At 37.5% G+C, this 72089-nt stretch overlaps 1 protein-coding gene across 4 annotated transcripts; it reads left to right on the forward strand.

The window, feature by feature from the left end:
- The first annotated feature begins 3198 nt into the window (after positions 1-3198).
- LOC136852624 (uncharacterized) lies at positions 3199-54558 on the forward strand. 4 transcript variants are annotated; one of them, XM_067127578.1, is made up of 4 exons: positions 3199-3919; positions 42069-42180; positions 52053-52138; positions 53651-54558. In XM_067127578.1, the coding sequence occupies exons 1-4, from the start codon at positions 3331-3333 to the stop codon at positions 53875-53877; spliced, it is 1014 nt and encodes a 337-aa protein (XP_066983679.1). In that variant the 5' UTR covers positions 3199-3330; the 3' UTR covers positions 53878-54558. The 4 variants fall into 4 exon arrangements, with proteins under 4 accessions (XP_066983679.1, XP_066983670.1, XP_066983653.1 ...); XM_067127569.1 differs by lacking the exon at positions 3199-3919 and adding an exon at positions 32842-33951; XM_067127552.1 differs by lacking the exon at positions 3199-3919 and adding an exon at positions 35550-36944.
- Positions 54559-72089: the final 17531 nt, after the last annotated feature.

Below are 72089 nucleotides of genomic sequence, written 5' to 3' on the forward strand. Positions count from 1 at the left end.
TGACTGAGAGCTTTAGCCTTTAGATCCCAAGACTGGGGCATTTATTTATGAAATGTCTCACAATCAGGATGACCAAACAATCATTACAGTGCAACACTTTAAGGTCTCTTGTTTTATGAGTTTGCCCAATATGGAGTCAGCAGAGAGCACTTCCAACATTAGCACATGCTATATTTCCACAAGTATTACATGTGATATCCCTTATCTTATTGAATCTAAATTTTCAGTGCTGTTGCCAAACATCGATTGGAGCAGTGTGTGGAGGGGGTTCGATGTACTGCTGAAAAGTCTGACAATTAAGTGAGAGAGCTGTACTTCTGCTTATAAACTGAAGTCCATTTCTCTCATTGTTTATATTATATATACATATATAATGTAAATTTGTGTGTGTGCGCGCACATGCATAAGCACACACATATACAGTATACATATTTTTATGAATATTGCTGCCAAATCGTGAACTATAAGCCCTTACGGCAAAATATACCAGGCACGCATGGGAGAGAGTGATAGGAGAATTGTTGACCAGTAAGTGTCTCCTCTTTTCTGGGAAGGATTCTTATGAGTCTCAAAGGAAAACACATGCAGAGTTAGAGAGCTGTCCCCTGCCTTAATACCAAATCCCATTTACCACCCACTGAGTTTTGAACCTTTAAGCTGGTCAAGCCCTTCTCCTCATTTCCCGATAAAGGTCGCATCTGTGGCCTGAAGCGATGCCTCAAGCCCCAATCAAGACCTCACAAACACGGAGGTCACACCATAAAAGAGTTCAAGATAGATCAGTCTAGGAGATGGTCGCATCGGGTAATCTCTCTGCCCGACAACCCCAGAGCTGGGGTGATTTTGGAACTCACACTTTATTCACGCTGGACAGAAGTACCAATTCCCAGACTACGCTAATACCTTGGATCACATCCAAAAGCAAAGAAGCAACGAAGGTAACGTGCCCTCAGAAGGGAGATTGGTTGGCCAGTATCTTTTTCTTTGACTCATTTTATTATGTCTCTCACATTTCATTGCTCAAGTAACTTCTTGTCTCATCCACTTAAACAGCGCATCTACATCCCATGTGTTATCCCTTGGCAGTGTGTAACATAATTCTCACCCCTTGCTTAGTTCTATGTGAAATTTAGTTAGTATTTTATGACCATGAGTTACTAGCTTTGCCAGCTCATTTTATTCCACAGACACTATCTTTAAATAAATGTAGGCACCCTTTAAGCTAGTGTTAGAGATGTTAAGTTAAGTTAGCAAGCTTACTTCACCTCGGGGGATAAGTTAGAATTGTATCTAAAACTAACTCTAACTTGCAGTAGGCAATGCTCCATTTGGGGGAGGTGCTTAACGTAACCGGTCTCAGCAGCTTGTTAGTGCAGAACTTCATGCCTGAAAGGAAGTGGAATGTCTGCTTAAAGGGGGAGCTTTTATGAATATCACCGCCGGATCGTCAACTATTAAGCCCTTATGGCAAAATATACTAGGCAGGTAGGGGAGTGAGGGATCCTTGTAAACCTACGAGTGATAGAGGAATTGACCAGTAAGTGTCTTTGTCTTTTCAGGGAAGGGTTCTTACGAGTCTCAAAGGAAAACACATGCAGACTTATAGAGCTGTCCCCCTGCCTTAATCCCAAATCCCATTTACCACCCACTGAGTTTCAGACTTTTAAGCTGGCCAAACCCTTCTCCTCATTTCCAGGTAAAGGTCGCATCTGTGGCCTGATGCGATGCCTCGAGTCCCAATCCAGAGGTCATGCCATAAAAGCAGTTCAGGACAGATCAGTCTAGGAGGTGGTCGCATCAGGTAATCTCTCTGCCTGACAACCCCAGAGCTGGGGTGATTTTGGAACTCACATGTTATTCATGCTGGACAGAAGTGCCGATTCCAGACAACGCATCCAAAAGCAAGAAGCAACAAAGGTAACGTGCCCCAGAAGGGAGATTGGCTGGCCAGTATCTTTTCTTTGGCTCATTTTATTATCTGTCTCTCACATTTCATTACTCAAGTAACTTCTTGTCTCTTCCACATAAACAGTTTATCTACATTCCATGTGTAATTTCTTGACAGTGTGCAACATAATTCTCACCCCTTGCTAGCAAGCAAGTAGAGTCAAGAATCTCCCTCCAATTCTTGCATTTATAGAGAGTATCATCTCAAGTGCTATTCTTATCTAGAATCATTTCATTCCAAGAGTGTTATCGCTGCCGTTACCAGCATAGCCGTGTGTCTGTGTTCCTGACTGCCTGTAATTGTCCTCCCTACCAGGACTGATAGAACTATTGCCTAACGGGCTCACAGGTCCATTTGCGCACGGACAGTATTCGTATTGTAATGCGTTATACAATTCACTTAATCATTGCTGTTGTGTAAATTCCCAGCTAACTTACTTTAGTAAAAGTGTCCAGTTTCACTGGTAATTTCTTCCACACTGTGACTGTAATTAACACATTACTGTTAAGAAACCCATTTTCACTTGGCGATCTACCATTTATTTGTTATTTTTGCACTTCTTTAGTTTATGGGCTTATGGGGGGTTTTCTTGTAAAGATAAATTATTATTTTAAGGCCCAGTACTCACAATACCCCATAAGCCCGTAACAATATATATATATATATATATATATATATATATATATATATATATATATATGTGTGTGTGTGTGTGTGTGTGTGTGTGTGTGTGTGAAGGAATGTATTAGACAATCAATTAAATTTCATTTGCGTCACAAGGCCACAGGCAACAGAGAACTGGAATGTTTTGCTTATGAAAATCTCCAGGGTGTACCTGCCTAAATAACCGTTATGCAAACGTACGTTTATGCATGCACAGAAAATAAAGCCAATTTTTTTTGTTGCGTAAATGGATATTATGGGACTTATTTAAAGTGACATATCAAAAATAGTATACGTGTGTGTGTACGTAATACGTACAGGATGACATATAATGAGAGAGAGAGAGAGAGAGAGAGAGAGAGAGAGAGAGGGCATCTCACACATGATTTTACCGATGGATAGCTTAAACACGCAGTACAAGTCAGGAAATCTATAATTATCTTTGGTCTCTATGATCTCGCAAAACGTCTCTTATCGCGCACCTAAGCTACGCAATTTGTCTTCTTGTGATAACAAAATTTTTAATAAGTTGACCGGATGGAAACCTCTCGTTCATAATAAAATGACAGATACGGTGACAAATGGGGACACTTCACTTCGTCAGTAGCTAACAGTCAGACCCCCAAACCGTTTTCTCTTGAGGACCCACAGGAGATTTCTCGCCGCAAGAACTTCTCGTCACAACAAGTACACCCTTTTAGACTGAATTCCCGGCTAGCATGAAGTCGAACCTGTTTGTGGTTTTGTTCCTGACATTCTGTTGGAATGAAAGTTCCAGATCCACCTACTTTGTGAGTTCCCACCATACTAGTAAGACGAGATTCCTGACCAAACTTGGAGATTTCGTAAAATGCGCCAGGAGCACGTCAAGCAACAAACCTCGGGAAGTCATTGGCTGCCTCGACCACATGAAACTGGAATCAGACCCTTACTGGCAGATCATGGTCGAGAACGACTTGGCACATCTTGAGAAGGGAGAATCCGATATCGTCGATGCCATCAAGGTTTTTCAGAAGATAAGCTCCCTTCTGGAATCGAAGAAGATTGATAAAGAACTCAACTGGAACCAACTGAAAGAACTCATAGACTCCGAGGAAAGCTTTATCGTGGATTTTCCCGATGACGATGAAGGTAGTGGCAGCTACTCAGGTCTCCCAGACGATGATGAAAGTAGTGGTAGCTACTCTGGACTCCCTGACCAGGAAGGAAGTGGGAACAGCGTAGGAGAAAAACTGGCAGACCTCGATAAATTTATTAGAGAATGGAATCGCCTGCTGATCAACTATGGAGGGGCATCCCATACTGAAGGTATGTGAACAAAATTTATTCTGAGAAATAGCTACGTTCTTTGTTATCTTTTCAAAAATGTGGAATCTACCTTCCCTCTTATATGTGCGACTGGTTAGGGCATTCTTTGGCTATTTCCCTATTCCTCAAGTTAAAGAAGCGCTGATCCTGTTGTTTCTAATTAATGACGGTACTGTATGTTAACAATGATGGTCCTCTGACCCAAGTTCGTTTCAAGGTAAAAGGAACAGTAGTCATTTTAGAAGTGATGTACACTGGAAAGTGACTCTTGTAAAAGTATCGATCATGGAGGGCTGTAACACTGCTGTGTGAGAATGTATATGTATACGTTTGTATATATATAATTATTAATTTTTGTCGCATACACTGTGTCACTTTTATATATATTCACAAAGCTACAAATGTCGTTTAATATCCAATTCCCTCTGCCTCGGGAATAACATACACCGAAGGGGAATTGCAAGTCGCTTATCGCTCATAATTTCCTTTCGATGCACTGTATGTTAATTGAACTGGATATTAAGCGACATTTGTAGCTTAAAGTTTGTAGATATATATATATATATATATATATATATATATATATATATATATATATATATATATATATATATATATATATATATATATATATATATTAAAATATACATACAGTACAATATATATATATATATATATATATATATATATATATATATATATATATATATATATATATATATATATATATATGTGTGTGTGTGTGTGTGTGTGTGTGTTTAGACGAAGAAAGAGATATGAAACTTTCAGGTAACAATTATCGCGTTCAATCATTCTTTTTCATACTTTGTCACTGTTCACGTTTTATTATTCTGCTCTGTCCCTCTGCTATGGGACCTTGAAACAGCTTTTCAAGATATCAAACTTGCCTATCGTTTGTAGATATATATATATATATATATATATATATATATATATATATATATATATAAAATATACATACAGTATGTATATATATATATATATATATATATATATATATATGTGTGTGTGTGTGTGTGTGTGTGTGTGTGTGTGTGTGTGTGTGTGTGTGTGTGTGTGTGTGTGTTTAGACGAAGAAAGAGATATGAAACTTTCAGGTAACAATTATCGCGTTCAATCATTCTTTTTCATACTTTGTCACTGTTCACGTTTTATTATTCTGCTCTGTCCCTCTGCTATGGGACCTTGAAACAGCTTTTCAAGATATCAAACTTGCCTATCGTTACGTATATAAGTATGATTCAAGAAAAGCCCCTCCAGAGACAAAGAGCGAGAAACGTGAATGCGTTCACACGTCACTGTGGTTGTTCACAATAATTATATACGTCTTATGGGTAACTGTTTTTAACAATGGAATACGCGACTGTTCCACATCCTTAATATGCTGGCACCTTTCGGGATGCTGATACGGTACTTTGTTGTAAAAAATAATAGTTACTTATTATGTATTGAGCAGGAAAAAACAAACTGATATGCATTGATGCGAAATTTGAATAAAACAATTGTTCCACTAAGTAAACACCATTCGGGAGCAGGATGATCATTATGATGACTAAGTACTACGTTGCAAACAAATGAAATATTATACAAACAGGACGCTGTGATAACATATACGGACAACCGCTCCACATCCTTACTCAGATGCTGGTTTTTCAGGATGCTGATAAGGTATTATGCTATTTTTATACATTTAATGCTGTCACAGACTGAGTACAGTATTTTTGAGGGTTGGATCTGACAGCCTGATTTGGGTAAGTTGATGGCGAAGGTGTCGTCATCTTTGAGGTATGCTGGTTTTAGCCTGTCGATGGAGACCCGGTCCTCATGCCTGTGTATTGTATTTAGAACTTTTTACTTTTACGTTCTTGAACAGGGTAGAAGCCCTGTCTGTGGGCATCAGACGGGATTTAGGGGTGTTGTTGCGAAGGAATACGAATTGGCAACTACCTACATGTTTAAGGATGTACTGCTTCTTCATATCCTTGTATGCTTGTGTACATGTGTGGTATTTTCTGACAGTTTTGCCAAATATTTTTGTTGGTTGGTAATGTTAGTAGAGAAAAGTTTGCAGGGAACACGTACAGTTTTACTGAATGCCATTTCTGCATGAGAGGTGTGGATCCCTTCTATGAGTGCAGTACACAGTCCAAAAAGTACCCAGGGTATTGAGACTCAGGTCAATTCTGCCACTTCTGGCAATAAGGGTTGCTTTGAGGGACCAGTTGGTTCTTTCTATCACGTTGCTGTCAGCTTTGTTGTAGGCAGTGTAATGTTGAATTTTTTACCCCACTGATTGATTTTTGAAGAACAGGATGTCATTAAAATAGCAGATGTAGGATAGGAGGTATCTGAGGATGCTGACCATTAGTCTTTCAAATGTGGTCCTTCAGTTCCAGAAGTTGAACATGGAGTAGCTGAATGTGTGTTCCAAAAAGTATTGTGATTGGTGTTTTCGGGCTCATGGTGTACCAGGACCAAAAATAGCCCTTCATGAGGTAGCACTTGGAGAAAATTCTTGCTCTGTGTAGGGTGGTGATAATAGTCTGGCTCTGTTTGTAGACTGAGGGCCCCTGTAGTCTCTGCAGGGGCTCCAAGAACCATCAGTTTTTTTCACCATATGGAGAAGGGAGGTCAATGAGTGAGACAGGGGTCCTGTCATTTTAATATGGGTTGCTGGTATGATGGGAGTCTATTTCAGCTCATGCTTTAAGATATTTGGGAGCTCCTGAAGGAAGATGTGTAGGTCCATGGGGGCTACCAAAGAAATGGATGGCTCTTTTGGGTGGTGCCATCCAGAAGTGGGTAAAATCTGCAAGGCTGCAATGAGCAATGTCTACTAGTTGACCAAAGAGTCTAAGGAAGCTGGCACAGAGGAGGGGTGTCAGTATCTTGGATACAATGAAGTCCCATTGGTATCTTTTCTCCACCAGGTGAAGGAAAAGTGTTCAGTGGCTATTTAGTGATATGGAGCTGCAGTTAGCATCCACTAGTCATAGATGGGAGTATGGGAGCATTTGATGCAGGGAGAATGGATTTGCAAAAGCCCATATCCACCAGGGACCTCCTGCCAGAGGCTTAGTTGATGATGTAGATTGTGGAGCAGGGGTCTGTTGTGGATGATGGAAACCTTAATTATCTTAGGTGGCTGCCCTGCCTTTTTTCTCCAGCTACATCTGGGAGAGTAGTTCTTAGCCACTTTCCTGAAATTGTGGTTGTATAGGCAGAGGATAGGTGGACGAGGGAGCCCTTTTAATCAATGTTTGTAAGGTTGCTACTGAATGCATTATCTTGGGCCTCACTGTTCTAATCGTGGACTTGGTCTTCTCTAGCTTTGCAGATGGTGTGGGAGGCATGTTGTGAGGCCTTAAAGACCTCCAGAGCATAATTACCCTCTTCAGGATGTTCACCATCTGTGTTCCTTCAACACTGGGGATTATGGTCCAAACTTTTGCTGGCAGTCCTCAGAGCTAATTTCCCTTGCCAAGTCAAACTTCTTGGCGTTTCTATAGGTATCAAGGTCGCACAACATCAGAACGGACTTGAATTGGTCCCAGGGTGCCCTTACCATTGTGTCTCCTTTTGATGTGCTCAGCAGGTTAAGGGGCTGGCTGGAGAGTGGCAGGAGATCTTGATGGCAGGAACTTGTACAAGTCATTGTATGCAATCCTCCCCATTTGGGTGCCAAGCCAACAAGCTCCATGAGAAGAGAAGGCGTCTGGGACAACCCTGAATACATGGTCTGCCCTCTTTGTCGAACTTGTGATGTTTTGGAGGTAGAATGTATATTCGCCTTTTGGAACCAGGTTGATGGTTCAGTCAATGACAAAGGGGACAGACAGAAGTCTATTGCATTCATATTTGTTGGTATGCTGACCGCCATTTAGTGATAATTTCCTTACTTGATCTTCTTAAAGCGGTGGGCAGGGTCAAAGTTAGTCTGCAGTAGCCAGGGTTTGGGAGCAAGAACCATAAATGGGCACATCAAGCTACTCAGATGATCTTTAACTCTCAAAATGGAGTGAAGACAGAACTTCAACGCCATACTTAGTTTGTTAGTAGCTTTTTCTATCAACAAGCATGGCATAGTTAGTCTGTAAATTGTCAAAGTTGACACAAAAACATGCTGAGTCCACTGATTTAATGGAGGATGACTTTGTGCTCTCGTAAGAGAAAGAGTGAAGCAAGAGCTGAGATGATGTATTTAGTACATTAATGTGCATTTGTTGTAAGGCAGGGATATATGGATATACTTAGTACAGTAGTTGCTGGGGATAGGGTGCAAGAACCATATTGGTCAACCAGGTCACTCCAAGGTCACCAGTGTAAGTAAACTTATATACAGGATACTAGGAAAAACTAACTTTATTAGCAGGATCTGGCTTGTAATTCGATAAGCAAGCTGTATAGCAGTTGCAGGTAATCAGTCGCATACACGGTCTGAACTGGCATGGCAGGTGATATAAGAAACATTTGAGCACATGACTGAGTGAGCGGTTTGTGAATAACTGCCAAACCTGGAGGGTAAAACTGGGTTCGGCAGCAAAGCTTCAAAGGTTATTGGAAGCTTACAAACCTTTCCTTTTTACTATAGGTATGTCTTACGAAATTATGTTACTGGTCATGTGCATTACAAGAAATTTTTTGATAATGAGACTAATTTAGTCAGGTTACTGTTTAAATGTTTTCATTCTTATTTGCAATAGCTGGTACAGAAGGTAAACTACAGCCCACATCTAGCCCAGCTCTAAAAAAAAAAAAAAGTAGACAGTCAGGGAGAAAGAAGAAAATTGTAGAAATCAATGAAAATTCAAGCGGAATTTAAATTCACGAATCATTCCCCTACTCTTGACTTTCTCTTCCTTCTACAGGTTTTAATTAATAGGTGTTTGGGTCCTCACTAAAGTTTCAGCTACTACTTTAAGAAATACCAAAAAATATATGTGCATAAATAATTTAGGTAGCCTAAGTTACTGGTGCCTACTGAATTACCAACGGGTTAGCCAGGTAGAATTCAGTTTCATCTGAACGTTAAAATGTCTACAGTATCTTAAATATTCATGTCTAGGGCAAAGGATTTTTTGGCGCATTAGTTTAGTATTTTAGGCACATTTGATTTGATTAACTATTTTTAGTGCAGTAGAGATTTGGTTTACTTTTTTTGGGTGCAACTGTGATTTGGTTTACTATTTTGTATTGACATCTGAGATTTGGTTTACTATTTCTTAGGAGCATTGGTGATTTGGTTTACTATTTCAAGGGGCATTTGGGATTTCGTTTATTTCTAACTGCTTTTGTGATGTTTTACTATTTTTGAAATGCATTTGTGATTTGGTTTACTACTGCTAAGGGCAGCTGGGATTTGGTTTACCTTTTTTTAAATGCCTTTGTGATTAAGTTCGTTATTTTTAAGGGCATTTGCAAATTGGTTCATTGTCTTTCAAGGGCATTTGTCATTGTTTTACTTTCTTTGAAGGACATATGTGATTTGGTTTACTAATTTAGGGACACGTGATATGGTTTAGTTTGCGGGCATGAATGAATCCGTTCACTATTTTCAGGAGTATTTGTAATTTCGGTGATTATTTCTCACGGTTATCCGTGAATTAGTTTACAATTATTGAGGGACAGTTGCAATTTAGTTTACTATTTGTGGGGTCATTTGCAATTCGACTATAAGTCATTTGTGTTATGGCTTAGCTTAGAAGCATTTGTCCTTGTTTCCAAGTTTTTGAGGCAACTGTGATTTGGCTTGCATTTTGGGGGTTATTTAGATTTGGATTATTAACAAGGGCATTTGTGATGTGTTTTAATATATTTTGACTGGCACTTCTGATTTGAGTTACAATTTCTGGGGTCAATTTTGATCTTGTTGAATGTTTTTTGGGGGAGAAGTTAAGTATACCTTAGTTTAACCAGACCACTGAGCTGATTAACAGCTCACCTAGGGCTGGCCCGAAGGATTAGACTTATTTTACGTGGTTAAGAACCAACTGGTTACCTAGCAACGGGACCTACAGCTTATTGTGGAATCGAACCACATTATAGAGAGAAATGAATTTCTATCACCAGAAATAAATTCCTCTAATTCTTCATTGGCCGGTCGGAGATTAGGGGTGTGTGTAATCTGATTCACTTATTTCTACGGCCACTTGCAACTTTCTGTACTATTTTTAAGGTGCATTTTTTGTTTGCTTTACTACTGCATATTGCGCGCGTTTAAGACTTGGTTTACCATTTCTTAGTGCAAGCTGTGACTGCCTTGCGATTTTTAGGGGGATCACTGATTTGCATTACGATTTTTGGGGAACGCTTGTGCTTTGCATTAAGTATTTTACTGGGTCCTATATTTGCTTTTCGATTTTTATGACTTTTGTCTTGGTTTAGAATTTTAATAAGCCATCTGTGTTTTTTATTTATGATTTTAGAGGAATTTGCCATTTTTCGATACGAGTTCTTTGAAGCATTTGGGGTTTTCTTTACTTACTTCAGGATTTCTGTTTGCTTTACGATTTTTACGTGCATTTTGGTCAGCTGTACGATTCCTGTAGGTGCAATTTTCATTTGCTTTATGCCTTGTTTATGGTCGGCGTTTGTGATTTGCTTGCGGTATTTAAGGGTATTTACGAACTAACCCAACCGACATTAATTTACAAGTTTTATCTTTCCTCTTTTCTTTGGCTGGTTTTCAAAAGTAAACTTTTACTTGGCGAAAAAAAACCACGTGGAAAAAGAACGGAAGTGATTGTTTGCGTAACTTTTTAATCATCTACAGATTTAAAAGTAATAGAGTTTTAACATTACGACGATACTAATACTAATAAAAGTTACGTTACAGACTGGTGACATTCTGTTTTCGATGTATTTTAATCCGAAAATAACGTGAGATTTGAAACTAACCAGACAATGATTTTTTTTATGGAAGTGCGTTCAGGGGCTTTGTCTAATAGTTTCACTTTGCCTATCTGAGTTTTAATATAATACAAGTTGTCTTGACTTTTAGTCCAGCTCTAGCCAAACTGTGGAATGATCTTCCTTATCAAGCATTTAAGTTGCTGGAATATCAGAGGTGCAAACTAAGTGGTATTTTGTTTGGCAGGTTATAACTTTCCCTTCATAGTTTGTGCGTTACATTATCTTTTCAATTTTGCTTTGTTTTCAACGTATCTTTTTGTGATTTCTCTACAGTTATTTCTTGGCTGCATAAATTCTTTTTCTTTGCTGACCTGCTTCTTGAAGAATTCTGTTTTTCCAACTATGGCTTGGGTTGTTGTAGTAATAATAATAATAATAATAATAATAATAATAATAATAATAATAATAATAATAATAATAATAATAATAATAATAATAATAATAATAAACCTTTGAATAATGGCTTTCATTGTATACTTATTGACTGGTAATCTTGCGAACATCATAATTTGAATCGGCATTTTCAAAGATAAGATATTTGTCCAAATCTCCTTATGCTTCCCTGGTGGTTGTCTCGGCCTACAGAGAAAATTCTAGCAAGCACAAGAATGCAAGTGATTCACCTCCGTTTTTAATCTGCCATACCTTCAGAAATCGATGTGAAACGAACGAAATGAATTCACGGTAGAGTTACGCGCGTGGAGCTAATTTCGGACACAGTACGGCTCAGTCACAGGATTCAAAAGCTTCATTCGTTATTTTTGGAGTCTGTAATGCAAAACACACTGAGTCGCTAAATTCACATTCCACAGATCAACATGGCCGGTCTACTCTTGAGTTCTGTTGTATCCTCCGATTTTGTCCAGCTAATTGAGGAACCCACACACATTCCTGGTGATAAATTAGACCCCATTCACAGATGTTCCAGCTACTACGAAGTCCAAGGTCTGTGAATATGTAGGCACTTTTGATCATTGCGCCATTGAGATGGACATATCTGTCAATCAGTGTATTCCTAATTCTACCATTGGATAACCGGTTTGGCTGAAATCCAGAGCCAACTGCGATAGCATTATTGAAGTTTGTTAGGCACTTAATATTTCATTAGTAATAATATTAGACCCTGATCCCAAGAAGAAGTTGAACGAAATGCTGATAGCTGTTTTAATAAGATATGTCCCTAGAAAGGTCATCCAATTTAGGACAAATGACCAGCGTCCTCTTACTTCTTCCTAATGAACACCATATTCTTTGGAAGCTCGAATTTCAAGTCAGTGGCCCCTATGGGCTTGTTCCGTATGAATAGGTTTCATCTGCTGAATAATAATAATAATAGTAATAATAATAATAATAATAATAATAAAAATAATAATAATAAAGTTGAACACTGAACTCATCAAAGTAAATAATTATTGTTAGTATGTCCATAATTCTGGATCCATTAATCCAGGCTGTAATTCCTTGAAATGGGATCCTTGTGTTTCAAGAGGATTAACCTTTTCTTTTCAAATCAGATACGTCCGTCCTTCCCTCGCACTGTCACAGAAGTCCCCTTTTAATAATTTGTCCGGAATTACTAATGTCATCTCACCGATTTCTGATACTCTTGTTGCACAGATTCACTGCAAATGTGTTATTTATCATCATCCGACAAACTCTCTTCAATGTACCAGTCCCACAGTGGAACATTACTGGAGGTTAGAAGTGACACTGGTGAACTTCAGAAACTCTGAACTGGGAATAAATTAGTCTTTGCTGAGTAGATTGAAGTTCATACTTCGTTTCCTCTTTCGCAGTTAACTTGTTACTTGACCAGTTTTAGAGATCCATCTTTCCAGTAATAATAATAATAATAATAATAATAATAATAATAATAATAATAATAATAATAATAATAATGGCAGATTCTCTCATATTCAACCCAAGGCAACCCCGCTTATCTTCAAGCTCTGTCATATATGTCGTTCTTATCGGGCTGAACTGAGTCAGATTTGGTTTTCTGTAGACTATTTAATTATCTATGTGACCTCAGGAGGTAGTGGTAAGCGACGCAGCTCACAATCTGAGGAACCAGAGAGAAAATATTCCTCTATTAACCTAAGGTATATTGGGTACCTATTTGTTAGTCGAGCATTGAGGGTCACAGCGAGCGGACAATGAGGAGAAAGGTAAAAGGCCTAGGCGCGAGTACTGACTCCTCGGTTAAAATGTATACCATCAGAAACGGGAGGACCTCGCCGAGGTAACACTTACACTGCTACAATAGTGAAACCACTCATAGGATAATCACAAGCGTGATTTTTTCCTTCTTTATTTTTCGAAGACGCCTACATCCGTGGAAATTAAGCTTAAATACATTTCCATAATGTGCATAAAACACAGCACATGTGCATGCAAACACTTGAATGCGTTGCGTACGTCTCCTTATGAGATAATCACTGGCATTCTCAGTATGTAGAAGCAAACACGCACTAAAACAATTACGTACGACGGGTATAAATGACACAAGCAGACTGTGTACCAACACATAAATGCATATAAAATGCGTACATGAGTGTACTGTAGACTTGCATTGCAGTACTAATTTGTATGTTTATGTGAGAAATTTACTCAAGAAAAATGGATGAACGTTATGTAATAAGCAAACAAAACACTGGCAATATTTGCAGTTATTTTTTCTCCAAGTTTTATGCATCATTAGCAGCAACTCTGATCTGGAATGTTCAGTCAACCTTACGAGTGGTGATCCTTCTGAGAGCAGCCCCAGTGAAAATATCAGGGACGCGACAGACCCATGTAACTTAGTTTAAATGATACGTCGGTCTCTCCTCCTTTCCGCTTTCATTATTAGAGCTCCTCTCCGCTCGCCGTCGGTTACCGCCTACCATGGCAGGACTTTCGTTCCCGCAATTCTTTATTCGTCTTCTTAAATTGCTCTCAAAGGCTTCGGGTAAAAATCTATCTGGCTTGCGATACTACGGCAGTGGCGATTCCCATGACTGGGTCAATGTAAATATCATTCTTCGTACCGTTCAAAGGTCATAAGTTATGCTGTGTCTTCTTGAAATGCCTCCCATTTCCTCCCAAAACACTTTCAAATTGTCATAATAATGTCCACAACACTGTACGCTTAATTAATAGGTTTCTTGTCTAACTGTTTCTAAACTAACAGCGTTATAGTTTAGAGACAGATATGTGATGACATTCAATAAAAGCATCCGCTGGCATTTACAAATATCAGCTAAAAATTTACTTTACCTGTTGACAGTAGTTACAGGGTAATTAGTTTCGTAGTGAGTTATATAGCACAACTAAAGTCCAATCAATGGATAAAACGAAAGAAAAAGAAGCGAGAAACGAAATAAGCGCGAGCTCGTAATACAACGCCCATCAAGGACAGATCAGAGAGGTGTAATTACAGACATCCCCAGCTTGCCTGCATAAAACAACGGCATAACAGCCAGCAATTCTCCTGTAACTCGACGAGCTGGTCGATATTTCGTCACAACAAAAGTAAATCAGAGTAATCTGTATAAAAGTCATGGTAAATGCGGAGCTGTTGTTTAAATTAAAGGTTTTCAACATTTCGTAAATATCAAATAACAAAGAAAGATGAACACAGGAAAAGTCAGTACCAGAGAGGATCCTACCTCTATCTGACCGGTTGGATACTTATGATTATGTAAGGGGTTAGACAGCAAGAAAAAAGTGGGACCCATTACCAAAAAAAAAAAAAAAATTGCTGTTTGAAAGATTGCAGCTTATAAGAATAGCTGAACATGCAAGCAAGGAAAGCATTCCAAAGCTTTATGGGGAAAGATACAGCCACCTGACAGACAAATAAATGGATTTCTTGTTTCTACAGTGCGCATGTGGGAAGTGGTGGGGTGACAGGTGTTAGATGTTACCCATTATATAAAATTTGAGTTTATCCATACATATATATATATATATATATATATATATATATATATATATATATATATATATATATATATATATATATATATATATATATATATATATATATATGTATGTATGTATTTATATTCATATATATAATTATATATATATACATATATATATATATATATATATATATATATATATATATATATATATATATATATATATATATGTGTGTGTGTGTGTATAACACCACAGTACACCTAACTACTAACCGGGTTTGCATTATCAAAGTTTTTCTTTAGTTCGTCAATGTAAAGTTTGTTTTCAATCTGCTTTACTGATTTTGGTGTAATTCTACAGCGGAATAGTTTTACTTTGTTGAAATTTCTTCTTCAAGAATGTGATGCACCAGAGTTAGCTAGAAAATTACAGTTATTTTGCTGTAAATAAATATTTGCTATAAACAAAGTTTAAGAGGTATATATTTACAACCTACAAAACTGCAATATATTCCTTTCCGTGGATATATTTTGTTGCACACTAAAAGTAACAAAAAAGATGTATAATGTTTATTAAGGCTGAATCGTTGAACTTTACCGTACTGTTAAAAAAAAAAAAAAAAGCCAAGCAGTACATGTAAGAGGCCAAAATGACAACTGGAAGTTAGTGGAAAACAAACTCATTTCTATCCTCCCTGTGAAATACCGCCTTCTTGTTTAAAAAAAGTTGAGTATACCTTAGTTTTACCAGACCACTGAGCTGATTAACAGCTCTCCTAGAGCTGGCCCGAAGGATTAGACTTATTTTACGTGCTATGAACCAATTGGTTACTTAGCAACGGGACCTACAGCTTATTGTGGAATCCGAACCACATATAGCGAGAAATGAATTTCTATCACCAGAAATAAATTCCTCTAACTCTTCATCAGCCGGCCAAGGAATTGAACTCCGGGCCATCGAGTGACAGTCCGCAGCTCTACCGACTCACCCAACGAAGAGCTCGTCTTGCTTAAGCTTGCTTAGCGTCTGTTAGACATAACTAAAATCTTTTGGTTTTTTATTCATTTGTCCTGCTTATTCTTGGGAAAGGAAGAAATTGGGTGATGACTAGTGTGTAGTCATTACCCTGATGGATACAATAACCTCTCCCCTACAACCAATGCCTAAAAGGGATTTAGGGCCGTTGGTGCCCCTCACGTGGTACACTGTAGGCATTACTTAAAAAAAGTTCTTTGCAGCGTCCCTTCGGCCTCTAGCTGCAACCCCTTTCATTCCTTTTACTTGTACCTCCATTCATATTCTCCTTCTTCCATCTTACTTTCCCTCTCCTAACAATTGCTTCATAGTACAACTGCCAGGTTTTCCTTCTATTACACCTTTCAAACCCTTTAACTTTCAATTCCCCTTTCAGCGCTGAATGACCTCATAGGTCGTAGGCTAGGCCTTTGGTCTACACTTTATATTCCATTCCATTCTACAACCAGTGAGAAGTAGGAGATAATGTATTTCCAAAAAGGCAAGATAGTTTTATATTACTGTTATTAGTTTTATATTACTGTTATTCTTTAACTAATGTCTATGATATATTCGCTTGTGTTTCTTGTACCACTAATGGATTAATAGCTATTTGTTTATGCATCCCATTTCTTTCTCGGCAATTCAGAAGAAAGGAAAACAGATTCTGTCTGGTTTTAAAACACCTGACAACTGCCAGCTTATGTGGACTGCTTCAAAGGGCATATGATTACGAAGGGAACGATAAGATATTGGAAATGTCTTTAGGACCACGAACTGTTATGGGGCGACTCAAAAGTTTGTGAAAATTCAGCCTGTTGCCACGTATTCACCATAAGCGAATTAACATTTTACGAATCATAAGCAACAAGAGAAGGAGGAACACTTATCTGGTGAAATAGATCTGAACTTTGGTACCTCAGTCATTATCATCAGCAAAGAATCAATGGATAGCGCAAGTATGATCATTTTCTTTTTACACATATACATTTAATTTATAGAATGAATATTGCGTTGATGATTTGAGTACAAGGGAGTGTACTGTACAATTATCCAAAAAATATTCTGGTGAAAAGGAAATATGAAATACCTTCCAATTTCCACACATACACACAAATAATTTATGTACGTAAAATGTGTGTGCCTGTATACTAACTGCAGACCAGTCGGTATAAATTACCTCAGAAATGGCCGAAAATATCGAAAATATCGGCAATTTTTAGCAAAAATAAAAAAAAACTTATACCACCCAGTCTGCAGTGGCTCCAAATATACATACATACAAACATTCACATATGGTTGCTAGTGTCTTTTGGTACCCTTCCTAACGCCAAGGATGTCTTCGTCTAATAAATGCGATTAACTACTTGCAATTTTTCTCTAGTCTGTACCTTCTAATTACACACGCACACGCATATATATATATATATATATATATATATATATATATATATATATATATATATATATATATATATAATGTATGTATATATATATATAGCATCGAGTTAGGGGAGAAGGAGAATTCCTTTTATTTCCTTTCAATGTACTTTATTATGCTGACGTTTCAGGACCATGTGTCCCATTTTCAAAGCTAAAAATTAAAAAGACAACAGAATTAAAAATATTCAGATTTTAAAAACGAGAGAAAAGAAATTTTACATAAAGGTATAAAAAGAAACATAACAGAAAGGAACAATGATTACCAAATAGTGCTGAAGGCAAAAGCTGAGTGACATTCAGGGTCCGTTTTGGTTCCAAGGGAAACTCACGAGAGGTATAGTGTTGACGTGAACTGAGTATTTAATTGGGGAACTAGTTGTTTAATAAAAAGAGATTCTAGTATTGACAGCTGGTGGTCATTCGGAGCTTTGCCTATTATTTTGAAATCCTTGTAATTGATAATTATATCTGTATTTTTTCTTATGCATGAAAATTCGGGGTTTGATAATTCAGCGGCCGTTCGGTAACTTACGCCAAGATGAGAGTCTAATCTCACCTTCAACAACCTACGAGTGGAGCCCACGTACTTCCACAGGTCACATCTGGGGCAATTAATCAGGTATATGACTCCTCAGGTCATCAAAGGGTGCAGACTTTCTTTATATTTAAACAGAGACTTGATCGTCATTGGATTATTAGGTAAATATTTGTTTATTATTTGTCGTAAATCTTGGTAAAAGTGTTTATCATGGATAAGCGGGGCACTTGCATACAAAGATAATTTAGGTACTGTTGGTATTCTGAATTTTGGTTGAAAAATATTATTTAAAAATTTGCGCAAATGTTTGTAAAAAGAGCTCAGATGGGAAACAGTTATTAATAAAATATTGATGGAGATATAATGTAGAATTTCCTCAGAAAACCATTTCCAATCAGATGTTAAACTAAAGGCCCTGTGGAAGAGGGTAGACAAAGAATTTAACTTAGAATTAAAGAAACAATGGCTATAAAAATTAGAACCCAGACCGGTCTGGGTTCTAATTTTTATAGCCACTGTTTCTTTAATTCTAAGTTAAATTCTTTGTCTACCCTCTTCCACAGGGCCTTTTAGTTTAACATCTGATTGGAATGGTTTCACGAGGAAATTCTATATCTCCACCAATATTTTATTAATAACTGTTTCCCATCTGAGCTCTTTTTACAAACATTTGCGCAAATTTATAAATAATATTATTGCAAAAATTATTAGTTTACAAAAAAGAGAATTATATTGTTGTACTAATATTTTTTGGGTGGTCAGTCACGCCCTTGTATAATCTTTTAATTGTCCTGTCCCTGCTTCTGAACGGTTAATCCTAATCCTTTGTAAAGCCTCTTAAATATTTAACCCTGCTCTGGCAGTTCTACTAATTCTTCAATTGTGTTGGATTCCAGGTACATATTTTTCCTTTATAACCCACATCTGTCATTTATATGAGCTTTCTTTGTAAACTTTTATATTTCTTCAGTCTGCTAAGTAAAGGACGAAAGAGTCGAAAGGCCTCAGGATTTTATTCTTTATATATTCAGCACCCCAGTGTTTCCCTTTCCTTCGTGGATTTTATCTTTATATATTCATCACGTTCCATATTTTCGTGATTCAGTTATATATATATATATATATATATATATATATATATATATATATATATATATATATATATATATAATAATGTTATGCAGTATTTGTCTAGTATTCCTATTTTGTTAGATATTTATTTTATTAAAATATGAAAATTTTATTTGCTGACTTCAGTCGCCTGAGAAACCCATCATAAATGTCTCGTACATAGGAATTACTTGAATCTTATTCTTATCGAATAAGACTAAGAGAGAGAGGGAGACGGGAAGGGACCACTATCAATTTAAAGAAAAAAAAACTATTGTTTGCTCCACTTTATGTAACCTTGTGGTATCTATAAAATATTTCTTAACCTAGATAAAGAAAGTGCTGGGCATGCCACTATAAAAATACACCTGTAGTTATGGGAGGATGTTTCTCATAGACATCACCCAGAAAATTCTATATATGGCAAGAGATCTGGGCAGCTCCGTTGCGTAACATCCGTAAACATCCGGTAGATTTGACTATGGCAAATGTGTCTAGTGTTGATAAAATAATGAGGTTATTCTTTATTACAACATAACTATGGTTAAAGAAGCCAGATCTGAAATGTTAGACTACCGTTTTCATCACTACTAGTGATAGAGGTGGTAGCAATAACAGAATCTATAAGGACAGCAATGGCAATGACATACGATTATTCTTATTACAATTATTATGATTAAAGGTAGCGCTAAAATACACAGTACACTTAAAAAAGGAAATGAAACTCTTCAAAAGAAAATGAAGTTTTCTTTTCACAATATTTCTTAGACACTATATATATATATACATATATATATATAATATATATATACTGTATACATATATATATATATATATATATATATATATATATATATATATATATATATATATATATATATATATATATATACAATACATGTGTATGTGTTTGTGCGGACAGCTGAGGCCAGAGAAATAGAAACAAGAATTAAACACTACGTACACAGTGTTGAATGCATTATTGTCACTTTAAAACCTTTAATGAACGAATTCATTGGGATGGGGCTAAAGTTATGTTATACTGTAACAATTTCACTCAAGAAATGTAATGGAATCTGCTTTAATTAAATAAGACGGAGGCTAAATGAATGCAAGCAGAGACATGTAAAAATTTAACGCCTTCATTGTTAAAGAGATTTTTAAGCTTGTTTCAGGCTAATCAACTGTTACACTGTCTCTCTGTCCTTTAGATAGAGAGACAGTGTAACAGTTGATTAACAAGAAACAAGCTTAAAAGTCTCTGTAACAATAAAGGCGTCAAATGATTTTAAGTATTTTTGTTGTCAGTTTTTCTGCTTTCCAGTGTTTTTACCAGTGTACCTTGAAAATGTGTTGAAATAACACGAAAGCGCTTGGTAAATACTTTTATTTTTTTCTTGATGTATAAGCTGTTTTGTATATATATAATATATATATACATTATATATATATATATATATATATATATATATATATATATATATATATATATATATATATATATATATATATATATATATATATAACAGCTTATACCTCAAGAAAAATAAAAGTATATATATGTATATCTATGTATATATACATATGACTAAGGAAACAGGCCATTTTCTATATTTTTCATCTTTATTCCGACGTTTCGTAATATTAATTTTATAACATCTTTTGGGAATCTGTCAGTAAATATCATAAAATTATAAAACAATCTTACAAAAATTTTAAAAAGCAGTAAAAAGACTAAAATTCACAATTACAAAGATATACTTAAAAGCTAAGACCGCCGACCAACCTTCAGTTTAGAGAGAGGAAGACTGAATGGCACAAGAGAAAACAGATAGTACAGGAGCTGGGAGGCTTGTGCGTGACAAAAAGGTCCAGAAAGTTACTATCCATATTTTGATAGAGGGTCATGAGATACATCAATTGAGCAAGGGTAGACATTCTGGATCATGGCAGCAAGTGAGAAAATTAGGGTTAAATGTGAAAGTCGGCACTTTGCAAAAACCCGAATATTTGGGGGTGAGGGAAACTTAATTTGGCCTATCTTCCTTAGTTCTGCGTCTTTTCTATCAAATGACCACTCAAAATCAAGCTCATGGAACAGGCTTTAAATAAAACTGATTTTAGTTTCATTGGTTAAGTTTCAAGGTCATGAGGGGTCAAATTATGACGTCACAAGGGCGTAGCCCAAAATCCGGGACCCTGAAAACTAAAAACAACCTCAAATGATAATGAAAGGATATATATATAATTTATTCATATATTCTAAGACTGCAGTAGCAGGGTCAGTTTTTAGAACAACAAGTATCATGATATACCCCCTATTAACCCCTTAGTAGCTATTTGAATTTCGGTCAAAATTTCAAATTTCACAAAAAAAATCTATTTTTTTACAGAAGTTTGCTAAACACATTATATGATCACGAATTTCGAAATATATGATAATTTCTTTCTTTTTTATGATCTTTTAGAAATTAGAAGACATATTTAAAGCTGCTGCTACCATTTTCTGAAGTAGGCCACACCCAAAACCTGATTAAAGAGTGAATGATCCGTTATTGCTCAATCCTCAGAAAATTTGCCTGGGCCAATCTGTTCCAGGACTAAGAAGGAGACACGTCAACTAAGATACAGTTGGATCGAAGAGGTTTGGGTACCCAACTGGGGAACAAGCTGTTTAATGAGCAACGATTCAAGAATGGGTAGTTCGTGAGGATTTTCCATTTGCGCTATGATGCAAAAATCGTCTCTCTCGATATGAGTTTTGCAAACTTGCATGATTCCTGATATTCGAATGCTCAGGGTTGGAGAGTCTACTTCCTGTGCGAAAACTTATTCCGCGATGAGAATCGATTCTCACCCTCAGTAACCTCTTCATAGATCCCACATAAGTCCCAGAGTTATACACTTTGGGCAAGTATATTTATACTGAGGGTCAGAATCGATTCTCATTGCGGAATAAGTTTTCGCACAGGAAGTAAGCTCTCCAACCCTGAGCATTCAAATATCAGGAATCATGCAAAAGTTTGCAAAACTCATATCGAGAGAGACGATTTTTGCATCACAGCGCAAACGGAAAATCCTCACGAACTACCCATTCTTGAGTTGTTGCTCATTAAGCAGCTTGTTCCCCAATTGAATACCCAAACCTTTTCAATCCAACTGTATCTTAGTTGCCGTGTCTCCTTCTGTTTTCTCTTGTGCCATTCAGTCTTCCTCCCTCTAAACTGAAGGTTGGTCAGTGGTCTTAGCTTTTAAATATATCTTTGTAATTGTAAATCTTAGTTTTTTACTGCTTTTTTAAATTTTTGTAAGATTGTTTTATAATTTTATGATGTTTACTGACAGATTCCCATAAGATGTAATAAAGGTAATATTACGAAACGTCGGAATAAAGATGAAGAAAAATATAGAAAATGGCCTGTTTCCTTAGTCACCTGTGATTTGATGTCGTCCTTGGTCTTCACCTATCTGCACCTTGGTTGTATATATACATATACTTATATGCATATATGTACATATACATATAGATATACATATACATATATACATATAGATATATTTATACATATAGTTTTATATATATATATATATATATATATATATATATATATATATATATATATACACACACAATATATATATATATATATATATATATATATATATATATATATATATATATATATATATATATATATATATATATATATATATATATATATATATATATATATATATATATAAATGATGAACTGACTGTTCTTCCTATACATACATCCTACTATGAGACTGTTTGGCTTAGCTTTCCTGAAATAAGAATATATATAAATATATAAATAAATACATAGATATATATAAATATATATATATATATATATATATATATATATATATATATATATATATATATATATATATATATATATATATATATATATATATATATATATATATATATATATATATATATATATATATATATATATATATATATATATTCTTACAAGCATTAGTGTTCATTCCAGAGCAAGACGTGGCTCTGTTTGGCATGATCTCATTGGGGGACTTAGCGGGAGTTTCTGGCTGATTCTCAGCCTTCGAGTGGCACTGTTCCGTGGAGTGCCTGGGTTTTTACAATAGCTGCACATGGGCTTCTTGTGAGGGTGCCCATTCTTGGGCGAAGGCTGACCAGAGGTGGGGGAAGAGGGCCAAATCTTACGGCCCCAGGATGGTGAGTGTCCCAGTGATCTGCCAAACGGCAGCACTCATCAAGCGTCAGAGGGTTCTTGTCACAGAGGTAAGAAGTGAGGGCCGGGAGGGGCGTAGTGTAGGAAGTCCTCGAGCCGAAAGGTTTCTATTATTTTATCCGCAGAGGTAGCGTTGCGGGATTCTAGCCACCGCTTGAGCGCTCGGGTTTATAGCATGCCCAGTCCGCCCATGTTTGACCTGCCTCCTTTGGGTGTCCTCTCCAATGTTGTCTCTATCTTTCGGGGGTGAGCTCATAGACCTTAATTATGGCCTTCTGGACCTCCGCAAGATTTCCATGGTCTGCTAATGGGATGGAGCGGAACACGGTTTGGCCCTTTCCCTCCAGATGTTTTGACAGCAGCATAGAGATTTCTGTTTGCTGGGGCTTGAAATTCCTGAGGACCTCTTCCACTTGGTCGAACCAGGCCTCGGGTTCCGGATCATTCCATTTTGGCATCATGGAGCTGGCAGCAGTGATGGAGGACAGTGGAGGCGTGGTTGCAGGGCCACAGACCCCTTGGGGAGCCATGGCGAGCTCATGGGCTCGATCCCGGTCTTTCTTAGCTAACCTGTCTAGCCTGGCTTGCTCTCTTTCTTGCCTCTCCCTTTCTTCCTTCGGCTTCTCTTTCTTTCCCTTTTTATTAACCCAATCTAGCAACTCTTGGCCCTTGAGCCCATGGTTTTACCAGCGGTAACAAGGGCTGTGATGTCATCGGAGTAAGAAGCCATATTGCTGAGGCGTCGAGGGAAATTTTCCTATTACAGGGAGCTGGCTATATTATCCCAACTGAGAGTAATTCACAGGTTCGAAGGACGGTCTTTATCTGAGTTGTTGGGAGAACGAGCTCTTGGATGAACTATCTAGTAGCTTGAAGAGCCTAAGGCATTCTGAGGTGAACGTAATTAACAACTTGTTCGAAGCATGGGCTCTTAAATGAAAGTAACTAACAGCTTGAAGAGCAAAATGGGTTCTTAGGTGAACATAATTAATAAACGGTTCGAGGAACGAGCTCATAAATGAAGTACTAGTAGCTTGAAGAGCATGACAGGTTTTTACTTGAGCGTAATTGAAGAACGTGCTCTTAAAGGAAGTAACTAATAGCCTGAAGAGCTTAATGAGTTCTTAGATGAACAATGAATAAATGGTTCAAAGAACGTGTTCTTAAATGATGTTAACTATTAGCCTGAAGAGTGTAATGGGTTCTTGAACGTAAGGTTCTTAATTGAATGAACTTAAGGGGTTCTCAGAACTTAAAAATGGAATATCTCTGAAAGATCAAAGTCAATTATAAACAAAAGAAATCACTTATGACTTTTACTCTACTTTGCAGATTTAATATGCTGTGAACACCAGTAACAATTTTACTTTCTAAGGGAAGGATATTAAGCAGCATTTAATGAGTGTAAAACAAAGTAAGATAATTACTTAATTGGTGAAGGTTCGCAAGTGAACGACTCTGGCGTGTCGTAAAACGTTAAGGAACGAATTCAAGATGTTCTGAGAACGTAAATAAGGTTCGTAAGTGAACGACTCTGGCGTGTCCTAGAACGTTAATGAACGAATTTAAGATGCTCTGAGAACGTAAATAAGGTTCGTAAGGGAACGACTCTGGCGTGTTCTTGGACAAAAAGGGAAAATTCTCAAAGGAATAAATATAGCGTGTCCACAGAACGTGGGCGTTCGTAATTGAACCGATTTATGATGCTGAGAAAGTGAAACACCTATGGTTGGAGCAGATGAGTGTACACTGTAAAAAACAATAGTAACACACGTCCTTACAAGACAAGCCGATGTTTCCAAAGCTGATGTACCGTCTGCAATTTGGCAATGCCAGCGGTTACACAAGGATAATTATAATGATGATCTCGGGCGAATCGGGGGTTGCACAGAGTGTGCTAAGATAACTCGATTCTGGTACAGTATACTTGTATTAAAACTCACACTGAGCTAAGTGAGTCAGGTCTTTGTTATAACTCGCACTTCAGGAAAGAAAATGAGAGTGCAGTGGAAGATTAAAGATACATGACTGTTGAAAAAACCTCGAATCAGGACGTTACCTTATAACGGAGCGATGGAGGGGCCTCGTCGAATTTCACCAGTTCTGGAGGGATGAGTTTCATGGGAAAATGAACAGGTAAATGACTGGGTGGTCGAAAGGTGACCACGTGGAGGGTCAGACCAATATGGAGCATGCAAAGGGTTGTGTGTCGGTCTGAGAGTGACGACCGCTGTTTCTAGCCTTATATGACCTCAAGGGCTTCTTTTCCTGCTCCTTCCAGAGGTCACTGGGATTGCAAGATGGCGGTTCAGTCACCTCATTTTCTGTGTTGGGATCTTCCCCAAATCCTGGTGACTTCTGGCAACCCATGTTCTCCAGTTTTTATGGGGAACTCAACCTTTCTGGCGGATTTTCGGCAGGCTTCGTCTCCGTTCGCCTTTTATTTGAAAAGGGGTAATTCAAGCAGTCACCACGTCTTTAGGAAAGATAAACAGATGCACCAAAAGGAGAGCATGGAGAGAAATTTACATAGGGGCCGAGTTTCTCATGCCGTTCCTCAATTAGGTATCAGTACGAAATTACGTTATTTTGGGGTGCAAGGCAGTTTGGAGGTTTGGGTTTGCTTAGGAAGTGGTTTCCCACTTAACAATATATATATGTATATATGTATATATATATATATATATATATATATATATATATATATATATATATATATATATATATATATATAAACTTTATCACATACACAATTGTTCTGTGCATTAGTCGAATTACTAAAAGGACCTCATTGAAACTGGATGGTTGTAATGGAGTATTTATTCAGAAAAAGTTACAAGCTTTCTTGGACAAACAGTCCACATTATCAAGTATCCGTACAGTGAGCAGACAGATATAAATACAGCTGGACTACGCGTCTGCTCACTGTACGGATACTTGATAATGTGGACTGTTTGTCCAAGAAAGCTTGTGACTTTTTCTGAATAAATACTCCATTAGATACCATCCAGTTTGAATGAGGTCCTTTTAGTAATATATAATTTATATATATACATACATAAATATATATATATTATATATTATATACTGTATATATGAAGTATATACTAAGACATCCTGATCTCGCCATCATTGATAACGCTGAAGCCCAAGATGGATATTAATATCCAAGGCCAAGGGAGACAAGGTCTTCCCAACTGGGTGGAGTCGCCTCCCACCTGGGGTTACTACGTAGGCAGTGACGTATCTTAGAAGTACCTGCTCATTACGGCAATTCACCTGCTGACACAATAAGGAGGTAGACAAAGCTCCGCCTACATGGGGGAGTTTGGGGGGAGTGAGCAGATTTTCTCTTCTCTTGGCCTTGCTAATATCAATTTGTGAATATGTCATCGACAAGTGGGCAGAGCCACAGTGAAGAGACGTTTTCCCCACATGAAAACTTCTCTTCACTGTGGGTGGAGCCTCATGACGTCATAGGATAACGTTAATATTGTGTTCAAAACCCTTACCTGCGACTTTGATGGCTCTGGCATAGGAAACACACTTTTACTCTGATAAGTACCAAACTACTGAACTTAGGTACTAAATAATACTTGCAAAATTTGGTAGGGTTATAAAATATACACTTGCTGATTATCACCTTTATCCGATGCTTTGATGAAAAAAGGTGTTGCCTAAAAACCGTGTTTCATTGGCTCTGAATCCTCAAGTAAATGCCATTTACAATTCAGGAATCTGGATAACCAAAGGAGCTTTTCGACCTTCTTTAATAATATGCTGGCAGATTCTAATGAGCTTCCTCTGGAGCTTCACTTTCAGACTGTGTGTGCTCATACCTGGATGAGGTTTCAAAGGCTTCCTAGATCTTAAACAGCCATCGATGTGTGGTCAGAAACATTTTATGCTAATTACTGAAACCGTCCTCGAACGCCACGACCATTTCCATAGCAAAATTGATTCTGAATAAATTAAACCTACCAAACTGTGATATACTGTCATTCAAGCGTTCCCCAATTCCTACATAGCAATTACCAGAAATTAAATGTAGAAATTTGTAAATTTCTAAACACAGATGAAGTAATGCGAGCTTCCTTTTTAGAACATACACAAGGATGCTGTTGCAGTATTCACTGATGGGTCTCAATCTGATGCTGGCATTTATTTTGGAGCTATTCTCCCAGATACTGTACTGAGGCAGCTGTTCTCTGTGCAGACCATCATCAATTTTTACTAAAGAATTATATGAAACTTTAACATTTTTACAAGAAACTGTAATTTTAGGCAAGAAAAACTAGGCAATTGCTAGTGACTCCCATAGAGTACAGCAATCTCTTTCAATCCGGATGAAAGTAAATGAGGCCTAGCTAACCTAGTGGCAAAGTCTGGCGCTTTTAAGTTTCCAGAATGAGCTGGACCCCTTAGCAGAATACGGCTTATTTATATCAAACTTAAGTAACTGGGCACCATCTCAAGAGCTTTTATGAATTTAATTTGCTTTGCAACTTATGAATTTTATATTTGTTACATTTGATAGCATTATGTGAAATGTTATTCTATGATAGTATGAGTCTCTCTATGTGTAACTATTTAAAAAAAAAAGGGGGGGGGAGATTTTACTTACATTTTTCGGCGTATATGACTTCTGTTGCTGGGTCACCAAATAATTTATTATAAATCAATCACTCAATCTCAATAAAAAAAGTAAAAAAAAAAACTTTTAAACATGCTTTTATTAAAATGCACTAAAAAGAGGGAGGAGGGAGGGAAGAGAGGGGAAGGGAGAGGAAGGGAGGGGAGGGGAGGGAGGGGGGAGGGGAGGAGGAGGGGGAGGGGAGGAGGGAAGGGAGGGAAGAGGAAGGGAGAGAGGGGGGAGGGAGGGGAGGAGGAAGGAAGAGGAGGGGAAGGAGAGGAGGGAGGGAGGGGAGGGGAGGGGAAGGGGAGGGAGGAGGGGAAGGGAGGAGGGAGAGAAGAGGGGAGGGGAGGGGAGGGGAGGAAGGGGGGGAAGGGGGAGGGGAGGGGAGGAGGAGGAGGAAGAGGGAGGAGAGGGGAGGACACAGCTAAATTAACACTTGATCTTGTGCTGGGAGAGGGGATGGAAGAGGGAAGTGGGAGTTGTTATGTAGAAGACGGATTCTACTGAGTCAAAGAAGTTGTGAAAAATCCAAAGTTTCATACAAATCCTAAGATACTGGGAGAAAGTTAAGTATACCTTAGTTTTACCAGACCACTGAGCTGATTAACAGCTCTCCTAGGGCTGGCCCGAAGGATTAGACTTATTTTACGTGGCTAAGAACCAATCGGTTACTTAGCGACGGGACCTACAGCTTAGTGTGGAATCCGAACCACTTTACTGGGAGAGGTCATTGCAGGGTCACTAGAGGTCACTGCTGACATGCTGATCATGTAAGGTTGTATTGTCACCAGGACTGAGAAACCATGCAAAATTTCAAGTCCATCGGACAAAGGGAACAGGTCGAAAATTGAGTTGCAAGATTTGAGGACAGACAGACAGATGCAGAAGTCAAGTTAAATAAAAGCATGTAAAAACCAGTTGGCATAGTTGGAAATACACATCATATTTACGTATTATGGACTTTCTAGCAAAAAAAATTTAATAATGAAAGTAAAAAATGAAATATAAATTATCAAAATAAATAAAAATAAAATAAATGGAACGTCAGCAACATGTAAAGGTAACTTATATTTCCGACCATTTATATTCAGTCCTGACGTAATTGCTAATGGCGAAGAAACAGCTGTTAGCAACAAGAATTAAATGGAGGAAAACACACAAAACCTTTCATTGTTCCACATTCTTTGGAGGCTTAAATTTCAAGTCAATGGTCCCTGTAGGCTTGTTCCACATGAATGGAGATTCATCTTCTGGATGATGATAATAATAATAATTTGTATAGAGTCTTCTCTATCCTTCTAATTATTGCTTTTTCTCTGCTATTGCATCGGGCGAGTAACGTTCCGATGTTATTCATCTCCAGGAGGGAAATAGTCGAAATTCAGGGATTCCATATATACGTGTATTTAAATATGGAGGACATAATCTGTAGAGTTTTTTTTACTATGTATGTATTGTCAATTAAAGTATACAATTATTTCGCCAACGTTTCCTAAGCCGTGATCATACCCAGTTGGAACTGGGAGAAACGTTGGCGAAAATATAATAGTATACTTTAACTGACAAAATTATATATACATTGTAAAAAAAACTCTACGGATTATGGCTTCCATATTTAAAAATAGGGATCTATGGAATCCCTGAATTTCGAGTATTTCCCTCCCGAAGATGAATAACATCGGAACGTTACTCGCCCCATGCAGTAGCAGAGAAAAAGTAATAATTAGAAGAATAGAGAAGACTCTATACAAATTAAATGCAGGTGATGCAGCAATTTCATTCAACATTACTTGCTTAACAGAAGGTTTTCTCCCGAAATAATTATAATAATAAGCACACCTGAAGGAATGAATACATACATACATACATACATTCATACAGACATACATATATATATATATAATAATATATATATATGCATATATATATATATATACATATATTATGTATATATAACATATATATATATATATATATATATATATATATATATATATATATATATATATATATATATATATATGATATATGGTTTTAATCTGGCCCAGAAGTCAACTTGGCTGATTTAAGGCCACAGAATTATTCTAACTGAGATTCACAGAAACTTACCATGGAGGAGGGGCCCCTCCATGGTAAGTTTCTGTGGGGGTGGGTGGTAGCATCTAACTGCTAGCTCTGGGTTCAGACAAAAGCATATTGGAGAAAAAATGTCGGTTTAGGGCCTTCTTCAAATGAGGGAGTGATATAGTAAACACTTAGGGTTCACATAACTAATTACATTTACATTAAACAAAATCAGAAGAATGGGGATGGTAATGGACAGGGGAACAGAGTCCTGTCAATCAATCAACACAATCAAAGATCCAATGATACACAAGGGGGCCTGATAATGGGCACACAATGGGTCAAAACACACGATAATGAGATAGTCCCACGGATGATATCTTCTTCAGGAGATGGGGATTCAAAGACGCCAGCAATGGAGGGTAATAATGAAGGGAGTCACCACAAAAGTAGCTTCTAGACCAGCCATAATAAGCAGGGGACAGCTCGAACAAGAGTCAAGTGTCCTGGGTAGGTCATCCAATGCCTCTGATGTTGATCTGAGGTTCTGAAAGTGGTCCGCCCGTGCAATGCCCTTTCATAACGTCGGAGGATTAAGATTTCGCTCCATCCAGGTGGCGTTGTCTTCGTTGGTACTCTATTTTCTATAGAGGGCTTGCATGTGGCGTTTGGGGGGGCGGGCTGCCTTGCGAGGTCACTCATGTCCAGGTGTCATAGCGCCAGCACGTGTGGACAGTTGCAATGGTCTGGCTCGCTTTCTCTCGTGAGTCACTCCCGCGCTGGCAAGGATCAATCTCCGTAGGACCACACCTGGAATTAAGGTCTCAGGCAGCTCACTTAGTCAAAGGAAGGTTAAAGCTTACTCAAGGGATGGGTGAGAGAAATATCAAAAGGGGAGAATTATTCACCCACAGCTTCTTTATTTATTATGAATCCCAAGAACTTTAAATATTAACTCTTATGCTTTATTGCTTTATATTACGGTAATTGTGAAAGGAGGGTTGGTGAGGGGTTTCCCTCGCAATCTAATATATATATATATATATATATATATATATATATATATATAATGGTGTGTGTGTGTGTGTGTGTACTGCATATATATATATATATTATTATATATATATATATATATATATATATATATATATATATATATATATATATATATATATATAATGTATGTATTCCTTCCAGTGTGCTTATTACTATTATTATTATTATTATTATTTTTATCATTTTTATTATTCAGAAGATAAACCTCTATTCATATGGAACAAGCCTACAGGGACCATTGACTTGAAATTCAAGCCTCAAAGGAAATATGGAACAATGAAAGGTTTTGCGTGTTTTCTTCCATTTAACACTTGTTGCTAACGGCTGTTCCTTCGCCCAATGGTGATTACGTCAGGATTAAATATAAATGATCGGAAACATGTGTTACTTTTACATGTTGCTGATGTTTCATTTATTTTATTTTTATTCATTTTTTTATATTTAATTTTTATTTATTTTTATAATTTATATTTTATTTTTACTTTTATTTTAAAAGCTTTTTAATTATATTATATATATATTGCTCATGTGTTCAATATTTGCACACACACACACATATACATATATATATATATATATATATATATATATATATATATATATATATATATATATATATATATATATATATAATATATATATATATATATAATATATAGATATAGATATACGTTTCATATATAAATATATAATTATATAATATATATATATATATACATACAGTATATATATATGAAAATATTGAACGCATGAGCACATTTCACAGAAATAAATTTGTAACTCACACTAGGAACGAACCTTGGTCTCCCATATGACAGGCCAAGGAGGTAGTGACAGACCTAACAAAGTTTTACAAGAAGTTGGAACCTCTGTACTCCATACCTGAGGTTTTTCCCAGACAGGCTTCTGAAACCTAACAAGCCAGCAAATTTCACCCAATATCCCGACCCCATCAGCGAGTCAGTCGCTATCATTTCATTCACCGTGAGATATGATGGAAATGATGAAACATATGAGCAAGTGTTTCATAGAAATAAATTTCTGACTCACACCGGGAACAAACCTTGATAGGTCCGTCACTACCGCTCTGGCATGTCATTCGGGAGACCGAGATTCATTCCCGGTGTGAGTCAGAAATTTATTTCTGTGAAACAAGTGCTTATGTGTTCATACTTCCTAACGTATCTCACGGTGAAAAGAGTAATTCGAATGAAATGGTGGCAAGTTGGCTAAAATTTGATGGTATATGGTACATAGGTTCCAACTTCTTGTATGACCTTGGTTGGTCCGTCGCTAGCACCTTGGCCTGTCACCTGGGGGAGCGAGGTTCATTCACAGTGTGTCAGAGAAAAAAATGTATATATATTATATATATTCACTGTATATATATAATATACACATATGTATACAATACAAATATCCATGGAATTAACTCAAAGATAGATATTCCCATACTTGAACGAGTGAAGATGCCACTTCAGATTATGCCTTAAAATGATGGTAATGGTCTAGAGCAGGGTATTAGGTCCCAATAGCCTGTTCCACTTGAAATCTTATAATTTTTTATCTCTTCCTTTTTAGTTCTTACACTGACATCTTGGAAGATATAGGTTCACTACTTCTTACACCTTTAGCTCCCACTATTTTCTTCTCTTTTCTGTTCTTTATTAACAGGAAAACTGGTTTCTGCCTGGGTTTTTCAGTCTGTAGATTTTTTTCGGAAGTTTGCTGGCTGGCTAATAATAACTATCATGAGAAAAAGACCATGATCACATTCGATATACGTGAAGTATCATAATACCGTACTCCTATACTTAAAGAAAAAAAAAAAAAAAAAAAACCATGTCCTCATGGTACTTCGAAAGTGGGGCATCATTATCACGTCATACGATGGCATCGTTACATTAAACGTGAATGATCAGTGGAGATAAAGACGATGATCCACTTCACATTCGGAATTTTATCTCAACACAGTACTTGTAACACCTGAAAAGGTATTCTGGCCTCGGCGTCGACAGTTCATCTCTTACCTGTGTAAGGATCGTTCTTGGCGATTTTAAGACTACTCTAGAAAGTTTTATAGGTGGAAGGAATCAAACTTAGTTATCTGTGAATGTGGGTATCTAGTTAAAATACCAAAGAATAATGAAGGCCTTTTGCTTTCTTTGGATGACAATACTGATGCTTCCCTCAAATGAAGGGAAATCTTTAAGTGTTGAGCAACATCTCACAGCATCCGGTTACCCGCAGAGTAAGTCGCGCATACAGAAAAGGGATATGGATTACTTTTATGACTACAATTATGATTATGGTGAATATGACACTCCTGAAATTGTTTTAACTATACCCCCTCCCACGCCTCCACCAACAAAGACAACAGAGCAGTCCCATTTCGATGGCTTCGAAACCTTCATGGATGGTTTGAAAAAATTACAGGAAGCTCTTGACAATCCTGACTATGACTGGGGCAAAGTAAAGAAGACTCCCGTTGATTCTGTTACTGACCTCCCTATGGTTACGCCCTCAGCAGAGACTTATACCCCTCCACCTGACATCCATGAGCTTTTAGTTTTGATCGGAATTCTGCAACAACTGAGCCTTAGTAAACAGCGTACTACCACTACACCGTCGCCTAAAAACCTACTGGAAAGTGCAGAATTAGTGCTGGGCCGTATTTTCCACGCTTTAAATGTGGAAGTTCCCCCAGAGGAAAGACGCCAAATACTTTTCACACTAGCTCCAAAAGGGAATGAAGGTTCAGTGCAGGAGGCTGTAGCTGAAGTCTCTCAGTTATTTCAACAACTCTTTGGCGAACCAGCTGTATCGTTACCGCCACCTGATATGGCATCCCTTGACGACTCAGCTATGCTTCTCAATATGACAATGCAATTAATGGAGAATATTGAAGATGAATTTGAAAGGAAAATACGAGAGGAAGAACATCGAACTGAAAGCAGCACTGACCATTATGAAAGACTTCGCTCCATCATTCAAGAACTGCACTCACTGTCAGGTGGCCTTGTAAAACAGACAACGAGAAGACAAGTACGGCCTACTGCAACTCCAAGACCTACAGCAAACAGTAGGTGTACTTCACAGTTATATAACATGTTGATAATCTGTTCCAGTTATTTTCATAATTTGATGCAAGTTGACCAGCTCTCTTCTGGTATATCAATGTATTTCACACAAAAATTCCTGGCCTGTTGTTCAAGTTTTTTACCGTGGTTATTTTACTGTTATTGAAGTAATCTTCAACACTAATCTGGTATTTGGACTGAATACTTTTCCATAATGTCCCTTGCGTGTGAGTGGGTCTACTAAGAATTATCTTGATATGTGTGGTTACTGTGCTATGCAGATGAACTACTTTAGTCTTGTCTACCCAGCATCTGAGTATTATTCTTTTGCTAGATCTTCTGCAACACTTTGAGTATTAACATTAAACTGCATGGCGATAAGTCTACCATTACCAGTAAGAAAACTGATACACGATCTAAATACTATGACATTCCATACGAATGTTATTTATTCAAATGCATTATCCTCCGAGTTTATTGTGAATTGCATGTATTTTCCACTGTCCTGCTCATTGTGGTACCTGATATTAATTATGTTTGGAATGTAATGATCAGCTGTCTGTAAGAAGTTTGGTTCTAGCTAAAAATTCTAGATTCAGTAGTTAAGAAGCTTGGTTCTACCTAAAAATTCTTTATTTAAGTTGGAACATTTCATCATTTCATTAGGCAATTAATCATGTTAAATTTAATATTCCCAATGCTTATATTGTTCCATCTTTTAAGCCTTTTCATTTATAAATTTCAACTTTCCCACTCAACATCATCTCAAAAATCAGTTCTTACTGGGCTTTTGATGTGACATTATCATCTGTATCACAACTATAATTATGACAAGGTCAGTATATCTGCACATAATCCATTTCAAGTTTCCCTAATTACAATTACTGTCTTTCTTCTCCTCACAAACCTTACAGGAGTAACATTTGTTCGGAATTTATTCTGCAAGTCAGCCTCTTCCTTCCACCTTATTTTACTTTTTATCACAACAGTACCCTTCCTAAAAGTCTTTATGAACTTTCTATTACTAACCTTTTCACCTAATGCTTTGTGTTGTCCACAAACATTTCTGTCGTCATTTGTACTCAAAGCCTTTCTTTTCCTAATTCACACACTTTTTAAGTCCTGTTTTCCTCATCTTTCATTATCCCACGACCTATTTCGTTAATTAATAAAGGTGCATAATTTCTTTTACCTCATTTTATGCAATTTCAGCATTTCTTGCTGTATTTCTATCATCTTCACGGCATCTTCCCTTATATAAAAACAGAGGCCTCATAAGAATGTGCCTCTTTCCTTTCGGGCACCACCTAAATCAATCACAGTTAACACATCCTAAAATATGGGAGTTGAAAAATACAGAATGGAAGCCATCCAATGTCCCAGAGTTTTCTACATCAGTTGCTGGTTAGAAAAATTATGATCAAGCCTATCAATGCACATTTCGTGCATGCACAGCATACTAAGTGGCATTACTGGAAACAATCAAAGAATGTGAAAAAACACACTGCAGGTTTACACAATACTTTTACAAATGAGTCATTTTTTTAACGAGATAACGCTTCTGATAACTAGAAATGCTGAAGTGTCCTTCATATGCAACACTATCATACTACCAGATCAGTAACCCACATATCGGGTATGTGCCGTCATTCAATACCCTAAGAGATGAAGTATAGCATACTGATAACTTGTTTCTTACTCAAGATTCTTCTACCATCTTCCATGTGCATTAGTGTGTCTAAAGTACCAAGAACCCACGGAAAGGGAGTAAACAGTGAAACACTTCGAGCTACTGAACAAGGGATAAATCATAAAATTATTGCATCACTAGTGGATATAAACAGGGAAATTGAAACGCGTACAAGTAGAGATGAATCGTATGGCAAAGTGCATGGATGTTTTAACAAACACCCCATGAATAAGATTAGTGTGAAAAGCAGCACTGATGGCGAGTCAGAGACAATTAAACGACAAGTGATTCAAGGTGCAACACACACAGGCAGATATGCCTCGGGCTATGAAGATACATCAAACGGTAAAAATAACAAAACGTCCGCTAAATTAATCAGCCTTCTGGAGAGCGTGCTGAATCTTCATTCTGGTGTAGAGCAAACCACTGACACGGAAGAAGCTGTCCTACCAACAGAAGTGAAAGCCATTCCTACAAACACAAACAGCACTGATTTGTCTGCAGTTGTGGATGATTTGTTTAAGGTGGTGACATTCAAAATATCCCGTGAGGCTTTTTCAAAGCTGTTCTTTCCAGATGACTCCAACAGATACAGTAATGCATCTAATAAGCTTACATCTAAAACGAACTCTAATATAATGAGGGAGAACACTTTTCCCCAAAAACCAGTGGAAAATGAGAGAACTATTAAGACTGAAATTAGAAATAGGAAAGTTCCAGATGAAAGACTTGCAGGAGAGAAAGAAAACACCGCTCTGTCACAATTTGATAAAAACTATCAAATAAAACACCATAACAGAGAGAAGAATATCGAGACAATTTTGAAAGATATGGACGAATTAATTGCTAAGCATTTTGGAAGAGTTAAATCACACAGGCTGACAGCAACCACAAGATCCCCATTACATATGGACGCAATACTACAACAAATGCAAATTTTGATTGATTCTTCTTCGGAAATTTCTTCAGAGCATTCAAGTAACTACATCAAAAAGTTTGAATCGACAGTAAAACAAGATCATAAAGGTATGCCCGAAATAATTGATGAGATGGATAAACTTCTACACGTTGAAGGAGTGAAGCCTTCCTCGAAAACTTCGTCTGCATCGGATTTCCAGAGCATCCTTGATCAAATGGAGGCAGTCACTCAGGAACAGAAAAAATTCGCAGCCAATGAAGGAACATCGGGCGCCTTACGGAGCAGAAGGCGAAGAAGTTTATGGGAAAAGGACCGCAAAAACTATCTGTCCCGTTCGAGATTGTTAGTACCGCCTACGAAGTATCGTTCTTTTCTCAGCACTAAAGGTGATTACAGAGATCTAGTCTTATAATTCAGTCAGTAAACAGTCTCCGTAAAATCATTCCGCAACATTGTCACCGTACTACTTTATCATCACATTTCATAAAGACGCCATTTAAATTAACCATTACCTATTTCGAAGTGACCTGTGTCCCGACAGGATAGGTGAAAGACATACTGAAAAAGCATAGATACTTAATTCCTACTTCACATTAAATTAACTAACAACTGGTAATTCGTATACAGAAAACCATAAATTATCGTGATGCTTTAGAATTTGTCTAAGGAACCAACCATCCAACTGGAGAGTGACCTAAGTGATAAGAGGCTTGTTTATGAAGATACCTCTTTATCTCTAAGAGCTTAATCTATCAAGTACAGTACTTGCTGGCGATTTGAACCTTGGCGCTGCTTAAGCCCTGATCATGGTCCTGATAACATTAGCCGAGACAAAATCACACTATACGTTAGCAATAAAAATACCTTTCATTCAACACTGTCTTCAGGCAAATTAATTCAGTGTTCAGAAAACACTGCATATAAATTAATATGTAAGAAACAAAGGCAAATTACATGGCCTCACTACAGAGAGATCGTGACGTATAAATATGTTTACAGATTATCCAGGATGAAATATGATCTAAAACTTGTTTTGCAAAAGTATTTCATGTTCAGTATTTTGAGAAGTTTTAGAGTACATTGGAAAAACAGCGTTTCTTAACAATCACAAGGAAAATGTTGCCAAGGCATTAACATCTCCCTCAGAAACCCCAACATTCAGTAACACTCCCTCACATAAAATGAAAAGTCCCGAGCTGCTACCTGTAGTCAGAAAGAACCGTGAGAAATTCTGCGAAAAACATTTCGTGTAATACTGTCAAACGTTACAAAAAATTTATCCATAACTTACACTTATATTAAACACAAGAAAATACATACGATTTCTAAAATTCTAGTTACCTGAAATTACAGAAAATCTAAATGGGACTTCAAAATGGTAATAAAATTGACTAACCTGATGAATATCGTCATAGCATAGGCGTCTGATTTTCGGGTATTACCTAATTATGTTCCGGTAAGACAGGCATCTGGAAAAATCATAGCATTGAAATTAACATTTCAGACTAGACTTTACACATTCACACACATACACACACACACACACACATATATATATATATATATAATATATATATATATATATATATATATATATATATATATATATATATATATATATATATATACAGAGGGTGACTAGATAAAAATAAAACCACAGTCCCCAATATGTTCATCTTTTAGCTGATGAAGTAAGAATGAAACCGACATACAAACGTTCCACATCATCAGCCATTTTCTCTATCCACACAAGTGGCTCGCCCATATCATATTGGACGCTCCAAGCATTCTTTCAGTTCCTGGATACTTAGACACTCATGTTGCAAAATATCTTGTACAACAAGCAGCGAACACCTTTCTGCCACCTTCCCTTTCCTTACAAAATGTTCCAGTCACATACAGTTTCATCAGGCTATCAACTTCCATTCTTTCCATATGACCAAACCATTTCAAAATACTTAGATACAATTTTTCACCCATGCTCATCTTTATTCTAAATCTTTGTCGTATCTACTTTTTCAGACTTTCTTAAACATTTCAACTCAGCAATTTCGACCAGTTTTCTTACATTCGCCTTGAACATCTACACCTTGTTACAAATAATATCTCAAGACTGCCATCAAAGGACACAAAACCAGTCACGCTACAAACGATCTGTTGCTCCCAAGCATGAGAGGTAATGACGCATACAAACTGACCCAACTCTTCCTGCTTTGTAACTCAAGGAGACTGGGTTTTGATCAGGTCTATTCAAACAATCAAACAGCTGGTACCTTGAAAAAATGTTAAAAAAACAGAACAAAAATAAAACTTTCAAATGAAAAAAGTTAAATGTTTCCAAGCCTACAGTAATAAAAACAAACTGAATTTTTCAAGGGATGTCTGTGGTACAACACTGAGAGCACATCTAGCTCCAAGTAGTAGAGCAAAACCTAGAGACTATTCTGTGGGTAAACAAAATAAGCCTTGATTTCCAAATCTGTGCATGAAAAACCAAGGCAAAGAAATTTTTCTCAGCAAAGTTACAATTGTAATATAACACTAAAGAATATGAGCCCAATTATCCTTTTGCTCAAGCCAGTGATAATCTCACTGTTTTTATCAATTAATTTCAGGTTTCATATCAAATGATAATCATCCTTATCTCTACTGGCATTCATCAGGGATCTGTTCTCCCCCCTACCACTTTTTCACATTTTAACTCTACAAGCCCACTTTTGTCATAACTTCTCATATGCAAATTGTTCTTCTTTCCACGATAAATCCTCTTCCATTTCGTCTACCTCAGATATTTACTCTTAATCTTGCTTAATCGTGGGTAATTCTTTTAACGAAGATTGGGATAGAATTTCTATATGGGGCTGTAGCAACTTGCTTTATTTCAATACTTTTAAAACAACTTTTCTTTTCATCTATTTGTCCCACATTCTTTCTAAATTCACAATGTTTTATGGATTTTGAAATTTTACAAGTGGTCCAACAACATTTTGAAATTCGAAATTAAGTACGAACATGTCTTATAGGGTAATGGCCTGGCTGGTCTAAGAAACTGAGTGAGGATCTCAGGTTCTGCATGTAAATTAAAGCAGCACCTTCAAGCTTCATGTGGAACTTTGCTCTCTTTGTGTAGTGTACTCTACACGCCTGAGGAGGGTCCCCACACTGTAATCCTCTTAATATTTTACAGATATAATTTTGGGTGTATTTTCAGGACTTTCTTGACTGTATGCCTTATACACTCTCGTCCTTGTCAGGCCTCACAGTCCTACAAATTCAATAGTTGCAAACTCATGGGTCAAGAAATTTGATCAATCTGCCACACAATTCACTTCCAGATTGTACTGTGGGGGGGAAGTCCATTAATAAATTCTATTGCGGGAAAAAGCATCTTTTGGGTACCATTTCCTGTCTTGGTCCCTGCAATATAAAATAAATTTCCTTTGTTAGACTTTCAAAATTTTTATAATTGTTGATCAATGTGTACAGGCATCAAATCAACTTATAAGGCCTCTCAGCTTTCTTAAATAATCAAGTTTTTACCGACTTTATTTAAGAGATCATTTGTTTGGAGTAATACTGGCAAGGTGCTAAAATGTTTTCTTCAAAGTCACCAAGAAAGGTAAATTGATGTTTGAATTACCATTTCTGTTCAATTTCCCAACAGTCCTTAACTTCAGCTGCAATTATATAAAGACCAGATGTGCAAGTAGAATTACCAATACCAACCCAATTAAGTAACATAAGCCTCCTTCCTCTTTCAGCATCATAAAGGATAGTACAGAACTGTCCGGTACTTTACAGGCTGCTTGTATGAATGTGAGCACGTACTTGCAAACTGCCAGTTTAATCATCGACAACGAAAACTGCCTTCTAATACTATACAATTTTATAGTTCTTGATAGTGTACACGTTTTCTTAACCTTGTTCACAACTTATTTCTTATGAACTAGTACAGGTGAACCTAAATACAAAGCCAACATCACTGAGAGTTTACTGTATGTATATATATATATATATATATATATATATATATATATATATATATATATATATATACATATATATATATATATATATATATATATATATATATATATATATATGTATATATATGTATGTATGTATGTATGTATATATATATATATACACACAGGTGTCCAGTCTCTTTACAATTGAAAAATATTTTACAAAAGACATTGATGAGATATCTTAATCAGATTTGTTCTATGTACTCACCAGTTATCAAAGTTTTTAACCGTATTGCATTTGTGTATTTCAGGTACCCTGTTGATGAAAGAGGTACTGTTAAATACACCCCTAAAAAATGGCTACTACTCAAGAAAGGACACAATGTGTGTCATGGTTTACTGAAACAAAATCAGATACCCAGACTCAGCAAAACTACAGAGCTAAGCATGGACAAGATTCACCATCACGTCTGTCAATTCGTGCATGGAACAAGAAATTTATGGACAGAGACAGTGGATAAATGAAGGAGTTGACAACCAAGAACATCTGAGGAAAACATTGATCGTGGAAGCCAAGCCTTTGATCATTCTCCTACATAGTCCATCTGTACTGCTGCCAGACACTTACAGCTACCACATCCAACAGTGCACAAAATCCTGGACAAGAACTTGTGGTTGTATGCTTACAAAGTGCAACTCATACAGGCACTTAAGCCAAATGATAAACCAAGACGAAAAGTTTGCAGTTAACATGCTGGAATGAATTTCTGCGGAGGAAATGTTCCTCAACCGAGTTTGTTTTAGTGATGAGGCAACCTTTCAGGTTTCAGAGAAACTGAACACACAGTGTGAGAATCTGTGGATCAGGGTATCCCCATGTGACTAGGGAACTTCACCAAGATAGTCCAAAGGTGAATGTGTGGTGTGGGATCATGTGCAATCAGATCATTAGTCCATTTTTCTTCGACATCAATTACTGCAGATGTTTACCTTGACCTTTTGACTGAATATGTGGCACCACAATTAGATGACCCTTAACCAACTATAATTTTCCAGCAAGATGGTGCTCCACCACATTAGGGACTGCATGTTCGTGGGTTCCTAAATCAAACATTTCCAGCCTGGTGGATTGGAAGGGATGGCCCAATTCCCTGGACTTCTTTCTATGGGGTTAAAGATATCATGTATCGAACAAAGATGCAGGACATCACTAATCTCAAGCAAAAGATCATCAATGCCATTGCCACCATTGATTAGGCTATGCTACAGCAAATATGGCAAGAAATCGAGTACTGTCTTGATGTGCTTCGTGCAACTGATGGTGCCCATATAGAGGTGTACTAAATGAGGCAAAAATACTTCAATATCTACTCATTTTGTAATAATTTCTGCAAATTCGTCTGTTCATTTGCTGTTGTAATATTTTTTCTAAATTGTAAAGTGACTTTACGGACACCCTGTATGTGTATACAGTGTGTATATATATAATTCAGATTTTCATTAAGTCGTACGTTAAAATTGTTTCAATATTCTGTTTTACAGAACCGAATCAAGAACTGTGTACACTTCCTTTTGTAGATGTTGCTTACAAAGTATGCATCCTCCCTGTCCTGGATCGACAACTTTCATGGCACGACGCTCGTCAGTACTGCAGGTATGAATTTTCTGAACAATTAACTTGGTTTTTGAGTGAACTGTGCATCCTCATCGAATCTTGGGTAGTTGGCGGCCCAAAAAAAAAAAGAAAAATCTACAATTCAGCAGTATTTTTAAATTTGTTCAAGGATATGGTCTGGTTTAGAATCTATTTCCCTTCTCGAAAACCCCTATCTTTAGGGTCTATTTCTTCATCATTTTCACTGTTCGCTATATATTCATACCATTTCCAAGGGTTGTGACTCTTAATCAAGTATAAATACTAATGTATTGACTTGACAACGTTTAATCTAGATTTTTCATAATAAATTATGTTGTTCATCATACATTTCTGTGGTCTATGAACATGGTGTTATACCCAACTTTATAATTAATATTCAATCAGTTAATCTGATGAAAAAGAGTGCAACCAACTAGTGTGATCTCTTCAACGAAAAAGATGACAATGTGTAAGTAATGCACTCACATTATAAGGACTTTGGCCACCCACATTAATAGGTGACGCCTTCAGAGGCACTGATTAACGTCAAATTGCTTTAATGCCAACATAGGTCATTGACGGCTTTAAGATGACACACGACAATGATAATGGTAACCAACATTGCTTGTTATTTCAGCAAGTTCACATTGTTTGGTTTTATGTACAGCCCTACACAGGGATGATTCCCTCTCTGGCGGGCCCATGTACGTTTTCAAAACGAGGTGCTTCTTATATATTTTATGAATGTCTTTCAGTGTTTCTTGTCAGTATCGCAGCTCCTGCAGAATAGGAGAGTCTTTAGTTCCTTTTTAAATTTGCATTCTTCTTCTTGTATGCTCTTCACTTCCAGCGGTATCTTGCTCTATAGTCTTGGTGCGCAGTGTACAAATACTCTCTCGCCTGACTTACAATTTCTTCTAGGTTCAAATAGCCTATATGATTCGCTTGCATGTCTGATTACAATATTCATTCCGGGTCTAAAAAAGCTTAAGCAGTTTCTCAGATATGTTGGTTCATCATATTTTAGTGCTTTAAAGACTAAGTTAGTATTTTATATTCTATTCTAGCTTTTACTGGGAGCCAATGTAGCTCAATTATTGCTGGGGTTATTCTGTCACGGGAACGTAGTCCTGGCGGCTCTATTTTGTACTCCTTGCACTTTTCTTAGTAGGTAGTTAGGGAGACCGTAGTATATAACGTTGCAGTAGCCAAGCTTCGAAAGTATTTGGTTGCAAATTGCTGTTTTCCGAGTACCTTCGTTTAGGTATTTTCTAATAAATGCAATGTTTCTAATATCATAGAGGTTTTTGTAATATGCAATATACGGTTCTTCATCAACAATTTATTATTAATAAATACTCCTAAGTTCCTCACTGCTGCTAAAATATTTATTGTTGACGAACCAATAGTTATTCTTTTGAAGTGGTCATATTTTCGTAGTGCACTGTCAGATCCAAATAGCATACATTCAGTTTTGCCTTCATTAAGTATCAATTTCTTGGCCGACATCCATTTTTTGAAATCTTTCATTATGGGATCAATTTTACTAATGGTGTCTTCTAATGTTTCGACAGGAAAATAGAAATGGGTATCATCAGCATACAGTTTATACTTAACCTTGTGCTTATTTAGCATTCTAGATAATTCAGTTGTGTAAATGCTAAATAGCAGTGGACCAAGAACGCTGCCTTGGGGCAGTCCTTTTGTTAGGCTTTTCTTTTCTGATTTCACATTTGATATAACCACTGTAACCTTCCTATTTTCTAAGTAGCTTATGTACCATCTGTGTACGTCATCTTCGATGCCTACTACTCTCAGGTCTTCAAACAGTAGATTGTGGTCAACTGTGTGAAATGCTGCACTTAGGTCAAGCATAACCAGGATGCCACATTTTCCATTTGCCATAATTTCTACCATATATCATTTATAATTGCACGCAATGTTGTCTCTGTTGAGTGGTTTTTTCTGTATGCTGACTGATTATCAGGTATAATGTTGAGTTGTTTCAAGTGTTTCCATGTTTGTTTGTGAACTTCGGTTTCTATAAGTTTTGATAAGTACGACAGGTTCGATATTGGTCTATAGAAGCTTAGATTTTCTTTATCCCTTTTCCTTTATAGGCCGGCTTTATACAAGCAAGCTTTTCACTATTTGGGAAGGATGCCTGTGCTAGACTCATGTTGACAATATCAAAATATAGCTCCCTCAACTGATCAAAGTTGTTTGCCTCTTATATCACTTATGGGAAACGGGTCATTTTCACAATAGGTGTTTTTTACTTTTCTCATCATTTTGTCAAAGTCATTCATGTTAATTTCTTTAAACTTGACTGAATTTGCTATTTCTCGTTGCGATCACCAGGAGATCAGGAGGGATCTCCTTATCTAAACCATGACAGATTCTTTCAATTTTTTCTTCACCGGGAAATCAGGAGGGATCTCCTTATCTAAACTATGACAGATTCTTTCAATTTTTTCTTCAAAGTAGTTCACAAAGTTATCGGCCAGGTTTTTGTAGTCACTAGTTACATCAGGTAGAACTTTTTCTTTCTTGAGTCCCAATATTCCGGCTAAATTGTCATGGATTTTTGGAGGATTTTTCTCTACACTACACATTTTATTGTAACATATTTTCTTGGTTTTCATAATCAAGTCGTTGTAATGATTTCTAGCTGTTTTATACAGTGACCAATTTTCACTACTTCTTGATTCCTTCGATCTTTTCCATAGATCTTCCATTTTTCTTTTCTTTTTCTTAGCTTCACGTAATTCAGTTAAAACCATTTGGCATTTTCTTTATTTTCATATTACACTGTAGTATTACAGGAAAAGACATTCATTATTTGTCTTGTTACTTCTGGACTTTTATCGTTGTAGCTTGACGCCGATAAACTTTTGCTATAGAATGTAAAGCAGCTTACACATCTTGGTCGCCTGTCAAGGCATTCCTCAAATTCCACCTGCACTCCTGGCTTGTTTCTCTTATTTTCTTTATGCTCCCAACTATAAATTCATCAGCTTTAAAGTTTGTTTTGTTTCTGTACGTGATAGTTTTTTTTCAGTGTATAACCTTTCCAGATATTTATACCAAATATAACTAGTTTATGTATTGGATATATCACGCATTCAGGCTCAACTTGTGTCACTCACAATCTCGTTGTTTTTGTCTTGTATCACTAGGTCAATGGCATGGTTCAATAATGATTTAGTTTTTCACACCATTTACGAGGTCGTGGTTTTCAAGTAACTCGATAAATTCTTTGACATATTTGTCATCGTTATCTTCCAGATGTAGGATGAAGTCACCACAAATCAGTATATTTTTGTTACCAGCTATTAAGTCGAGGAAGTCACTGAATTCATCTAGGAATGATCCCTTACTTGTGCTTGTGGTTTATAAACCGTTATGATTTGTATGTGTTTGTTTGTGTGTGTACTTTCGGTGTTGATGTATTCAAATGTACTGAACACATTTTGGTTCATTATAGATACTTTGTACACTTTTTTGACAAAGACTCCCATTCAACCACCGCTTTTTTTCTCTCGGTACGTGGTAAAAGTTGTGACCCTGGCGTCATTTCGTTTATTTTAGAATAATCGCTTACATTATTGCTTAGCCAAGTCTCTGTTAGCATCCATATATCTAGGTTGTGATCATTTATAAGATTTCTAATAGTGTTAGTTTTATTTCCTACGGACTGTATGTTTATTAAATTCCATATCAGATTATTAGTCAAAGCCATGGTCCGTATTGTTTTTCACCTTTGACACATATTCTTTATATACTGTGCACTTACTGCCATCATATGTTTTCTGTTTAGTATAACTATGGCCTTTCTTTACACAATTTTTACATTTGAAGATGCTCCTAGCACATTCATTTGACTGTGATTTTCACCACATCTAGGGCAACCTTGGTCATTTCTACAATTTGTTGCGCTGACCAAATTCCTGACATTTATAGCATTGACAGGGCATGTAACAGTCGTATACTTTGCAACGGCTATACAGTGTACACAATTTGTCACCTCTATCATAGATAGCCTTTCGTATTTGTGATGTGCATTTGATGATATAGTGTTTATATTTGTCATCTTTGGCTATCATTTCCTTTACAATTTTCAGGTCGTCATTTTCAGAAATGAGGTTGCCTATCCATGGATTTTTCTTTACAATGTTATCGACAATGTCATCTTCATCCTTCGGGACACAGACTACTTTCATTTTTGGTTTAAGTTACCCTTCTCATTTACTGATATATTGCTGATTTTCTGAATCTCCATTTTTGCCTTTTCTAAGTTTTTCCTGTCTGGAAATCTTACAAACAAGTGTCCATCTCTTGTTGTTTTAACCTGTTCAACTGGCGCCGTTATTTTACTCATAATTTGTCTCTTTTCATTTGCTGATGTGCTCTCTTCGTTTGTAGATTTGATCAGAAGCACTTTTTTGGTCTTTAGTGACTCAGCATAAGTTTTGTCCCTGTTTGTCATGGTCTTTAAATCTATGTCAACATTGTCAATTTTGTTTTGGATTTAATCTATGTTGATCATTACATCACTAGTTTTCTGACCCGAATCCTGAATCAACTTTGTTAATATCTCTGTGCTTTCTTTATTTCTTCAAGTTCATCTTTACTGAGTTTTTTGTGTGTCCTTTGCTCAGGCCTCTTGCAGTTATTACAGATGCACAGTAAGTTATCACTACGAAGTATGGGTGTGTATCTGACCTCGATACTTGAGCATTCATAATGGAACCATGCGTCACACATTTCACAGCAATGTCCGCAGGTTGCTGAATCTCTTGATTTGGGTTCACTCATCCTTATCCAGTATTTTCTTTAGAGTTCCATCTTTACGTGCTGCTTCGATAATTATAAGATAATGTTGTATGACAGTTTGATCTTCCCTTTACTTGATTTAATTTCTAATGTTCATGCTTCCCTTTATTGATTTAATTTCTACAATATTTATTTTCTTTTTCCTTCCTCTTCTTCGTATTCACTTTGAACATCGCGCAAATCAGGCACTTTTACACAGAGTATTTCACAGACATGTCTTACCCGCACGATCGCCACTGTTTCCCAAAATGGCCACCAAGATTAAGGTATTCAAAATGCATATGTGGTCGATATAACTCTCCTGTCTTATGGTGTTCAAGAAAATGGGAATCATTCTCTGTAACTATAGATTTACAAGCAGAATCCAAGCACATCGGAAGTTCATGTGAAATGGTTAATAAAATAAAAAATAGCAAGAAACTTTGAATGTGTTCACGTCTGTTTGTGGTCCAAAACAACAAACATAACATTTAATAAACAAATAAATAAATATTTTTGCTATTAGCATAACAAATAACTACAACAATTAACATATTCATTTAGGGTTCATGAGAGAAATCACAAATGAAAAGCTTTTTGATTGCTTCTGCCCAGATCAGAGATATGGATTCGAGTCTTCTATGAAACTAGTCCTTTGCTGTCAGTTATGTTTACCAATAACTAGTTACCGAAAATTCTAGGCCAGATACCCATTATCATAGAAAATAGGTCTTGAAAAATGGGCATAGCTAGGGACAGAAGGGATGCTGCAAACACCCTTCAGTTAACCCTACAATGCACCATGTGGGCGCACTGATGGCATTAAGCCAATAACCCCTAATGGGGTGGCTGCAATGTAATGCTCACTGCTCCAGGAATCTTATTTCTGCTTTTAGCTTTTACTTTTAATACTGCCTGGAAGACTGCAATGATCATTACATAAGCATTTTAGTTTCTTTGTAGAATTACTGCCCATGAGTCTCAATATACAAATAAATAATGGAACAGTAGAGTAGCCATTTTGTCATTTCCTTCAAAAAGTCTGATAGGGTGGATAATAAATCAGAAAATGCATGTAAAATAAAAGATTACATGTGCTTAGTATCTAATATGCATTGCTTATATTATGAATTATGTCCAAAATGCATATGCATATATATAATTTATATATAATTTTATATATAATATATAGTATATATATATATATATATATACATATATATATATATTATGTGTGTGTGTGTGTGTATATATATGTATATATATGTATATATATATACCTTATATATATATATATATAATTGCAGCCTTGTGATCAAGCCACTTGTTTCCTTAACAAGAGAAACACGGTTCAGTTCCTGGAATGGACCAAACGATTTGTGCACATTTCATCAAAAGATAATGTGCCTCTGTTGAATTAATAATTGAAATGTGTACTTTGGAGGCTGTAGGAGTCAGGGGAAAACAAATGCCCGAAAATATTTCGAAAGGTCAGGGATATAACATCATGCAATTTTTATTATGTATCGATCTAGTTCACGATTGTGCTAACATCTTATGTTTATACCTAAAATCTTAAAAGTAGCTGACATCTAAAACATACCATTTAAATGTAAATCAAAATGAAAAGGCAAAAGTCTCCTGATCGACTAACTATCTACCATACTTTGAGTTTTGGAAGGTTAAGCTTCGCTCCTAAAGCCTATTCCACTCATAATACATGCCACAACTCTAGTCAAGGATTCTGAGACCACAGAGCTAAGGCACAGAAAAAAGAACAACAGCTAGGAAAGTAGCATCATTGGCGTATACAATCAGTTTGTTCTCCAGATCTTGCCACGTCACTAGTACGGATGATAAATAACAAAGGTCCCAAGAAGATTACCTTGAGGAACACCTGAGTTGACATTACTAAAGTTACTGTACTGGTAATCAAAACAGACCCTAAAAACATTAATAAAAGACCCACCGATTCCCAATAATCATAGCTTGCTGATAAGTGCTTCGTAATTCACATGGTCAATTAAAATCTAAAGTGACCACGTGTACTCTGCACACTCATCAAGAGCTCTCTGCAAGATGGTATACATTGACACGAGTGCATCACAAATACCAAGGCCTTTACAAAGTCCAAACTGTAATGTTGGTAGCAGGTTATTATCTTTAACAAACCTACAAAGCCACTTCCAAAAAATCTTTTGATAAAACAGGTAATTGAAATCGGCCTATATTCTCAGGAGCATGAAGAACGGACTTAGTCCCTTAGGTAATGCAGCAATGTTCCTCCAAACAAAAGGAAAACTTTCAAGTATAACTTTCTGAAAATAGTAGTAATCTTAGGAGTAATGAAATCAGACTTGAACCAAAAGTTATGCCATCTGTTAAGGGCAATATACAGCAGTATCCTTAGCTCATACAAGGGTAGGCAAGCTTGAATCAACTCCTGAGTGATGACTTGAGGGTAGACCACCTATGGTCATCACCACTGGAGAGCAAAATCTCCTACACACCTAATTATAAACTCTCTTAGCTCTCTCATGCAGAATCTGAGCTTGAATTCTAAGTTTAATGAAATTATGCCACAAGAAGCCCGATCAACTGTTTCTCCATAAATGATTAGCTTCTTGTTTTTCAGAATAGGCAAGCTTAAATGTAGTATTAAACTATGGTTTGTCTTTAAAATGAAACTTCAGGATTTTAGAAGAAATTCTCTCGATTAGTGTTGATTGGTGTTATGATAATTTAAACACTTAATAATATTTGGACTTTAAAAATATCGCTCCACCTAAGCAAAAAAAAGATCACGATTAAAACCATTTGAACTTCAAGAGAGAGACAGAGAGAGAGAGAGAGCGTCTTGGTTGGTAAGACCCACTCTTGAGGTCCACACTAGGCCTCTTATACATTACCTTTAATCATGAATGTCCTTTGAGCAAAGGTCTGTGCTGGCTTAAAGCCTACTTAAGCTATATTAACCAAATGCTTAGTCAACAGGAATTAATATTTCCTTGAACAGCTCCGAAAGCATTTTGTATATTTACCGGCCTTCTCTCAAAGGCAGAAAATGTCGTTAATAATTGATAATGATACCCTCGAAAATGAAAATTTGTCTTGTGCCAGGATTCATTTGATGAATTCCAAACGATTTTGTGAAGAATAATCATTCTAGAAGTCTTCAACAGTTCTTATTCTTCACAGTAATACTGAGGCTTATCACTTGTCATGATGTTAACAAGAGCAATTAAACTCACTTGTTTGCTCTTATTTATAAGCCCATGTCTGTGGAGTTGGTTAATATGGCCTTTGTAGAACTAATGTGCTAAATCAACACATTTTGAATCTGACAGGTTTTCTTACAACATATTGTAAATAAACCCATATAAAAGACATGAAAAGTCATCTTGACCCGAAAGGTTAATAACGAACACCGAGAAAAGTACCTGAAATGCTCGTCCCATAAGCATTGCCGCTTCCATCTTCTACAGAAACACAAATGGCTAGGAGTTAATTGGCAAACTATAATACAACCACCCTGCAACGCGCTTTAACCCTAGGTACCCTAACAAAGCATGAGGCTATTTCATTAGTCATCGATCAGATCACTTCAATAGGCTCTTTCATTTGTTAGTAACATCTTTTAATGACAAAGTCCAAAGGGACAGACAACTTAATGCCATTTTCTAGTCCATGCTCTAGGAAGCCAAGTCAAAAGAAATAAAGAAGGGTGAGGCTTAGCAATGAAGGAAGCAACAGGCCTGCATATCAAAAAAAAAAGGGTTTTATGTCTGTAAGAAAACAGAATTTGTTGAATTTAAAAGCTTAGAAGACGGATAGCAACAGTCACAGAGACGTTTGATCTGATGAACACCGATTTACACAAAGGTCCCGTTGCTAGGTAACCAATTGGTTCTTAGCAACGTAAAATAAGTCTAATCCTTCGGGCCAGCCCTGGGAGAGCTGTTAATCAGCTCAATGGTCTGGTTAAACTAAGGTATACTTAACTTTTCGAAAAAGGAAACCTTTCTGGTTCCCCAAAACAGACAAACTGGCTGACTAAACCGCAGACCAATGTACTAAAACACCTCGTTTATATATGTATAAAAGTCTAAAATGACTAATTATTTTCTTGCCCATTGTTTGCCTGTTTGATCGGCCATTATGCCATTACTTATCGTCAGTGACGACATTATGACGTAAGACATACTGACACGGCGACATTTTGACTGCGGCAACATTCTGACAGTGACGACATATTGACGCACAACATTTTGACGGGCGTCATTTTTGTCCGCGACATCTTGAAATGAAATCATTTTTCTCGATAGCAACACCAAGTTAGAAGTGTTCCATTTTTATATTAAGCAGCTGATTAATAATTACTAGTAAATTTTGGCTTGCACATCAATCATTTTAACATTGCTCTGTGTTCTAATTCGTTTTAGAAACACCTTTCATGGCACTGCTCCTGAGTCGGATTAATTCTTCAGAGCTGCCAGATGTACTTAGATGACATTTAACTTTCACTCTGTCCAAAACTTATCATCAAAAGATTTACAAATTTTACTGAAACAAGGATGAGGCCCAAGTGACAAAAAATTTTTCACTAGAACTGGACTTCAAGCATCCAGAGTGACTGTGACTATTCCCTACTAATATTTGTAACATCAGCCGTACGCTGGTTTCTAGTAAGGATTAACTCCATTAAATGTTCGTCTACATTACGGCCATCAGGATGGCACCCCAAAAATATTCATATGAATGAGAAAATTCTTGCTTACTTATGCTACTTATGACAGTTAGCTGACAATACGACGACCTCCAATCTTCCAAATGATGAATTATGCATAATTAGCCATAAATTAAGACTACTTTGGTGGCAATACCTGCGATAAATCAAGCAGGAAAACCCTTCATAATATTATCCCAGAGACATTTCAGTAAAACAGGTCATGAAAAAGCTTTAATAAATACTGATCATCTCTCAGTATCCAGAAAATAATAATTATAGATATACTACATCATTCACAATATTCCAACTTTTTAACGCTTTCTTTAATATTCATTCACATTGACAGGTCCCGTAGTCTAGAACTGGCCATGGATTCAGCCGTCATTAAGGGAAGGAAACACTTCAACAATCAACTTGGAGAAATTGGCTCAAGTAAGTCTGCGGAAGTTGCTTGTGTGTGTGTCACGATTTTCTTTAGATGTCAACAACGTCGAAAAATTTTGTGAGTTCTAGTCAAATCCGATTAGAAAACAAAATTCAACTAAGCCTTACATTAGACAACAATCTAAATTAGGTATAAGTTAGTAAACTAAACAGATGAAAGGCATGCAAGTCCACAAACTATAGAACTATATGATGGAAATGTAGTCATTTCAACACATCACAACCAAATTTATACATACTATAATTTAGAATTCAAATTAAATATATTTAATTTATAGAAAACTCAGTAGTAAAGGATACCTAACTAGCCCTCTCCACTAATATATATATATATATATATATATATATATATATATATATATATATATACATGTATATATTACTGTATATATTAGATAAATAAATTATTAGATAAATAAATTATATATATACATACATATATATATATATACATATCTATATACATATACATATATATATTATATAATATATATATTATATATATATATATATATATATATATATATATATATATATATATATATATATATCTACCAATGGAGAGGGCTAGTTAGGTATCCTTTACTACTGAATTTTCTATGAATTAGATATGATATTTAATTTGAATTCTAAATTATAGTATGTAAATTGGGTTGTGATGTGCTGAAATATACATACATACACACACACACACACACACACTGGTTAGTGTGTCACTGTAGTCCTGATTCCTCGTCCGTCGCTGGTTCGACCCACGGGACGGTGGACTTAATATCAACTAAAAAAAAAAAAAAAATTCCCTTCGGTAACATATGAAAATATATTACTTCCGAGGTAGAGTGAATTGGATATTAAAGGACGTTTGTAGCTTTCTGATTGTATATGAATCACGGTGATGTGATAAATAGTCATATATATATACGGTGATGTGATAAATATATATCATATTATATATATATATATATATATGTCGTTGATTTCAGCTCATACGAAGAATGATTAAGAAATTAATTTGCCATTTAATTGTTAATGGTAGTTCTATGCCTTTGCATAAAGATATACTTTGTGATACACACACATATATATATATATATATATATATATATATATATATATATATGTATATTCAACACATTCTATTTTATATTTACATACTATAATTTAGTATATATACATATATATATATATATATATATATATATATATATATATACTAAATTATATTATGTAAATTGAGTTGTGATGTGTTGAAATATATATATATATATATATATATATATATATATATATATATATATATATATATATATAATCACCAAGTATATCTTTATATATATAAAACATATCTTTATGCAAAGCTAGAAACTAATAACAATTAAATGCCAAATTAATTTCCTTAATCATTCTTCGTAGGAGATGAAATCGACGACAAATTTCGTTTACACGATTACTATTACCTTGAAAGCCTATAAATCAACCTGCGCTTCTCTTCACCCTCAGGAGAACGCTGGACATTGTGGGTTGGAGGCCGGAAAGATGAAGGAAAATGGGAATGGAGTGACGGAATTCCAGTACCTGACTTCCTTTGGAGTAAAAATCAACCTCGGACATTTGACCGAGACTCTACACCGGCAGGAACCTGCATGGCTATTCATGGATTTTCTGAATACTACGGAGCTGCTCTGCCTTGCCATCACAGACGTCGCTTTGTTTGCCAGAAAATGTAAATTTCCAGAGATCGCGACGCTAAGAAGAGCTCTTCTTAGCTGTACCCAACAGATCTACCTCTAAAGATGCTTCAGCTACCAGGCCCTACTTAAATTGAAAAATTAAAACATTTTCAAAGGAGAGAATACTAAATTGCTTTGATCCATTATTTTCTGTTGACCAGTAACAGAACTGTGATGATGGGTCCTTCATGTTTTGGATATCGAAGTGACCCCAATATCATGTTAAACACTAGCTTCCTTTGTATTGGGTCAAGATGCATTTCTGTACCTTGAGCGCAATTTTAACTTTCAGATTCATTTCCAACATATACTAGTGAAAATTAAGAAACATTATGTTAAACTAATATTAACCATATAACTATAAGAAATATTAGGTAGATAATATTAGTGGAATATTCCTCAGACCTTAAATGAACAAGTTTGAATTGAATCCAGCAAGTATTCTACTCTATAATGCTATTCACTATATATTCAATAAGTAATTCTTTTAACCGCTACGAGTAGTATCTTGCTGAAAAATTGAACTGTCTTGTAGTCCCATACTAGATATGCGGAATATATATTTCTTTCACATACCATAAGGAATATGTAACAGACTATTGTAATCCCATATTGAATAAATATATACAAAAAATTTATAACAGCGTGAGCCTTGGTCTCTTGCCAAGCGAGTCCCTACATTTCGAATTTTAGTTTATCTAATCTATGAGTCTACTTATGCATCCTGGATATTCAATTTTATAACTGACGAGAAGTGTACACACACAACACACAAATATATATATATATATATATATATATATATATATATATATATATATATATATATATATATATATATATATATATATATATATATATATATATATATATATATATATACAGAGAGAGAGAGAGAGAGAGAGAGAGAGAGAGAGAGAGAGAGAGAGAGAGAGAGAAGAGAATTCGTTCTAACCTACTTATTCCATCTTAGGGATCAAATCAGGAATCTGGCTGAAGTCCAGGAAAATTACTATTACACCTTGATCAGCTGACTGCGATTTCTGGGTCAGTGAGTACCCTAATAGGAAATCAGTTGGGCTGAAAGCTTTAATTCAACAGGGAATTGTTGCCAATAAACACTGGGGGTTACTTTAAAAGGGAATATATTTACAATTAAAACAAGTAAATCCTAAGACTGGGGACTGATAGGTGGGGAAAGTAATATTCTGCCTCGAGACTGACTAACTCAGCAATGGGTCATGTACTGAAGAATAAATGAGGGGTCCTCTTGAAAGGGACTCTGAAGGATTGATTGCAGTGGGGATGCCACTACAAGGGGCACAAGATAAACATTCATTTCCACAGCAATGACCGTCTGCAATTAGAAAGATGCAGGTGCTTGTACACGGAATTTATAATGACATCAGTAAATCGAGGGTTGCACACATGGTACCAAGAAAACTCGATTCAGGTTCGGGATGCTCACGTTAAAACTTTACACTGGGCTAACTGAGTCAGGAATTGTGAGAAATTTTGCTTCAGAGAAGAAAATAAAACTTCAGTTAGAGATTTAAAGTTATGTGACTGTGGAAAAACCTCAAATCAGGACGTCCCCTTATAATGGAGTGATGAAGAACCTCGCCAAGAAAATGCACCAGGAATGGAGGGAGAAATTTAATGGGTCACACTTGAAAGTACTGGGGTGGCCATAAGGGGGGCCATGTGGGTCAGCTCGAGAAGGAGTATGCAAGGGGGAGTGTATTCAGTCTTTCATCAGGTATGTTTCTGAAAGCGTTGCCGTTGCTCTGGAGTCGGGCACATTTAAGCCCTCGGGGATTAAGATTGGGTTGTACTTAGAGGTCGCTGAGATCGTAGCTGAGTCACAATCTCCATTTTCTGTCAAGCCCTTCCAAATTCTGGTGACTTCTGGTAACCAATGTTCGCCAGTTTTTATGGGGAACTCAACTTTACATGCGGTTTCCAGCAGGCTTCGTCTCCATTCGCCTTTTACCTGAAAGGAGGCAATTACAAGCAGCCACCAGTTCTTAGGAAAGGTCACAGATGTACCAAAAGGGGAGTGTGGAGAGAAAGTTAGGTAGGGGCTGAGTTTCTCACGCCCTTCCTCAGTTAGTTATCAGTATGAAAAGTACTTTATTTAGTTTATATAAATCAGTTGGGGAGTTGGGTTTGCTTATAAAGTGGTTACCCACGTTACAGCTCCCCCACAAAGTTGACAATAGTGCCTTGAAATGGGTGGAAATGTCAACAACTAAGTGAACCCAACTGGACAATATGATAATTCTCTACTTCTCTTTTGTGGTAACATTACATTTCAGAACAATCAACAATTCTACAGGTAAATTAAATGCAAAAATACAGCTCACTGATTTTTTAAGTTGACGTTACGTAGTTACGTTACACTGCAAGTAAAATTCATGTACTTCTCATGTTATTACGTTAAAGCAGCATTATAGCAAAATCAAAATTAAAGAAAAAGAATTCTATGAACTAATAATTCCTATATCTAGACAACAACATGGAGAAAATGAGTGAATTAGTATGGCATTAAACCTAATGTTAAACAAGCACTTAATTTATAAGATTATTTTGACAGTCCAAAGTCATGCTGCTAGGGTGCCTCGAGGAGGCATTACAACATGCTGCTAGGGTGCCTCGAAGAGGCATTACAACAATGTGTCCATGGTCTTAGGTTAGGTGATGCCAGGATACTTGTTTGCAGTGGCACGGTGCCAGATGTGGCACTAACAACACGGGTGCCTTGCAGCATGAAGCCAAGTACAATGAAGGACAGTCAAGTATGTAAAGTACATGGGATTTTTGAGTTACAGACTCAAGATTTCAGTTACAAGGAAAATAAATAACAGATGCAAGAGTAAGTAAAAGTTATGATTAATATACCAGAATTACATTTCATAGCCTATGAAAGCTGGCTAGGTTCAGTCTTTAGCCCCATAGGGCATTAAAAGGGTAGCCGGAGGGCGCGACCCCTCTGGCAGGAGCATCTGCCAATGGGATGGTAATGACACTGTGCCAGGAATGGCACTCATGCAGTTAGGCCGAATGGCTCTGTTATATTTAATCTAAAAGTTACCATGCCTTTGTAGGCATTAAATAGGAAGTCAAAGGACTTATGGTATAAAAGAAGCTGGTGATTGCACTCTGCATTGGTAGAGTGGGCAGCAAATTAAGATGAGGAGCCATTTATAGGCTTTTACAAAGGGTTCATGAAAGGGCAAGATTGCCAGAAAGATCTTAAATTAGAAGATTGGAAAGAGAGAGAGAATTGATCAGAGTGGCAGAAGGAAACATTACAAGAAGTTAAATCACGCAGTTATAAGAAGAATAAACAGGGTAAAAAACCCAGCATCCTCCTCTGGACAAAGGTGCCAAAGTTCTTCATAAAATAAAGGTGAGGCACTGTACCAGAGGGCACTAGTGCGAGGAGACCTCAATGGCTCTTATTTGGCTATCTGGATTTATCTGTGCCTGTGACCTTTCTTCAGTGGACTTCCTGAGTAGGGGAACTGGTGGATGTGAGTCTGATGAAGACGCAGAAGTGCCACCTGTTCCAGCTTCTTTGATAGCCAAAGTAGGAGCATTCGTTACAAGCTCAACTACTAGTCATCACAGTTTCCTAAATTAATCAGCCAGTTGCCATATGGCAGAATCCTTATTTATGGTTGTATCTGCGGACGACTGGGAAGGAGAGGAAGAGGTCGTGGTGGGCATGAGATGCTTGCAAGTCACCATGACCAGCTCAGGCAGGGGTTGAGAGGCAGCACCTTTTGGTGAGCTTCCACTGCGGTCAGAGGAATACGGAGGGGATCCAAGTATATTGTGGATTGGCTCTTGCACTGGCATTGATAGAGGTGCCAAGCAGGAGGGAGAAAGGCAACCTGGACTGGGATCCCTCGGAGGAAGACCTATGGCACGCTCTGGCACTGACACTAAAGCAGGCCCAGGCACAGGAATCAAATCATGAATTTCTTCAATGTCCGCGCTGGGCGGAACATGGCACTGTCCAGGACACTCAGGTGGCACTGTCAGAAGGGAGATTCAGGATGCGCCTTGGCACTGGCACTGGAGTTCAATTTGTCAGGGGCTCGACGGTCGGGACAGTTAGAGCCTCGCACTGCTCAAGGCACTCAAGTGGCACTGGCAGTGGGTTTAAAGCAGGTCCTTGAGGACTCTTGGTTTTTTATTTAGTTGTGGAGGGGTTAGGACCCCTGGATTTTTGCAAATTAGATGGGGATCAGAAGTCCTGTCCAAGGAGGAAGTCATAGCCTCCAGGAAGGTAAGTAGCTACTGCAAGAGTGCAGATTTTTTATCTTTGAGGTCGTGTAACCCATAGCTTGAAGGTGGGGAGAATCATCTTCATTCAATTGATACCCTCCATTGTGATAAGTTTACATCTGTCAATGGTGGCCCCATAAGGGACCTTATCTTCTCTTATGAGGGAGATTTACGCGCTAGTGTCATCCAATGCCGTGACCTGGCAGCCAGGTCAGCTACCTCTGGGAGGTGCCACATATATAGGGCCTTTGGCTGCAGGGCCTAAGGTTTTAGGATTTGTAACTGCCAAAACAATGGCGGGAGGTTTTGTTTTACTAGGGCATTTGGCCCATAGAGCAGAGTGCCCTTGAACCTGACAAGAGGTGCAATAAGTCTTGCTGTAATCTCTGCATGGCATTGTCCCATTGGAGGGAGCAGACCCTTTGTTGTTCATTCCAGAGCCAGATGTGGCTCGGTTTGGCATGATCTCAGTTGGGGACTTAGCGGGAGTGTCTGGCTGATTCTCAGCTTTCGAGCGGCACTGTTCTGTGGCGTGCCCAGCTCTTTTACAATAGCCGCAACCGGCTTCTTGCGAGGGTGTCCATTCTTGGGCGGAGGCTAACTGGAGGTAGGGGAAGAGAGCCAAATCTTATGGCCCCAGGAAATGGCTGTAGGATGATGAGTGTCCCAGTGGACTGCCATGTGGCAGCACTTGTCTTGTGTCAGAGGGTCCCTACCCCAGAGGTAGGTAGCGAGGGCCGGAGGGGCATAGTGTAGGAAGTCCTTGAGCTGGAGAGTTTCTATTATTTCCTCCGCAGAGGTAGCTTTGAGGGATTCTAGCCACCACTCGAGAGCTCGGGACTTGTGGCATGCCCAGTCGGCCCATGTTTGACCCACCTCCTTCAGGTGTCCTCCCCAACATTGTCTCCATCTTTCACAGGTGAGCTTGTAGTCCTTAATTAAGGCCTTCCAGACCTCCGCAAGATTTCCACGGTCTGTTAACGGGATGGAGTAGGGCGCGGTTTGGCCCTTTCCCTTCAGATGTTTCGACAGGAGCATAAATTGTTTGAAGAACGGGCTCTTAAATGAAAGTAACTAGTAGCTTCAGGAGCGCAATGGGTTCTTAGCTGAATGTAATTTATACACTGTTCAAAGGACGGCTTTTAAATGACCATATCTAGTAGCTTGAAAAGCTTAATGGGTTCTTAGGTGAACGCAATTTATAGATTGTTCAAAGAACAGCTCTTAAATGAACATAACTAGTAGCTTGAAGAGCGTAATGGTTTCTTAGGTGAACATAATTTATAGATTGTTCGAAGAACGGGCTCTTAAATGAAACTAAGTAGTAGCTTGAAGAGAGCAATGGGTTCTTAGGTGAACGTGCTTAATAAATTGTTCAAAGAACGGCTCTTAAATGGAAGTAACTAGTAGCCTGAAGAGTGCAACGGGTTCTTAAGTGAACGCAATTTATATACTGTTCAAAGAACGGCTCTTATATGAAAGCAACTAGTAGCTTGAAGAGCGTAATGGGTTCTTAGGGGAACGTAATTAATAAATTGTTCAAAGAACGGGCTCTTAAATAAAAGTAACTAGTAGCTTGAAGAGTGCAATGGGTTCTTAGGTGAGCATAATTTATATACTGCTCAAGAACGGCTCTTAAATGAAGGTAACTCGTAGCTTGAAGAGCATGAGGGTTCTTAGATGAACGAATCTTGGTCGTGTGCAGAACGGAAGGTTCTCAAAGGCACGAATTTGGTGAGTCCTTAGAACGTAAAGGTTCGTAAAGTGAACGATTCTAGAGGGTTTTGAACGTCAGGTTCTTAATTGCAAGAATGTATCGTGTCCATAGAACGTGGGCGTTCGTAATTGGACGAATTTAAGGGGTTCTTAGAACTCAAAAATGTAATATCTCTGCAAAAGATCAAAGTCAATTACAAACAAAAGAAATCACTTATGACTTTTACTCTACTTTGCAGAATTAACTTATGCTGCAAGCACCAGGAATAATTTTCCTTTCTAAGAAAGTGATATTAAGCAGCATTTAATGAGTATAAAATAAAGTAAGATGGTTACTTAATTGGTATAGGTTCGTAAGGGCACAACTCTAGCGTGTTCTTGGACATAGGATTCTCAAAGGAACTAATATAGAGTGTCCATAGAACGTGGGCGTTCGTAACTGAACGAATTTATTATGCTGTGAAACACCTATGGTTGGCACAGATGAGCGTTCGCTTTGAAACAAGTTTTGGGTAACACATGTCCTTACTTGCCATAAGTAACTGAGCTTCCCACAGTACAAAAGTAACCAAATGGAAATAATATGACGCTGTTATAAATCTCAGCCCCGAGACGAAGCAATTAAATTCTCCCTAATATGACACTATTATTACTCTCAGTGGTGAGACGATGTAAATAAATTCTCCCTGATACGACGAGTACAAAATGCTTACAACTATCATGCACGGGTTGAAACTTTTCTTAAAGTCATGTCCGCGATGAATTTACTCTACTTACGAATTCTTGCCTGACAGGCACGTGACTAAATACTATGGTTATTGACACAATGGTAGAGCGCGCGTTGTTTTGACAAGGAGGGGGGACAGCCGGGTGAAACACTTGTTTGTGTTTTGAGCTCAATCTCGCGCGAAAAGTTCTGAAAAAGACGAACGCTATTGGAATGGGTTCCCAGCTTAGAGACTAGACTAGGAATTTATGAATGCGTGGAAATTCGTTCGATTATTTATAGTTAATTGGAGGTCAAAAGGCAATGATTTCGAGGTTAACAATGGCTCACGTGTCCGCAAATGTAATGATTTTTCTTGGACGCAGCAAAATAATTATTTAAAATTTTAAACAGGATTTTCAAGATAACCTAACGCTTTTGCTATGATGAGCAAGCGCAGAGAGAGAGAGAGAGAGAGAGAGAGAGAGAGAGAGAGAGAGAGAGAGAGAGAGAGAGACTTCCACTATGCAAAAATTTCTGGATGGGCTATGATTCGCGGACCGAATTTCCGGTGTGACCTAGCTAATTCGTGGACGACAAATTATCCAGAGCACATGGAGGAAATAAGCACACTGTTTTCTTTCTTTATCACTTATATTCGTACTTCACTTGCCTAAGTATAGTCTACCTTAGTTTAACCAGACCACTGAGCTGATTAACAGCTCTCCTAGGGCTGGCCCAAAGGATTAGACTTATTTTAGTGGCTAAGAACCAATTGGTTACCTAGCAACGGTACCTACAGCTTATTGTGGAATCCGAACCACATTATAAAGAGAAATGAATTTCTATCACCAGACGTAGCTACCTAGAAGTGAAGCCATGAAGACTACCATGCGTTAGTCACAAAGCTTGTGTTTTGGAAAATACGCTCTCTCTTCGCTTTGAAAAATCTTGTTAGCATGCACGTGGCCTATTGTTTCCTAACGCTGTTCACAGTCACGATTTTATTTGCACCTATGATAGGCTAAAAATAATAATACTGTACTTGCGCAGTGGAAATTTGTTTGCTTGTGCTTATTTTAGGATTTACTTTACCAGATTCGTTTCTAAACTCGCATCCAACCTTAGCAAAGCTACTGGATGGGATCTGCAATTTGCAAAGGCCTTGCAACGATGCAGATTGCGATTCTGAGCAATCAGTCGCCACTTTTATAGTATTCATTCCAACCTACCTACTTCATTCCTTCTCAGGAAGTCTGGCTGAAGTCCAGGAAAATTACTATTACACCTTGATCAGCTGACTGCAATTTCTGGGTCAGTGAGTACCCTAATAAGAAAACAGATGGGCTGAAAGTCTTAATTCAACAAGAAATTGTTGCAATAAACACTGAGGGTGACTTTAAAAGGGAATATATTTACAATTAAACACATAAATCATAAGACTGGGGATTGATAGGTAGGAAAAGTAATATTCTGCCTCGAGATTGACTAACTCAGCAATGGGTCACGTATTGAAGAATAAATGAGGGGGTCCTCTTGAAGGAATATATTTACAATTAAACAATTAATCATTAGACTGGGGATTGATGGGTAGTGAAAGTAATATTCTGCCTCGAGACTGACTAACTCAGCAATGGGTCACATATTGAAGAATAAATGAGGGGGGTCCTCTTGAAGGAATATATTTACAACTAAACACGTAAATCATAAGACTGGAGACTGATAGGTAGGGAAAGTAATATTCTGCCTCGAGACTGACTAACTCAGCAATGGGTCACATATTGAAGAATGAATGAGGGGACCTCCTGAAAGGGACTCTGAAGGTTGATTACAGTGGGAATGCCACTACAAGGGGCACAAGATTAACATTCGTTTCCACAGCAACGACTGTGCAATTAGGAAGAACCAGGCAGTTATACATGGAATTTATAATGATGTCGGCAAACTGAGGATTGCACATATGGTGCCAAGAAAACTCAATTCAGGTATGGGATGCTCACGTTAAAACTTTACACTGGGCTAACTGAGTCAGGAATTGTGAGAAACTGCACTTCAGAAAAGAAAATAAAACTTCAGCTAGAGATTAAAGTTACGTGACTGTTTGAAAAAACCTCAGATCAGGACATTACCTTATAACAGAGCGATGAAGAGCCTCACCAAGAAAATGCACCAGGAATGGAGAGGGAAATTCAATGGGTCACACTCGAAAGTACTGAGGTGGCCATAAGGGGGACCATGTGGGTCAGCTTGAGAAGGAGCTTGCAAGGGGCAGTGTATTCAGTCTTTCATCAACTATGTTTCTGAGAGCATTGCCGTTGCTCTGGAGTCCGGCATATTTAAGCCCTCAGGATTAAGATTTGGTCATACTCAGAGATCACTGAGATCGCAGCTGAGTTACAATCTGTTTTCTGTCAAGCCCTTCCAAATTCTGGTGACTTCTGGCAACCCATGTTCGCCAGTTTTTATGGGGAGCTCAACTTTCCCAGTAGTTTCCAGCGGGCTTCATCTCTGTGAGAGGATGCAAAAGAGAGCAGGTAGACAATGACTGCTAGATTATTAAGGGAGCAGGTCGCTTATAAAGCGGCGTCCAGACATCAGTACAAAGACATACATGGATATACTGGTGACCCGAGGTCAATTGCTCTCAGTGTGAAACAGGACAGGTAAATACAGACGTGACAAAAAAATTAACAGATTAGACACAACAATGCTCTGACACATGTACAATACAAAAGGGCACAAATGAGCAAGTAATAAATGCACATTTACATAAATAAAACATGGCTACGTACCCCGACCTAAGGTCAGGAGAAAAGGCACCGTAGAAAACGGGAGGTTCACTAAAGAAAACCCGTTGAGCGGGGACTTTACATCTCCATTCACCTTTTACCAGAAAAGAGGCAATTTCAAGCAGTCACCAGTTCTTAGGAATGGTCAAAGACGTACCAAAAGGGCAGTATTGAGAGAACGTTAGGTAGGGACTGAGTTTCTCACGCCCTTCCTGTTAGTTATAAGTATGAAAAGTACTTTATTTATTTTTATAAATCAGTTGGGAGTTGGGTTTGCTTATAAAGTGGTTACCCACGTTACAATATATAATATATATATATATATATATATATATATATATATATATATATATATATATATATATATATATATATATATATATAGCCTATATAATGTATGTATTTGTGTTTTCGAAGTTTATGCAAAAATTTTCTTTTGAACTGCAATTTCGAAAATTCAAGGTTCAAACAATGATGGTTATTTTTACTGTTCCGAACCAGGCAGTAGCCTTATCTTCATAGAAGAAATAAAAAAAAATTTATATGAGAAGGCCAACAAAGAGGGCCACAGCAGCCACTGACCAACCACGTCGATTGGAAACAGACCCAAGTATGAGGCCCAGATACACTATAGGGGTCCCTTTGATAATGGAGTGCATGGGAATTACTTTTTTGTACTGGAGGTTTATTGCTGGCTTATTGTTTATTCTTTAATGCAAAGGGCTTCTAGTAGTCCCAGCACCAAGAGTTTCTCTTGTGAAGCATTGTTCTTGTTAGTTCCCAATAGTGCCTTGTAACGGTTAAGTCTGGAGAGTGGTAGGTAGAGCACCTCACCAGAAAAATACTCATCACAATATACACAGCTTTGTGTACATTGTGATGAGTATTTTTCTGGTAAAGTGCCTCACCAGAAAAATACTCATCACAATATACACAAAGCTGTGTATATTGTGATGAGTATCACAATATACACAGCTTTGTGCATATTGTGATGAGTATACTCATCACAATATACTATAATATACTCATCACAATATGCACAAAGCTGTGTATATTGCGATGAGTATTTTTCTGGTAGGTAAAGCACCTCACCAGGAAAATACTCATCACAATATACACTGCTTTGTGCTATACTTATCACAATATACTCATCACTTTATGCACAAAGCTGTGTATATTGTGATGAGAGTATTTTCTGGTGAGGCACTTTACCTACCACAAAAATACTCATCACAATATACACAGCTTTGTGCAGCATGTGTATATTGTGATGAGTGTTTTTCTGGTGAGGCACTTTACCTACCACAAAAATACTCATCACAACATACACAGCTTTGTGCAGCCAAAAGCCCTCACTTTGGCAAGTGTGCCTGTAAATCCCTTGACCAGCTGAACTCTATCTGACCAACTTGATATACAGGCACACTTGCCAAATTGAGGACTTGTGGCTGCACAAAGCTGTGTATATTGTGATGAGTATTCTTCTGGTAGGTAAAGTGCCTCACCAGAAAAATACTCATCACAATATGCACAGCTTTGTGCAGCCAAAAGTCCTCACTTTGGCAAGTGTGCCTGTATACCAGCTGAACTCTATCTGACCAAAGTGAGGACTTTTGGCCGCACAAAGCTGTGTATATTGTGATGAGTATAGACCACTGTATATCAAGTTGGTCAGATAGAGTTCAGCTGGTCAAGGGATTTTTTTTTTCTTAGGAATAGATACTTCATCTTCCTGGACTAATAGCACTGTATACTACAGTTTTCACTGCTATTGTGTTACCAGCAAACGAACAGTGTTGGAGACAATTTTCAATAGAACTCTTTTATCTGTTTTCTATGCTCTCATCTAATTCTAAAACAAGATCATGGGTTGCTGTCGTTGGTCAGGTCATTGTCTTGATTACTATACTCTCTTTGAGGGTTTTTCTTGTGACCCTCTCACCAGCGTTTGATAACCTATCATCCACAAGCTGTTGACCAGCTATGTAGAGTTCCCTCAAGTCAGTAGCTCAACTACCTGCTACAGCAGAGGACATGGCAAGTTAAGGCACTGGTGGTTGACTCAATGTAACCTGAGTAGTAATACAGTTGACCCCAGATATTCGCAGGGGATGTGTATCACAAACCCCTGCAAATAGCAAAAATCCACAAATACTTGACACCCTTCTAAAAATGCTTAAACTCCCCATTTTGATAGTTCAAATGGCAAAAAAACTCTAAAAACTCTTATACCAGAGTATTTTAATAGTTTTATCACAAAAAATAAATTTAGGTACGAATCTGCGAATAGGTGAGGGTCCCCTACCTACTACTGTAGAGGCAGTGCCTGAGTTTGTGGCCTTTACATATACTGAGGTAAGTTTGTATCCCAGTACCATTACTCTGCGCTAGGTTAATGTCTAAAAAGGGAAGCTGGTCATTGGTATTCATGGTGAAACACTATCTGACTTCTCTTCAAAGGCATCAATGAGGCACAGAAGGGCTTCATCATCTGATATCTTCACAAATGAATTTTCAACATATCTGACAATATATATTTATGATATACACCTCTATGAAGTTTCCTCTTTGGAGGCACCTGATGAAGAAGTTTGCAATGGTCACCTCCAAAAGGGAGGCCCCAGAGCAATGCCATCAATTTGCTGATGTAACTTTCCTCTTTGGGATGTTACAGAAGGGGTGGGGTCATCGTCATGCTCCTCATTCAGGGTGTATCTGATGTTCCTGTGACAACCACAATTGGGAAGAGGGACGTCACATCCAGTGAGGTTATGATGCCCTTGGAGTTGTTTTTACAAATCAACTTCAGAAACAGGCGATGCTACAGTGGGAGGGAATGACTGGCATCATATGTGCCAACATTGTCGCCAAGTGGTAGGTAGGCTTGGGGATCTGTCTAATTGCTAGATATAGTGGATTCCCTACTCATACTCATATGTCTTCATGTTACCGCACAAATAACCGAGGTCAAAATCCTCTGCTATCTTCGGAATTTTGTTGCCACTCCCAACTGGCAGTGACCCCCCTCAATAAGCTTCTCTGTCCACCTCACTGGAGAGCTTCCTGAATTCCACTGCAACCTGGAGTGGGACATGGATTATACACAAGTAATCCTTTCTTTGCAGAAAGGCACATGTGAGGATCTTGCTAGCCTGGTGAATACAGGTAGTGCTTGAGTTACAATAATTCGCCTTGCCATAATTCGATTTTGCGATGGGATTAGCAATTAATACAGATACAACAATTTTTTTAAATATTTTTAAATTTCACGCTTGATGGGCACAGGCAGCAGCACACAATCAGGCAGCGAGAGACACCACATTACAATATACTAACTTCTTTTCCTCCATCTCTTTATCCCATCTTCTAGTTAAATAAGTTTAAAAAGTAAAAGAGAATGATAATTGTTAGTATCGTTATACTCGTTGCATAAATGCACACAGCCATAAACAGCCGAGTGAGAAACAGTGTTTTGCTATGAACAACTGTAGTAGATAACAACAGCTGTTTTGCTTGCATTTCAACCATCATACGATAGTAAACAATTACCATAGTCATGTTACAAATGACGTCAAGTAGAATAGGACGGATATATTTTTACATTATACCCTTGTTTGCTATGGGGAAAAGATCAGCAAGGAAATATACTGCTGCATTTAAGCTGCAAGTTGTAGCTGAAGCTGAGAAAACAATGTTCAGGCTGCTAATGACTATAAATGATCATGCATCGTAAATAAAATTGGAGAGGAAAGTATTTAATCAAAACTACTGGATTGAAAGAACACATTTTACTGTTATTTTCACGACGATAAAAGATGAATACGTAAAGCTTGTATTATGATGAAACCAAGTGAAAATAGCGAACGGAATCTTGAATTTTTACACAAAAACGCCCCAATGCATCTATTAACGAAACAAATAACAAAATTTAGTTCACAATGAGACATATTTAAGTCACATTGCGACTTAAAAACACTTCGTATAATGAAAAATAACCTTGTCCCATATAAATAAAATATCTAAAGATTCATTTATGCTAACTAGAAGAAAGGAAATCCCTCCTAGTTAAGTACGGTGAAATAAACTTACCACGTAATCCCCTCGTTGATTTCCAAACCAAAACATCAACCGCTATGTTCGTATTTTATAATACAAGAGTAATATGAGAATACATACAATATTATTGGATACAGTGAAGTAAAGCATAAATTTTTAAAAGATCCATGGAAAAGATGCATGTTCATTATGTTTGTACTTTATAATACGATGCTAATATGTGAATATTACATACGCTAATTTTATATCTCATGTATAATGCGACCCCCTTTGCTTCAAAATTAGGTCTTCAAAAGTTGCATGATACGCCAGCATATACAGTAAACTCTTTAAAACTCAAATTTTCTGCTTTTATCATCCCCCTCCTCTTCCGATTCTTGGTTACACGTAGCCATCAACAGACCGAAACGTGGGGGTACCCCTTACAGTACATGTCTGATTCTTGTTTGGTTGTTTCATTTCTTTTTATACTGAATTATCATAAGTAATCTACATTGAACCTCCAGAATTAGCTGATATTAATAATTACTATACCGTATATGTTTGAAGTATACTATACAGTGTAGGCTAGGCTACCATATATGTATAGATAGTACTGAATACCCTAGAGTAGGCTAGGCTTAATTCAGGATATGTTTTTTCTGACAAACGATGGGTTTTTTGGAACCTAACCCCATTGTAAGTAGGAAAATACCTGTAGTAACATTCGGTTTGGAATAAAACTTCGTGGTCACACTGATGAGTTATCACCCCAAGACTCTACTAATATATTACCCTCTCAACTCACTAAGGATAAGAGCCACAGGAGGGGTGTTGTCAAGGGGTCCTACTCTCCCTCCACAGATAAGAATGTTGCCAAATAAGATTTCAAGCTCAAATCTACTTAGATTCAGCCAGCCTTGCACTGGCACAGGCTCTTGCTCTTCAGCAGCCCATAAATTCCTGCTCAAATCATTTGAGGCATTGAGAGGACTTACACAGGGAACAGCAATTCATGCCTATGTTCAACAATTCTACCTGATCTTTTGAGAGAGTGATGCCTGCCAGGTTTAGGAAGCCATCCTTTTGGTTTCCACTTTGAGGTTACTACTGTTCAGTCAAGGCAGTACAACACTCAGACAATGTGAAAACCCAAAAGACGGAGGAATCCACTACACCCTGTAATTAGCCAGATCCTGAACAGAACCTATCACCTGACTAAAAGACTGGCGCATATTGTCATGCCTTTCATTCCTTCCTCCTGCAGCATCACCTCTTCTGCCAAATTTCCAAAGCTGATCCGAAATAACAACGTGAAGGTCATCAGTCTCACTGGATGAGGTGTAAGTGACATACTGGCTGGGTGTTGCCTAGTTTATTGCTGGTTCCTTACTGAATGAATATACAGAATCTTCGAGGTTGTTATTGGCTGGTGCGAGCCACAATGTAGTTTCTACACACAGACAAGACAAAACAGAGATTATGTTTCGGACATCTGTCCTTGTCAACAGATAAACAGATGGCGATTGTGACATAATAAACGTACAATGATAAAACATATATCAATGGAAAGGCCACGAAATTCCACATTTGGACATTTGCACAAGATTCGAGACAGATTAATGAATACAATGCAGTAGCATAATAGCCTATATGTGAAATGGCGAGACGTTTGGTGTCTTCACAAACAGGAACATACATACAGTTTGATACAGACGATTCGGTGGAACATTATGAGTGCATGATCGGAATGCTTGCATGGCAATGCAAGTAGTGGTGATCATAAATGAATCAAGACAACAATGGTTAAGAGAAATATACAGGAATGTTGTATGGAAGAAGCTGCGTTCCTTCGAGCGATCACTGCTGACACGCGGGAGGGAGAATGGGATGCTTTGTTGGATCCTGTTTTGTCCGATGGCTGACTCACCACACGCAATGCTCTGGGACCACATACTGGTCCCTTACAATACACCCCACCCAAAGCAAGGCCCTGATAGCGGAAATCGTCTTGCTAACAATGTCGAATGGGCACAACGGGCTTGGGCTTTGGGCAGGCAGCAGGCTGAAGGACGACGCCGGTCAGGATGATGCTGGACAGCAGAAACTCTACAGTAGGAGGACGGCAACAGGCTGAGGGATGACGTCAGCTGATCCTTCGGTAGCCAGCTTGAGGAGGACGGTGGCAGGCTGAAGGATGACGTCGGCTGGTCTTTCAGTGGTCAACTCGTCCAGTAGGAGTTCAGGGGCGGCATCAGGCTGTCTGGAGGAGGCAGTGAGGGTTCCAGTGGTGGGGTGGGTCATCTCAGAGGGTCGGACATCTACTGTAGGCTCGGGAATGGAGGAGGCTGAGTGGAGGAGGCAGCAAAGGATTCGTTGGCACGTGGGTCATCATCGTGGGTCGGACGTCTACCATTGGCTCCTTCAGGTCACTCCGGGGTCACCAATGTAAGGAAGGTATTGAGTGACATACTGGCTGGGTGTTGTCTAGTTTATTGCTGGTTCCTTACTGAATGAATGTACAGAAGAATCTTCGAGGTTGTTATTGGCTGGTGTGAGCAGCAAACTAGTTTCTACACACAGACAAGACAAAACAGATTATGTTTCAGACATCTGCACTTGTCGACAGACAAACAGATGGCGATTATGAGACATAATAAATGTACAATGATAAAACATATATCAATGGAAAGACCATGAAATTCCACATATGGACATTTGCATGAGACTCGAGACAGATTAATGAATACAATGCAGAAGTGTAATATATGTGAAATGGCGAGACGTTTGGAGTCTTCACAAACAGGAACATACATATAGTTTGATACAAGAGATTCGGTGGAACATTATGAGTACATGATTGGAATGCTTGCAAATGCAAGTAATGGTGATCATAAATAAATCGAGACAACAATGGTTAAGAGAAATATACAGGAATGTTGTATGGAAGAAGTTGCATTTCTTTGAGCGATCACCGCTGACGCACGGGAGGGAGAGAGAGCGGGATGCTTTGTTGGATCTTGTTTTGTCTGATGGTTGACTCACCACACATGATGTCCTGGGACCACATACTGTATTGGTCCCTTACAGAGGTTTCCTTATTCATAAACATGCTCATCAGCAGGATCACCAAATAATTAATGAAAAACAAGTTTGAAAACAGCCCAACCCCTCTATTGATATCCTGGAGGAGACACTAAAGACCCTCCTCAACATTTGCATAAAGGAGGCCCTGTTGTCATGCCCATGATAATGTGACATCAACAAACTGATTGTTTCACTTTGGGCTCCCTTATAGAGGGTTTGCAAATTTCATTATGGGCTGCATCACGGATGAAATCTTCAGTGGGGTGACACACTCATTATATAATGCAGATATGTTGACAATACATTTGTGAAAATAATCCACCAATGATGTCATTCTACACCTGAAGAAAACCTATGAAAAGCCTGACCAGTACTTCATCACAAAGAGAAATACTAATGCCAGCCTCCATTCTTTGATGTTCTAATACAAATTAGTGACAGGAAGATATAAGCCTCTGCATATGTTACAACCACAAACTCAGGACATTTCCACAATGGTACCAGTGAGTGCATTAATGTTACATCAAGCCATCACCAATGCCTGCATCCACTGCAGATTAAGGCTGCCATCCACAGGGAATTTAACAGAACACCATGGTTGGGAAGGTCATGAGAAGAATCATAAGCAAGTGGTATAGTGACAAGACAACCTGAGTAATCACAGCAGCCTGTAACAACTTCCTACAAAAATCAATTTTTCTCTTGTACTGCAAGGGACAGCACATGCCCTGCTGGTAACCTGACATCAGTAAAATTCATTGTATTACTACCAGAAGTAAAAATGACATTTTTATTATAAAATAAAGTTTTATATATACTTACCCAATAATTACTTAGCTAAGAGTTTCTAACTCAACAGCAGCTTCAATTTTGAAATTCATGGCAGTGATAGTCTTTTGTTTATGTAGGTGACTAACCCCGCCCACTTTCAGGGTGAAAAGAGAAACAACTAAGCCAAGAGCTTCACTTTTGTTTATGCTCTAAAGTCCATGTGAGGGGAGGAGGGCAGACTCCACTCGTAATTACTGGGTAAGTATATATAAAACTTTATTTTATTATAAAAATGTCATTTTTATATAAGTAACTTAGCCAGTAATTACTTAGCTGAATCTGCATTGAAGGAGGGGGGATTCATTGACATCTTGTACTCTATACATTAATAATGATAATGAAATGGGAACAGAATAAATAGGCTTAGCATTTAAACGATGCCTGCTGTTTCTTACCTGGTGAGAGAGCTGCCCAGGTAGATATTGCCTCTGGTTGGTGCTCATCTTAACCGAGCAGTGGTGTGGTGGTATAGCCCAGGCGCCTCTACTGAAGTTAAAAAAAATATACCTTAGTTTTACCAGACCACTGAGCTGAGTAACAGCTCTCCTAGGGCTGGCCCGAAGGATTAGATTTATTTTACGTGGCTAAGAACCAACAGGTTACCTAGCAATGGGACCTACAGCTTATTGTGGAATCCGAACCACATTATAGCAAAAATTAATTTCTATCACCAGAAATAAATTCCTCTAATTCTTCATTAGCTGGCCAGAGACTCGAACTCAGGCTTAGCAACTGCTAGCCGACAACTC

Source organism: Macrobrachium rosenbergii, chromosome 3, assembly GCF_040412425.1.
Source record: "Macrobrachium rosenbergii isolate ZJJX-2024 chromosome 3, ASM4041242v1, whole genome shotgun sequence".
NCBI classification, from domain to species: domain Eukaryota; kingdom Metazoa; phylum Arthropoda; class Malacostraca; order Decapoda; family Palaemonidae; genus Macrobrachium; species Macrobrachium rosenbergii.

What these genes read in the sequence shown, in the direction of transcription:
- LOC136852624 (XM_067127552.1), top strand. Translation starts at nt 35,615, where the DNA reads ATGAAGTATAGCATACTGATAACTTGTTTCTTACTCAAGATTCTTCTA. An exon ending in TTCTTTTCTCAGCACTAAAG is followed by an intron (nt 36,945 to 42,068) that starts GTGATTACAGAG and finishes TCTGTTTTACAG; the next exon opens with AACCGAATCAAGAACTGTGT. An exon ending in ACTTGGAGAAATTGGCTCAA is followed by an intron (nt 52,139 to 53,650) that starts GTAAGTCTGCGG and finishes CTTCACCCTCAG; the next exon opens with GAGAACGCTGGACATTGTGG.